Source organism: Ovis aries, chromosome 20, assembly GCF_016772045.2.
Source record: "Ovis aries strain OAR_USU_Benz2616 breed Rambouillet chromosome 20, ARS-UI_Ramb_v3.0, whole genome shotgun sequence".
Classification (NCBI taxonomy): domain Eukaryota; kingdom Metazoa; phylum Chordata; class Mammalia; order Artiodactyla; family Bovidae; genus Ovis; species Ovis aries.
In genome coordinates, this window is record NC_056073.1 from 21,465,601 (window position 1) to 21,537,689 (window position 72,089).

Consider the following 72,089-nt stretch of genomic DNA (forward strand, 5'->3'; position numbering starts at 1 on the left):
TCCTATTTTAAACCCCTGACTCCAGTTCTTTTCATTAGTCCTTCCAATATTCCTGATATTGGCTGACAGCCTGAGTGGTCTTTTTTGCTCCTTCCTGTGAGTAAGATATACACAAATTCAGGACACTCAAACGTGTTCTAATGTCTCAGGTAGAAGTTAACCTTTAGTTGTGTATAAGCCACCATAAGCCTCACTCCACATATGAAAAATTTTAAATAATGTTTACAATTTACCCATAATCATTAAGCTAAACCCCAAATTCAAACACAGAGGTAAATCAAAGTCAAATTATATTCTCATTACTGTATTTCATTATCATTTGTATTCATTTACAAACTATATTTCTCTCTTCCTCTCAGTCTTTCTTTTTCTCATCTTCCTTCTCTGACTCATCCATTTCTATTCTTCCTTTTTCAGTGCCTTCTTGCAAAACCAAAGGAAAATGTGCAGAAATTCACAGGACCCAAGATAGCTATATAGTCTTCCCACAAAACAGCTCACATGATGTCAGGAAACAAGTATGGAATCTGAAAGCAGAAGGATCTACATCTAAATTTCAGATGAATCCCTAACATACTTTTAGCAAATTGCATAATATTTCTTAGTTATTCTTCTTATCTGTGACATAGAGACAAGCGTATCGATTACTCAAGGATTTTGTGAAGATCTAATGACGGAAATGACAAAACCTGTATGACATTGTATCTGGCATAGGTACCCAGTTAACTTTTATTTTATCTTTTAAAATTTCCTTCCCTTTGATGTAGGTATAGTAAAAACTCATGATAGGCATACCTCATTTATTAAGCCAACCACTTGGTATTTATATTTTCTCATAGATCCAAGTGCACATGTAAGGAAAAAAATTATTCTTGCATGACTGTATATTGTTAAGAGTATTTTCAGATGGTAAAATGAGCTATGATGAGCTTTCAGCCAATGAGAATGTGTAAAGCAGATGGTGCTCTCTACTCTCTACTGATGAGCATTACTACAGCACCATATGGTCAATGTTTTCAGCCAAAATTTTGGATACTCTACTTACCCAAGAAAAGCATGGTCAGCAATGCATAGTGTCCTTTCAGTACAGGGTCCTCTCTTTCTTACATTTATTTGGTTTTCCACTAGTATTAAATATTATTGATCCATAATGGTTGATAATGATTTATGAATAATAATGCAAAAGAAAAATGTCCAATAATGAAACTAAGACTCGTATGTTGAATTTTAAAAATGTATAACAATATTTAGAGATCCTCAAGGTGTATTCAATGAATTGTCCTAGGAAACAGAAGACAAAAACCATAGGTGGATCCAGGTTGTTGAAGGCTCTCTGATGCTATGAGGGTTAGGAGGAACATCACTAAGATCCTTTAAAAGAGATTAGCTATCAATGAATGCTAGTTGGAAGAAACTACAGCCCAGGCATGTCACAAATCCACAGAATCAAAGATAAGGGACTTCTAGTTTTTCAGTACTGGAAATATACCGAAAACATGAGTTATACAAACAACCCAGTGGAATTCTGATTCACTTAATGCTCTATTTCCTAGAATGCATCTGATTTATATGCATTGTCTTAAAATTCGACAGAAACTGAAGGACATCCAAACCATCTTCCAACCCAATAGACAGATTTTTTTTTCCCGACATCACGGACAAATAATTCTTAATTTTCCATTTGAAAAAATTCCATTAAAAGAGCTTACTACTTTATATACTAGCTTCTGGAACTTTAGAGATTAAGATAACAGACAGAGACACCACATTCAAAACACTTAGAACTAACAGATTTCAATGCAAGTGCTAGTTATAGAAGCGTGGAGAGGGTTAATAGACTTTTTAAGAAGTGGAGAGGAACAAGCAACAGTGGAAAGCTTTTGCCACTTCTGAGTGTGAGGGTTAGACATTCTTCTCATTTTTTGCCTTAGACAATGTCCACCATGCCCTTGGTTAGTACCCCTGAGTTTAAACATTATACCATCTGCTGACCCATAGGGCATTGTTATTCAACTCTTGATAAACATTTTAGCTTCAATATCACTGTTACTCCCCCTAAATAGTTTATAGATGATTTTAGTTTACAGATGAGTCATCTAACATCTGACCTGCCAGTTCTTTGAAATCTTACCCCCTGCCCATCCCTATGATTCTGTCTTTCACTGTCCCTCAGCCACTCATTCTTGTGTTCTTATACTCATTCTCAACACAACAAATAACTACAACTTTTCCACAGCCTATTTTACTGATCATCAATTTTTATTTATCCAAGTCACTGTTTCAGTCAACTGCAATGATATGGCTCCAATCTGGGTTGGAGGATTTCTATAACTATTCTATCATGAGCTCCAGGTGCCCTGGGTGCCATCTGGCCTGGCTGGAGCTGGGAATGAAAGGGACGCTTCCCCAGAATCCACATGTCTCCCTAGCGATCGGATCCCATTACCAGCATGGTGCCTGGCTCTAGCTCCCACCTCTGCTTATGATTCATCTCTGCACAGAGCAATCAAATAGCTGCTCCAGTAAGAACTACCTTTCTTAAGAGCCTAGGGGTACACTTCCTCCAACTGGCCCTCCCCCAGTGAATTCTGTGATCGCCAAGTTCAAAGTTATGCACATGTGACCAAAATAAATGTTCACTGCTGAATATGATCAGTTAAATCAACCCATTCACATAGGTTTGTACTAGGTCTTATCCCTCTCTCACCTTAAATTACATTACTTCAGCAATTTTCCCTTCTGTTATCTACATAATTAATTTTTAATTGTTCAATTATTCACATGACGTTACTTATTTTTCCTATCTTAAAAATAAAGCAAAGCAAAAAAAATTCTCTTATTCCCATTTTCTCTAACATCTTATCTTTCTTTACAAAAAAAGACTTATCTCCTCTTATCTCTTCTAAAGACTTATCTGTACTTGTTACCCTAAATTTCTCCTCTTTCCCATTCCCTTAAACAAAACCCCTTCATGCTTTTGGCCCCACCATTCCACCCAAACTGCTCTAGTCCAGCTCTCTGATGTCGTTTCATCATGAGAACCACTGGTCACTTTCCAGTCCTCATTTGACTTTAGCTATCAGCTCTGGCCTCCAAGATGTCCTGTAGTTGGTTTCTAGGACACGATTCTCTCTTGGCTTTACTCTACCCCCGGTCACTCTTTCACATTTTCTTTTGCTTGTATTTTCTCTTCCCCATTCTCCTCTTAATATTAGAGTACTGTTTGGTTTGCAAATGGGTCCCCATACTCACTAGTGCCAAGAAGAGACCAAAGAAAGAGTGAGACTGCTCCAGATTGGTTGGTGACAAATAAGCAGGAGCGTTACATATAAGGTTTGTCTTAGGCAGTCACAAGATGAGTGATTCTCCACACCTGCCCACCAGCAGCTTAAAAGTTTATGCAGAAGCCTTAACTGGCTTCAGTCAAGTGTACCATTCGGAAGGTCGCAACAACACAGTGCTCTCCCAAGGGTGTGTCCTTGAAAAGTGACCCCACTATGGGACAAGTGAGAAGAATGTGCATCCCAAGGACAGGGGGAAATTAACAAATATCTTAAACCTCTGTAATCCCAGGGCAGAATTCTTTATTTATTCCCATCAAACATATTGAATTTCCTGCTTTTCCTTCTAGTTGTGAAGTACAAACACGTGGAGTCATTATTTTTCTCTTTTCTTTCTCTCATGTTACATTCATTTTTTCACGAAACAATGCGGATTCTATATTCAAAATTCAGATATAACCCCACAATTTCTCTACATCTGCATTGCAATCACCCTGCTTTAAGTCACCATTATCTCTAGCAAGCAAATAGCTGCATAAATGATCTGCCTGCATCCCCCTTTGCCCTTCTAATGTTTCCTCTTGACACAGCAGCCAGTGATCTTTTCAAAATTTAAGACAGAAAGTGTCACTCCTCTGCTTAAAACATTTTAATGGGCCTCAATGTCATCAAGAGTAAATGTCAAGTCTTATAAAAAACCAAAAAATCCTTACGGAATCTGCTTTCCATTTCTTTGTTAAAATCCTTACAAGCTGCTGCTCTCCTTGATTAGTCTACACCAGACACGTGAACCATCCCAGCGTTCCTCTACCACAGGCACAATCTTTCCTCATGGCATTTGCCCCGCTGCTCCCTCTCCCTGGAATATGCTTTCCAATATTACCACATACCCCCGCTCCTTGCCTTTTTTGAAGCTTTGTTCTCAATGAGTCTTACTGTTACCGTGCCATTTACAATTTCATCATGTTCCACTATACGCACATTCCTTGGCCTCTGTACCTTTTTCTCCTTTCTCTTTTCCCGTAGCACTTAGAGAACATGTTAGAAAATGTATGTATTTAGTATGCTTTTGTTCACTGGCTCTCTCTTGTTCTTGAAAGAAATATCCATAGGGACAGAAATTGTAATGTTCTACTTACTGATGTAACCCAAATAACTAGAGTAGCTTGCACATAGTAGGGACTCAGTGTCGTTGAAGGAATAAAGGACTCAGGATACATGTGAGCAGATAGCCATAAAAGCATCTCCTGATGTTTATGGCTCAGTGAGAGAGAGACTGAGGAGAGGGCCAGATTGCCTTGAGAGGAAGCAAAGAGGCAATTGCTTACAGAGTTTGAAGATCTCAAACTGACCATATGGCTATCAGATCTTGAAGACTCGGTCTAAGGGATCCCTGTATATGTAAATTACAGACTGATGAAAGTGGACATTCCTGAGACATATTATTTACCTATTCAAGCAAAGTCTCAGATTTGAGACTCACGAATCTATACCTTAAAAATGCTTTTTAGTAATACTTACGTACAGAAACCTTTTAGAAAGACTGCCTTGAGTCCTTATAAATATAATATAAATATAAATAATACCTCACTGAAAAATATTGTCTTAACAGTTTGAAGACTGGTACCAAGGAGGAGTCTGCTTGGGCTTGGGATAAAGAGACAGGAAAATAGTACCTGGTCACAAAGGGCAATCTAGCAGGAAGAGCAAGGGCAAACTATGTTACAGGTTTGTTTCTCTCCACCAGGGGGCACTGATGAGTGCAGTAGAGAGAGATTTGGGAGGACTCAGTATCATAGAAAACAATCATATTTCTACATGAAATTTTATCCTTTTGCACACACAGTAACTAAATGTACTAATATCCCACATTTTGCAGGAGTTTTAATTCATAATTTTCAAGGAAAAAATTAATCTTTAGCCTTTCTATATCTGTCAGAAAAGTAGTTATAATGAGACCGATAGTTGAGAAATCAATAAAAGATCAGATAATTATGTTTCCTATACCTCTGGACTATATATCACATAAAAACATGCTTATATGCACAGAGCGTCCCTGGGGATTTCTAATAAAATTGAGCATTATGTCATTGCCTCGAGTTACTCTTTCAAAACCACACAAACCCCAAACATCTTCTATTTTAAAAGATCATAAAACTTCCCTATTTCAACTGATCACCATTCAACAAAGCGCTCTAAATAAGATTGCTCTCTGAGGCGTGGCAAGTTAGGGAAGAGATTTCCCACTGAAGACAGAGAGCTCACATGTTATTAATGAGGACATTCTAAAACAAATTTCATTCTCTATCCTTTAGGCAAAACGCACAGCTTCACATCTGAAAGGAAATGAAAACTCCCATGGCCTCTGAAAATACATTGCCAATGATATTCTAAATAGTCTAACTTAAGGTTATGAAAGTGCTTTTATCTTTTTAATTTTTTTGATTTAATTTTTTTTATTTTAATTGGAGGCTAATTACTTTACAATATTGCATTGGTTTTGCCATACATCAACATGAATCCACCACGGGTGTACACGTGTTCCCCATCCTGAACCCCTCTCCCACCTCCCTCCCCATACCATCCCTCTGGGTGATCCCAGTGCACCAGCCCCGAGCATCCTGTATCCTGCATAGAACCTGGACTGGCGATTCGTTTCACATATGATATTATACATGTTTCATTGCCATTCTCCCAAATCATCCCACTCTTAACTGCCATCCTGGAGAACTCAAGGTGATACCGACATTCTGACAAACTTGTTTATTTTTTCCACAAATATACAGGGAAAATATATAAAAGTTAAACAATAAAACAGACGAAGATAAGAACTGCTGTATATAAACAAGGGCTTCCCAAAATGTTCAACTCAAAGTGCTTAAATCACTAAATCGTTTGCACCAAAGTTGGAAAATAACGTTCCATATTCAGTTGTATTATTTCTAAATGTATCTTAAAAGATATTTTTCTGTCACAGAAGGCATGATTCTTTTAAACAGATCTCTCTTTGCCCATTTATTGTTAATACAAAGTTGAGAAAACAGACAGTGGCCTCTTTTCAATAAGTGCTAATTAATCAACAAGTGGAGATAGAAATTCTTAGGAGAAAGTGATGAGGTTAAGAATGTCTATCAAAAATTTGAATGTCTTCTTTAAGTGTGAAAGGAAGGATAGTTAACAGGGAATATTTATCTTCTGGACATAGATTAGGAGAAAAAGTTTAAAATTAGGGTCCCTAGCATACTATGATTGGAGAAGGAAATGGCAACCCACTCCAGTATTCTTGCCTGGAGAATCCCAAGGACAGGGGAGCCTAGTGGGCTGCCGTCTATGGGGTCGTACAGAGTTGGACACGACTGAAGCGACTTAGCAGCAGCAGCAGCAGCAGCCTACTATGAGGGAATGGTTTCTGCGTTTATTGTTTCTCAGTTTCAGTGTACTTATCAGTATAGTGAAAATGAAAGTTGCTCAGCCGTGTCCATCTCTTTGCTACCCCACAGACTATACAGTCCTTGGAATTCTCTAGGCCAGAATACTGGAGTGGGTAGCCTTTCCCTTTGCCAGGGGATCTTCCTAACCCAGGGATCGAAACATGTCTCCCGCATTGCAGGCAGATCCTTTACCAACTGAGCTATCAGAGAGTTGAACCCAAATCATGGCTCTCATCTGTTGACAAAGCCAGAGGAGACGAGAGAAGATCTTGAGGACCAGTGACGGGAAAGACTGAGGATAAGGGAAGCCAAGATGTTTGTATGTTTTTCTTCTCTTTCCTAAGCTATTATATTTATTTTTTAAACTTTTTTAAATTTTTCTTAAAATTTAGTATTAAAAATATACAATTTAGTGTATAGAATTAAAGCATCTTATTAGTAAATTTTCACAAAATGGACACTTCCAAATGATGTCTGCCTAGATATCTAAATCTCTCATGATGTAACCCTGTCCTTAAATTCCTCCAAATAACATTGTTCTAACTTCTGTCATCATAGACATCATAGAAATTTTTCCTATTTTTGAGTTTTATAAAATTTAGCAAATATAATAATAATCGGTTTGTTTAGTCAATGATAAGACCATGAGATCCATCCATTTGGTTTTATATATTGATAGTTATAATTGAATTTTTATTTTTATAGAGCACTATTTCACTGCATGAATATATCAAGATATCTCTCTCTCTTTTTTTTTTTTTTTTTTTGCTAAACTATTGAAGTGCATTTGGGTTGTTTCCAATTTTCAATTTTTATGAATAATGCTGCTGGGAGCCTTGTTTATAAGTCTAGTGGTGTCCATGGGCATGCCTTAGTATTGAGGTTATGACTCAGAGTGGAATTACTGGGATACATTTAAACATGGAGAATTTTAAACAGTTTTCCAAAGTGTTTGCACAAATATATATATATACATATATATATATACACCCTCCTCAGTATATGAGAATCCATCATATTTTATTTTCTTGCAAACATGGTACTACCATTTTAAAAGTTTTTTAGATATTCTGATAAAAGTTTATTGGATTTTTAAAGTGATTTTAAGGTTAATTTCCTTAGTGGTTAATAACATTGAGTTTTTTTTTTGTTTTGTTCTTAACCTTTCATAAATCTCATGACAATTCAGTTTTCTTCTTTTATGAAGTTACTGTTGAAGTCTTTGGACAATGCAATTGGACGTCCTCATTAATAATTTGTAGACATTCTTATATATTATTTGTATGAGTTTTTAACTAGATATATGTATTACAAATATCTTCTCTGATGGTCTTCCTTTTGTTCTATCATGTCTTTTGATAAACAAAAGATTTATTTTTAATATAGTCCTATTTTTCAGTCTTTATCTATTTGACTATTGCTTTTGCGTCTCTCAAGAAAGATTAACTCTCCCTGAGTCATAGTGATAATCTCAGTATTTTTCTAAATAAGAAAAGAATTTGTTTCATATTTAGATGAATTATTCACATGGCATTCAGTTAATTTAATTTGAAAATAGGGAGTCAAGTTGGGATTTTGAAAACACATATTGATAGTCAACTATTAAACACCATTTTTTAAAGTATCACATTATGGTGCAGGTTTGGAAATTTAAGGGTTTGAAGAAGAGGACTGGTTTTTTTTGTGTGTGTGTGGTTTTTTGTTTTTGTTTTTTTGTTTTTTTTGAGATACTGTTGGTCAGAGCCCATTATTGACCATTTGTTTCCAAAATAAAAAAAATTAATTGACCTATAAAGAATAAAGAATTACCTTTCTCCTCACTAAATTGCAATGGCACTTTTATCATGGATTGGATAACTGTGTATGTGTGGTTCTATTTCTGGACTCTCTATACTCCTTCACTGATTTATCTATCTGTAGTTTCATAAAGGTCTCTATATGTCGGGCTTGATACATTTTTCCTCAAGAGTGTTCTAGCTATTCCTGGTCCTTTGGGTTTCCATGTAAAATTTAAAAGTGATTTTACCAATCAAAAATGTTGGAATATAATTCATTTTTCATTTGCAATATTCATCAGTGTGGGGAAATTGACACCTTTATAATATTGAGTCATTCAATCCATGATCATGGCGTATTGGAACCATTTGCTGATATTTTACTTAATTATTTTAGAGCTATGTTTGTTTATAATTTTTAGAGGCCTTAAGTCTTCATATTTATTCCTAGGTATGTAATATTACAAAGCCAATTGTTCAAATTTTACTTTCTGATTTTTTTTTAAATTTGATCTAAAAACGCAGAATTTTTAGAAGAGGCTATTTTTGTCTTGATATACTTAGCTTGCGTTGGACATCTTTCCAAATCCCATCTATAAGTTTTCGTTTAGATGGAATCACATGAAATTGTTGTTATGAAAGGTGCCACTGATGCCCATGGGACCTCAGCTCACTGTTTGCTAAACCTGGCAGAGAAGGCTGTCTTTACAATCTGGTGTCTGCAATCATCAGGGGCCCCAGGTACAGCTTCAATAGGTTCCAGCACAACACAGGCCATGGGGCTGACTCTATGAGAGTCACGGGCAGAAAACTTTGGCAGTGTCCACTCTGTCCACTTCTGTCAAAGTGAACAGACCCTAGTCAGAGATCCCCTGTGGTGCTGTCCAGCCAAGTTATGGGAGCAGGGTTATCCAGAGTCTTGGGGGCCCAACCTTCCCCAACAAATCAGCAGGTGCAGGACCAGCTGGATTCCAGATGGCAAACTGCTGCCCCATTAGGCCTGGAGGACAGAGCGTCAAGGCAAAGAGGATTATCTGCAGGCCTCAAGGGACTCCCATTTAGCTCAGTGGGTAAAGACTCTGCCTGCAGTGCAGGCAGCCCTGCGCTCTCCTGCATTCTCTCTACAGTGCAGGAGACCAGGTTCGATCCCTGGGCCAGGAAGATACCCTGAGGAAGGAAATGGCAACCCACTCCAGTATTCTTGCCTGGAAAATCCCATGGACAGAGGAGCCTAGTGGGCTACAGTCCATGGGGTCGTAAGAGTCAGACACAACTTAGTAAACCATTCAGTTCAGTTCAGTTCAGTCACTCAGTCGTGTCTTGACTCTTTGCAACCCCATGAATCACAACATGCTAGGCCTCCCTGTCCATCACCAAGTCTTGGAGTTCACACAAACTCATGTCCATCGAGTTGGTGATGCCATCCAGCCATCTCATCCTCTGTCATCCCCTTCTCCTCCTGCCCCCAATCCCTCCCAGCATCAGGGTCTTTTCCAATGAGTCAACTCTTCACATGAGGTGGCCAAAGTTCTGGAGTTTCAGCTTTAGCATCATTCCTTCCAATGAACATCCAGGACTGATCTCTTTAGGATGGACTGGTTGGATCTCCTTGAGGTCCAAGGGACTCTCAAAAGTCTTCTCCAGTACCACAGTTCAAAAGCATCAATTCTTCGGCACTCAGCCTTCTTCACAGTCCAACTCTCACATCCATACATGACTACTGGAAAAGCCATAGCCTTGACTAGACGGACCTTTGTTGGCAAAGTAATGTTTCTGCTTTTCAATATGCTATCTAGGTTGGTCATAACTTTCCTTCCAAGGAGCAAGTGACTTTTAATTTCATGGCTGCAATCACCATCTGCAGTGATTTTGGAGCCTCCAAAAATAAAGTCTGCCACTGTTTCCACTGTTTCCCCATCTGTCTGCCATGAAGTGATGGAACCAGATGCCATGATTTTAGTCTTCTGAATATTGAGCTTTAAGCCAGCTTTTTCACTCTCCTCTTTCACTTTCATCAGGAGGCTTTTTAGTTCCTCTTCACTTTCTGCCATAAGGATGGTGTCATCTGCATATCTGAGGATTGATATTTCTTCCATCACTTCATAGCAAAAAAAAATGGTGAAAAATGGAAACAGTGACAGACTATTTTCTTGGGTTCCAAAATCACTGCAGATGGTGACTGCAGCCAAGAAATAAAAAGACCCTTGCTCCTTGGAAGAAGAGCAATGACAAATCTAGACAGCATATTAAAAAACAGAGACATCACTTTGCAACAAAGGTTCGTATTGTCAAAGCTATGGTTTTTCGAGTAGTCTTGTATGGATGTGAGAGTTGGACCATGAGAAGGCCAAGCATTTAAGAACTGATGCTTTTGAACTGTGGTGCTGGAGAAGACTCTTGAGAGTCCCTTGGACTGTAAGGAGATCCAACCAGTCAATCCTAAAGGAAATCCACCCTGAATATTCATTGGAAGGACTGATTCTGAAGCTGAAACTCCAATACTTTGGCCACCTGATATGAAGAACCAACTCATTTGAAAAGAGCCACATACTGGGAAAGATTGAGAGCGGAAGGAGAAGAGGGCAACAAAGGATTAGATGGTTGGATGGCATGGTCAACTCAAGGACATGCATCTGAGCAAACTCTGGGAGACAGTGAAGGACAAGGAAGTCTGGCGTGCTGCAGTCCATGGGGTCGGACATGACTGAGCAGCTGAACAACAATTTTATGCCTATCCCACCATTACATTCTGGAAGCATATGACATATTTGATCTCAGAGGTTCACAGCTGGAGAGGATTTTGTTTCAGGATGAATCATCCCTGAGTATCACCTGTATCTGACCTTGATGATATTTAAATGAGCCTTTGAACTTTAAAGTTACTGGTGAATGAGTTAAGATTTTGGGTGTAATTGGGATGGAATGAAGGTGATGGAATTCCAGTTGAGCTATTTCAAATCCTGAAAGATGATGCTATGAAAGTGCTGCATGAAATATGCCAGCAAATTTGGAAAACTCAGCAGTGGCCACAGGACTGGAAATGGTCAGTTTTCATTCCAATCCCAAAGAAAGGCAATGCCAAAGAATGCTCAAACTACCGCACAACTGCACTCATCTCACATGCTAGTGAAGTAATGCTCAAAATTCTCCAAGCCAGGCTTCAGCAATACGTGAACCGTGAACTTCCAGATGTTCAAGCTGGTTTCAGAAAAGGCAGAGGAACCAGAGATCAAATTGCCAACATCCACTGGATCATGGAAAAAGCAAGAGTTCCAGAAAAACATCTATTTCTGCTTTATTGGCTATGCCAAAGCCTTTGACTGTGTGGATCACAATAAACTGGAAAATTCTTCAAGAGATGGGAATACCAGACCACCTGACCTGCCTCTTGAGAAACCTCTATGCAGGTCAGGAAGCAACAATTAGAACTGGACATGGAACAACAGACTGGTTCCAAATAGGAAAAGGAGTGCGTCAAGGCTATATATTGTCACCCTGCTCGTTTAACTTATATGCAGAGTACATCATGAGAAACGCTGGGCTGGAAGAAGCACAAGCTGGAATCAAGATTGCCAGGAGAAATATCAATCACCTCAGATATGCAGATGACACCACCCTCATGGCAGAAAGTGAAGAGGAACTCAAAAGCCTCTTGATGAAAGTGAAAGAGGAAGTGAAAAAGTTGACTTAAAGCTCAACATTCAGAAAACGAAGATCATGGCATCTGGTCCCATCACTTCATGGGAAATAGATAGGGAAACAGTGGCTGACTTTATTTTTGGGGCTCAAAATCACTGCAGATGGTGATTGCAGCCATGAAATTAAAAGACGCTTACTCCTTGGAAGGAAACTTATGACCAACCTAGATAGCATATTCAAAAGCAGAGATATCATTTGCCAACAAAGGTCCATTTAGTCAAGGCTATGGTTTTTCCTGTGGTCGTGTAGGGATGTGAGAGTTGGACTGTGAAGAAAGCTGAGCACTGAAGAATTGATGCTTTTGCACGGTGGTGTTGGAGAAGACTCTTGAGAGTCCCTTGGACTGCAAGGAGATCCAACCAGTCCATCCTAAAGGAGATCAGTCCTAAGTGTTCATTGGAAGGACTGATGTTGAAGCTGAAACTCCAATACTTTGGCCACCTCATGCGAAGAGTCGACTCATTGGAAAAGACCCTGATGCTGGGAGGGATAGGGGGTAAGAGGAGAAGGGGACGACAGAGGATGAGATGGCTGGATGGCATCACCGACTCGATGGACATGAGTTTGAGTGATCTCCGGGACTTGGTGATGGACAGGGAGGCCTGGCATGCTGTGATTCATGGGGTTGCAAAGGGTCGGACACAACTGAGTGATTGAACTTAACTGAACTGAACTGAACATATTTTGCATGCAAGAAAGATAAGATGTTTCAGGGCAGAATATTGTTGACTGGATGACTGCATACCCTCAAAATTCATATCTAACACCAAATGTGACAGTATTTGGAGATTAGGCCTTTATGAGATGATTGGGGTATGGGGCTGGCACCTTCATGATTGCGGTTAGTGTCCATATAAAATAATCCCCAGGGGATCTCTGCTGCTTACGTCTTGTGAGGACACAGGGAAAAGATGGCCTTCTCTATCATCCTCATCGAGTATCAGTAGCAGCCTCTTGTGCTGCTACCCACTGAGATTTGGTAGTTTGTTTTTTGAATTTCCAGTGAGGCTTCTATGTATTCCATTGGTTTATTGCCAGTTTCATACTGCCTGAAGTCCAAAAGCACATTTCTTGCTTGCAGTGCTCACGATAGTTTTTCTTCTCTTGCATCCTGGAGGGGGTCTTCCCTCCTTACTCAACAACTGTGAATGTACTCTAAACTGGGTTACCCTCTTCATCTTTTCTGCCACCACAGGTCTGCAACCATACCTTCTCCAATGAGGTCCAAATCCAAGCTGTGAAATTTATCTCCTTTGAGTACTCTCCCTTGAGTTCCAGGGTAGGTGTTCTTTATGACGTTCTTTCCTCCTTTAGAGAACATCCTCTGTTAGAGTTAACAATTTTTTATTTTAAACATTCCCTTTTCAAATTAATGTGTGATTTCTATCTCCTATTGGATCCTGACCGATAAAAGAGCAAATATCAAAACGAGGTCCAAGTTTTCTGTATTACTAACTGGATTTTTTTTTTTTTGTAAGTGGATTATGTCAATCTGAAATGTTCTCTGCAATATATCGTTCTAAGTGGGTTATGTTGATTGAAAAGTTTGTCTCTTAATATGTTCTTCCCAAAGGAATTTATCTAGTAATGAAAGTTAAAGAGTGAGCATACATAGTTAGGGTCCAGAGCAGTTATATTGATAATTGAGCTAAAAGAAGGTTAAAATCAGACTCTCCTCTTTAGATTTAGAATTCAAGACAAATTACACACCAGCAGAATTTTTAAATAGTTATAAATGATAGAGATGATTTTTTAACCAAGGAAAAACAGCTTTGATGAGCACTGATCAAATAGCAAATTATGAAAGCTGGTTAATGGTATTTAATATAATTTTCTTGGTTGCACAATTTTAACACATATGTTTGGCAGTGCCATTAAGTACATTAACTATCATACTTTTCATGGAAAAAGATTCTTCTGGAAATGTGTCCCCAAAGAGATTTTATATGTGTTATGTTTTATTTATTAGATGAGAAATATATTTCTCCAACAGAAACATTGCTAACTTCTTGAAGTGTAGGAAAAGAATGTTTTAAGCCACCCAAGAATATAAAAATTATATGCATACTTTGGGGATACAATACTATTGGTGTTAATAAAAATAGAAAAAGAATGTACCTTCAGCTTCTTTCATTGCTGAAGTTCTGGACATTAAGTCAGTTGGAAGTTTCTGGGAAAAAAATATTTTTTATCATGCAATTTCTCCTACCTTCTTGGTAATTCTTCTTATTCTTTCCTGGAAAAACAGCAGAAGCTGGATGAAAAAACCCAGTCTATTGTTTGGGAAAAAAACTTAAAGAACCAGTGGCATTAGCCAGTATATTAGCCTGGGTGGTGGCTAGTTTAGTCCTTGACCTTTGGAGTTCTTGTTAGCTGAGGATATTTGCTTCATTTTGGTTGCATGGAACTTGAAGCAATTCCAAATCAATACAGTTATCAAATACCATAGCAAGTCATTGCAAACTATAGTCCAGTGGAAAATTACTGATGCTGAATAGTATACATTAGTTTTTTTCAGACTTCCTTGAACATTAAATCATTTGGGGAGTTTAAAAAGTAGAAATAGCAGCAACCACTAATGTGTGAATTTACACCATAATTTAAAAAAAAACTGTTTTGTGGCAGAGTTATTAATAGATATTTTTGAAAGCTCTTCAAGGAGCCTAATATTCAGTCAATATATGGCCCCACTGGTGTTATATTCTGAGTGAAATTTTGTGGGGCCTATTGATTATTATTGCTTCTGATAAGTAGGTTGAGACTCAGATTAAGGTGCATCAATTAATTATTTAGAAAAATTTCTTTTCAACACAACTTTAAAACTTTAGTATTATATATGTGTTTAATCAAGAAACAAGTAAATGTATTCAGTGAAGAACAAATGATGTTATCTTTTACATAATCTATCATCTCAGCTTTTTAATTTATCTGGCAGATTATTTTTCTCAAAACAGTGTAGAGCCAAGCCTCTAGTTTGTTAATTTTAGTCTGTATATCCATGGCAGATAAAAACAAAAGCAGAACTATCCCTGTAATGTAAGTGCCAACCCAGTCCCTGAATTGCCATTTCCCTATGGTTTCTGGATTTGGAATCATATAATGGAGGAGGAAATAGCAACCCACTCCAGTATTTTTTCCTGGAGAATCCAAAGGACAGAGGAGCCTGGTGGGCTACAATCCATGGGGTTGCAAAGAGTGAGAAACGATTGAGTGACTAACACACACACACAATGGTCTAGAATTCATTGTTCCGTCAGTTCACCTCAGTCGCTCAGTCGTGTCTGACTCTTTGCGGCCCCATGGATTGCAGCATGCTAGGCTTCCCTGTCCATCACCAACTCGCGGGACCTACTCAAACCCATGTCCATCATGTTGGTGCTGCCATCTACCCATCTCATCCTCTGTTGTCCCCTTCTCCTCCCACCTTTAATCTTTCCCAGCATCAAGGTCCCTTCCAATGAGTCGGTTCTTCACATCAGGTGGTCAAAGTGTTGGAGTTTGGAATCCATTGTTGGATGATGCCTAATATTGAATTTTCTAACATACAATGAGTAGATACCTCCTGATTGATATCTGCGTGTATTTACTACAGAATCAAAGAGATGAAAAGACACTTTGGGTCATGGTCAACTTTCTTACATACTTTTTGATGAATAGCAATTTCAGTTAAATTTTTGGTCCATCTCAATACACACCTGAGCACATATTTAGATTTCAGCTGCTTTTCAAATCCTTCCTGTCATTAGTAATGCAAATGCTCCTTAGAAATCCCAGGAGTGTTGGTTGTGGGCAATAATAGCTAAAGGAGGGGAGCCATGTGGATTGATGGTCAGATGGCCTTGGCATGGTCTATTTATCAGCCAGATGGAGAGCAACGAGGTTTAAGAGTTCTGCACCCAGTTCCACTGCGGGTAGGGAGCTGTTTCCTCACACCACCAAGCAATTCTCCAGAAACCAGCAGGGAGCCCTACAACTCAATTCAATTCTGGCACTAGCTACATGGAAAGAGCATCAGATCCCACAGATCAAAGATTCAGCCCCACAGGACTGTTCCACCTCCACCCCTCTTTGCTGCCAGTTGTAAGTTTGGGTTCTCACCTGCTTCTGATCCACCAGCTTTAGATCAGAGGTACCACTGAGCCCCTTCCTTGGGTTCAACATTTTAATTACTAGATTACCAGTTTATTATAAAATGTTCAGAAACAGACAGATGGAAGAGATGCAGAGGGCCAGGTATGTGGGAAGGCATACAGAGCTTCCATGCCCTCTTCAAACCTCTGTGTTCACTACCTCTCCTTTTGGATTTTTATAGAGGCTTTATTACATAGGCATGCTTGATTAAATCATTAATGTTAGTGATTGACTCAACCTTCAATCCTCTCCCCTCTCCAGAAATTAGGGGGTAGGACTGAGAGTTCCAATCCTCTATTCATGTGTGATTCCTCTGGCAACCAGCCCTCATCATTAGGTGCTTTCCAAGAGTCACTTCATTTGTAGAAATTCAGTTAATGTAGAAAATGGGGTTGTTATGAGTAACAAGATACCCATTTCACCTTTAAAGCTCTGAGCTGATTTCAGGAACAGAGGACAAGAGACCAAGAATTATGAGAAAAAATGCTTCCAATGCTCTTATCCCTCAGGAAATTCTGACGATTTGGGGATCTGGGAACCAAAAACTGTGGATAAAGATCAAATATATATATATTTCTTATTATAAATCACAGTGTCACAATTATGTACCATACTGATGCTCAAATGTAATGTTATTTTACAATAACTAAACATTTAAGGATAGGGATAGTTACCTTTGAATTATCACAAGAGTCTTTCATAAATTCTGAGTAAAATATAGGGTTATCCAAAGTCAATCAAAGGATCAATACATATGGGAAGAGTGTCATATTCATGTAATACCAAATTATGCTGATATTGCATTGACAAGCTAATTAATAGGATAATGAACCTCCTACATTTGACAGACATTCAATATGTAGGGATCTTGCTTTGAATATTATAGAGGCAGATAGTCTACTTTTTATTTAAGCACAAGGTTTAACATATCAAACTATAGTTATACTATATATTTGGTCAGATCTAAGGGGTTTATTCCACTGGCCTATCACAAAATCATCTCTATTGCCTGCTGAAACACAGAACATTTATTAGAACTGGTGTTTCAAACTAATTAATTTAAGGGTTAGGTAAAAATCTCTTCCTTTTTCTAGCACACACAGATGCATGCACACACATACACACATGCAAATCAAAACCAGAACCAAAATGATCCTCTTATAAAGGATATTAATGAAATACAGGAAAGGGATAGGAGAAGAAAAAAGCTTTCTAGGTACAGGCAGAGGATGAGAGGCAGTAAAGTGCCCTGAGTAGCGGAAGTACCATAAGCATTCACTGTCTGATGGAAACAAATGAAATAAACCAATCAAGAAGGTGCAATTAAGAGAAAGATTTTGAGATAATCAATTAAAGCAGCAGATTGGAGATGACTTTGTGAAAAATGGAAGATGTGGAATGCCAAGAAGTAGACTCAGAGATGTGGAGAGAAGTTTGAAGAAGATGGGAAGAGCGAGGTTGAAAACACTCTTCTAATTTACTGAATGCCATGGAACAATAGGAAATGAAGGTATTTCAACCTGGAACCCAAAGGTCTATGGTGGAGGACGAGAACACTTGGTAGACAGGGGTGTGAGATAGCGAATATCAGAACCAGGGTGCTGAGGACTCTTTTGTTCATTGTGGAAGCTGAGGGTTGGTGTATGGCAGCTTTCTCCCTTTTGATAAATGCCCATTTTTTTATATTGGGACAGGCCATTCATTTGAGCAGGTCACTGTGCAACATCAGAAGTTCAGGGAGAAAAGGGGCACCTGCGCAATGGGCCAGAACAAGCGAACAACCCTCGTTGATCATGAGGATGGCAGAATGAAGGAGGTAATTAACACATGCCTTTTCTCAGGTGATGACGTTCACTGAGAGACTACAGCTGACACAGTGCTTTATGCTTTATGTACATCACCTTGGCTAATACACACAATCTACGGGATAGGCATTATTGGTACCACTTTACCTACATGAGATAATAGGAAATATATATTGGTCTCTTCCCTAATACCTGGCATAGAGCTCTTGAAACCCTTATAATTTCCTAAGCGGTAAGAGTATCTCTTATCCTAGCATTTAGTCTTTGCTCCTTTCCCTGGCACAGAGATTCTAAAATCCTTGTAATTTTCTGTTATAAGAGTAGTAGGAGCATCTTCTGTTCTAACAAGGTGACTCTGGGTGGGCTCCAGGATGGCTGCTGAACGCAAGCTGGTCACCAGGAAGACCAAGCCATGATTAGAAGCTTGGAATTTTCAGCCCTGCACCCCATTCTCTAGAGAGATAAGAGGGCTGTAAATAGAGTTAATTGATCATGCCTACACGAGAGAGCCCCCATAAAACCCCAATAGTAGGGGATACAGTGAGCCTCCAGTCTGGAGAACCCATTCACATACAGGGAGGGTGAAGCACCCCAACTCTGCAAAGACAGAAGCTTCTGCACTAGAGACCTGCTCACACCTCACCCTTTTTGTCTCTTCATCTGGCTGTTATCCTGCATCCTTTTTCATACCCTTTAGTAAACTGATAAACCTAAGTGATTTTCTGAATTCTGTAAGCTGCTCAAGAAAACAAATCCAAGAGGGAAGAGGTCATCAGAACCTCATTTTGTAGGCAAGTCAACTTGCAGGCAACTACAACTTTTGTAGGAAGTTGTGGGTAACCTGGGGACCTACTAGTAATACTTTTGATTGTCATTTGATGTGGGGCAGTCTCAATCGACTGAGCCCTTAACCCTTGGGATCTGATGCTACATCCAGGTAGATATTGTCAGAATTGAGTTAAATTATAGAACAACCAGCTGGCATCAGAGAATAGATTGATGCAGGGGGAAACTCCCACCCACTTGGTGACCAGAAGCATCAAAAATGAAGTATTCTGTGTGAAAGTAAAGGAGACATTCAGGAGGAGAGCTGTAGTTTTCTCTAGTGCAACCTATTGGAAAACAAAATTTTTTTCATGTTATAGTAAGTGCCCAATGTATTAACACTATGAAAGTGTCAAATTTGGGGTACAAATCAGATATTTCTGATTCTGGCATTCATACAAATTTTCCAGATAGCTGTCTCCATCCAAGTTGGCTTACTTTACCACTTGGCCAGAGGTTGCCTTTGGCTTGAGTCATAAAATCCATTCTGCAAGATTTTTTTTTCACATTCATGTGTTTGCAAGCCCAGGGGAAACTAGAGCAGTGAGCCGTCAAAGGAATTCTTTTAAAACAGAGATAAGCTGAATTTGGAAAAGAAACTGTTCCCCTCTGCCCACTAAAACTATGACCATTTTCAAAGCCTCGTGAACCCAGTACTTCATGAATATTAGAGTTGATCTTTGGGTGAGAAATATCTTTTAAAACCAGAAATACCTTTTAAAAATTAGTAATAATCTTCAAGTTTATGGCCAACAGATATATCTACTTATTATTGGATAGTGGAAGAACAAAGAGGGGATCTTGCCACCTAAAAAATTTGTGTATACACACGTACACACACATGCACACACACGTGTGTGTATATATATATATATATATATATATATAGAGAGAGAGAGAGAGAGAGAGAGAACTTTTCTTTTCTTTTTAAATAACAAAAAACCCTACTTTATCATTCAATTTAGTGACAATCCAATTAATATAATAAAGACTTGTCACTGAAAATATACAAAGTTAAACGTCTACAAAAATTTTTTTAAATATGTTTCTAGAGAAAACTTTCCAGTTATACAAATTTCAGCTGTATTTCAGATGAAAGTAACAGATATATGCTATGAGATAGAGTAGAAGCCTAAAATTCATGGTTTTTCTGGAGAGGTAGGTAACTGGTGCTTTTAAAAAGCTGGGATATTGCAACAAGCCACATATTTTGCACGAAAATAACCAAAAAATGAAGTCAAATTTCTTATACATGCTTTACCTTTTATCATTCTGACTCTGGCTGTGATAAATGACTTTTCCACAGAGTATAAAATAACTCACCCCATGCTCAGGTAATAGAGTGATTATCTCACACCTTTGGTTCTTAAAATAGGATCCTTACATTTGGATCTCAGAGTCCGTACATTGACAAGAGCTAACCTTGACAATACATTCAGGAGACAGACTGCTACTGAGGAATTTCCCCAGTGGTTTCTTCCTTAGAGCAAGATCTTTACAGATGGTGCTCAAAACCACAATTTTCCTATATTTGGTAAACAGAGTCTTTTCAAAACAGTATAAATTTCAGTATCTCCGGTAGCAAGGCGTGTTGTCTTTTAGTCGCTCATTTGTGTCCAACTCACTGTGAACCCATGGACTATAACTCACCAGGCTCCTCTGTCTATGGGATTTCCCAGGCAAGAATACTGGAATGGTCTGCCATTCCCTTCTCTAGGAGATCCTCCCAACCCAGAGATCGAACCCACATCTCCTGCATTACAGGTGGATTCTATACCACTGAGCCACCCGGGAAGCCCATAGCAAGGTATATCCTATCCAATTTACCAAGCTCTGTACCACTCTATTTTTCTTAGAATTTGTCAAGCAAATAAATACGTTAAAATGTATTTATTTGCTTGATTCCGAAAGGTCTTTGAATTTAAGCCCTTATATTTATCTAATGGAAGAAAATGTCTCATGGTTTATAGAATCATCTGTCAAGAATGTAAAAAGTTGGAAAATATCTAGTGCCAGTAAGGGTGAGATAAAAGTAGCCAGTGGCATAACTGCTGGGAGAGCAATACATTTATAAGACACTTGCTGGAATGGAATTAGATGAGTAGTATATCCAAATAAAATTTACATGTATCCATACAATGTTTTTAATTCCACTTTAAAGATATATTAGAATACAAAGATTTATTTTTGAGGACATTCATTACAACTTTGTTCATAATAGAAAAAATGGAAATAGACATAAATAACCACCTCTGAAAGAGTGATAATGCAAGAATAATGAAGCTATATTATAGGAAGTTAAGAAAGTATTGAAGACTTGTATGTCTGGAAAATGCCCCAAGATATAGAGTTACATCAAAAAATCACCAGACTAAGTGTATAACATGAACCCATTTATTTAAAATATGTATATATATGTATGTAATGTGTATCAAATACACTTACATAGAACATTAACTGGAAAAATGAAATGACACATACAAAATTTTAAGTCTTATGTACAAACTAGGGAGTAAAGTAAGTGGACATTTCCTGTATTTCTATCCTTGGACTCATTTTTCTTGAAACTTTTATAATGATAATGTATACTAGTATATAATGATTTAAAATTTTTTAAGTGGTAATAAACCATGAGATAGTAACATACAATAGCTATTAATTCCTATCTTAACATGCCCCCTTTTCTTAGAATATGTGCTCAGTCACTCAGTTGTGTCAAATTCTCTGCAGCCCCATGGACTACAACCTGCCAGATCCCCTGTCCATGGAATTTTCCAGGCAAGAATCTTGGAATGGGTTGCCACCTCCTACTCCGGGGATCTTCCCAACCCAGGCATTGAATCAGTGTCTCTTGAGTCTCCTGCACCGGAAGGTGGATTCTTTACCATTAGCACCATAAGGGACTCTCCCCAAATCCCCACCCTCATCACTACCTCCCCAGCAAGTTAATGCTTTTCATCCATCTTTCAGATTGTAACACATTTCACTCCTTCAGGTAGTTTGTGCTAACCCCTCTGAAGTATTTTTCACCCTAGCCATCTTCTGTATTAGACTGAAAGTTCAGTAAGCTCTGGAACTATGCCTTTATGCTTTTCCTTTTATTTGATTGAAAAAAAAGAAAGATCATGGAGTTTCCATATCCCATTTAGTGGTAAAAGCTGGTCCACTCACTGGATGCATGGATGGGCTCTATTAGCAAAGCAGGAAAGGTCCATGGTGGACACTGCCTTCACATCACGAGAACAGGCCCTGATACGTCTCAGGTGGTAGGAACCACCAAGTGTTTGCTGAATGAGTGAATTTGTGAACAAAATGACCCTTACCTACACTTTATGGAAATGAAAATAAACTCATCTGGGAAAAGAATATATTAGAAAGTGTGAATGTAGAAAAGGAATGGAAAGCAACAGTTTTACCATCATCACAAACCTACAGGGAATGCACTTTGTACCTTATTTAGAATTACTATGAATTACTGACTTCAAATAATTTATAAATCATTCATGGTTATATTCAGGTGGATTAAATAATCATACATTCACTAATACTTATTTTAAAGTTTCTCAGGTGATATAAGCCTGTAGGCAGAAGAAGACAGACAGGCCGGGAGTCAATGTAGTTTATCCCTTTAAGACCACATATCTGCTTCTTAAGGGGAAAACAGAGAGACAAGAGTCTCTTGTTGCAACCTGAGAATTATATATCTCCCATTCACATTCCAGTGATTATATTGCTTTTGTTGATATGTTAGTTTAACTGAATAATTTTCTTTACTGCTCTATTCCATTCTAAAATGTGTTGTATCAGCAAAACACTTATACTTGTGATTTTTGTATCATATGTCTTATTGCTGTTTAATTAAAAACTCTCTTATTAAATACAGCATATCACCCAAGGCCATTACATCACATTACAAAAATGTTAAAAACATGCAGCTTTTTTAGCCTAGTGCAACTTGTGTAAGGTACATTTTGATCAACAAATAAGTGTTTTTTTTCTATCATTTTGTAGACAAAGCCTTACCTATTGCTATTTTTCCTTGACATTATGATAGTAATAATGCAGAACATTATGATTTAGTACACAACCATCTCTCAGATAGCATTATTGTACTTATAACTATGTAAGATAGTTACATTAATGTAACTTAACATTAGTTAAGTCACAAAATTAGAAGTTAAATGTAAAGCATATGCCAAAAACCAATTTAACGGTTCTTTTGAGATAACATAACAGTTTTTCAAGTATGAATTATTCTTACCTCATAAATAGTAAAAATATAAATTCTCTAACAGTGAAAGCACAACACACTGGCCGACGCTGTCAACACATCAAAAGGAAAATTAATTGGTAGTTTATCAAATTCAAAAGTTGACATGATCCCTTGTTCTTTGAGAAATAAAATATACACTTGCAATCTTGGAGAAATAAAGTGTATTAGAACAGTCTGGCAATGTTGATTAAGTAGTGTTACATTTAGAGAATTTCTCCCATGACTTTAAATAATGATAGATACATGAATTTGAAGAAATCATTAAATTAAATCTGAAAAATATATTATATTTTTTATTATCTCAAGGTAGTGAATGAGTGAGTGTGTGTTAGTTGTTCAGTCATGTCCAACTCTTTGCGACCCCATGGACTGTAGCCCACCAAGCTCCTCTGTCCATGGAATTCTCCAGGCAAGAATACTGGAGTAGGTTGCCATTTCCTTCTCCAGGAAATCTTCCTGACCCAAGGATTGAACCCAGTTCTCCAGCATTGCAGGTGGATGCTTTACCCTCTGAGCTATGGTAAAGAGTTCAGCAAATAGAGAATAGTAAGAAAATACTAGACTCGGTGAATTTACAGTCAGCTTATTCTCTTCTGAATATTAAAATATTTTGAAGTTCATGTAAATAAATGAAGATTTTTCCAGACAGGAGTCATGTCAGGGAATGTACCTTATAATCAAATACAGTGGTGTGAACAGTATTATTCTCTGCAAAAACCTGATAGAAGAGAATTAAAATTGAGACAAAGTATCATGTAGGCTTCCCAGATGGCTCAGTGGTAAAGAATGCACCTGTACTGCAGGAGATCTAGGTTTGATCCCTGGGTTGGGAAGATGTCCCAGAGAAGGAAATGGCAATCCATCAAGTACTTGCTTGGGAAATCCCATGGACAGAGGAGCCTGGTAGGCTATAGTCCATCAGATTGCAAACAGCTGGACACAACCACAACAAAGTCTCCTGTGATATTCAGCCCCATCTGCTACCCTTGGAAATAAAACTGGTGTAGTCTAGAATGACTTTAGATTCACTAGTCATGTGTTTCCAAGATATTTGTTTTTTCTGTTAAATAGAAAGTCCCTTGAATTGATTTTATGGCTAAAAATAGGATCAAGAACACATATACATACTGTGAAACTTCCTATCACAGAACGTAGTGAGAAGTAAGTTGATGAAAACAATTGCATTATAGGAATTCTAAGACTGCAAATGTTTTATATGTCAGCTCTTTAAAACCCAAATAACTTTAGTATCATTTAGGAAACAATTTTACAAAGATTATTCTGTAGAGATTTTTAAAATAGCATTTTAAATATTTTTAATGTGTTTTATTTGAAGAGAAAGGTTTTTAAGGTCAAATACATGTGGGAAAAACTGGGTTAAAGAAAGATAAATGAAGTTTTAACTGCAGGACTTATCAGAACACTTAACAGTGCTAATACTGATATTATCTCCTTCTCACAGAAGAATAAAGTCAACGATGTCTCCCAAAGGTATTTAATAACAGAACTCCTATTCCCCATAGAATCTTTGACAACGCTGCTGCTTGAATAAGTATATTCTGATAAACACTGATCCACACAAATAAAAAGAATCACTTTAATCCTTGTTATAACTGCTTCTATATTTGAGGTCAGTCCTTAAAGGCAATTGATTGCTTCATTAGGCATTTGGCACCACATAGGATCCTACAAATCACTAAGTTTCTCATTTGTGTCTGAGAAATGGACATGGGTGAGTGATAAAGTTATTTACTTAAGATTATGAGGGTAAATTTTAAATTCCTACATTCTAAAATGAGTACATACTCTTTCATGTTTTCACTATTTTTTTCTGAAAAGAAATATACCAAGAGTAGCTATGAAGAATTAGTAAATATTTTTTTATTAGCTTTCATTTGATTTAATACTTTCTACACACAATCTTCTGTGCTATACTGAATAAAGAACAGTATATAATGTCAGAGAGTCTTCGGGTAAATACAAAAATTTTGTAGGAAAGCATTTTGAGGGGCTAAAAATATATAATCTCAATAGTAAGCTGCTTTAATATTTAATCTGTACAAATATAATAAGCTTCTTTCCATTAAAATGTGGTTTTATAAATTTTTACTGTACTCTCATTAAAAACTTATTTGACCAATTGATTCATGGAAAAAAACTGATATGTGCAGAAGGAAAAAAATCAGTGATGAGGTCCAACAAGTGCAGAAATTTTCTAATAACTCTGTACACATACCACCTAGACCAGGGCAGCACCTAAATCTAATTTAATAAATGGATCCACAATATAGGAGGCAGCTGCTCCAGAAGACATCTGTCTTTTCCAGTTGGAAAATTATACATTTTCAGTGTAAAAGAAGAAAACGTCCATCAGAGCAGTAGGATTTCCAGCATGACTTGCTGATTAGGACTTATGCAAAAATCACATCTTGCATGGTTGACTAGACGCGTATTTTCTCCTTTGCCAAATCAGCATATCTAGCAAAGATACTTCTCAAGATTTGAATCAGTATGGAATATTAGATCAGCTGCTTCCTGAAGCTTTTTACTTACTATTAATGGGGAAAAATTCAGAACATATAGTGTCCACGCTTCTCATTTTACAGATTAATGAAGCTAGGGCACCTAAAATTCAGATTCAGGCATAAAATTTAGGTTACCTTACTGCCAAGGTGTTACATTTCCCCTTGTTGCCATTGGCAATAATAAAATTCAAATCAGTTGATACATTTAATATATGCATCTTTCAAAGACCTTACAACTAAGGTGTAGAGTCTTACCAACTAGGGACTGAAATCCCTGGACTTGGGTGAAGGGCAACCAAGGAAGATGTCTGGAGACCTTGAGTGATTAAATACCAGACCCTTCATCAGCTGGTGAATATGTGCCCTTACCATTAGATTAATAATAAAACCTGCCCTTTCCGGGGACTTCCTTTCTAAATATTGCCAAGATCTTAATGAGGCTTACAAGTAATGTACTTACAAGAATGGATGTGTGCTTGGACTCAGCTCCAGCCAGAAGCATGTTTTCTGCTATTACTGTTGGGAAAACTGAAACCTATAAGCCTTACTTGGGACATTTTTGTCAAGTGTATTTTTGTACCAGGGTTAACGGAAGAACAAAAAACATTTATTGTGTCACCCAACTGCAGCCCACAAATGCTGTTCTATGTATATTTCCCTTGCTTGCATGCTAAGTCACTCCAGTCATTTCCGACTCTTTGCAACCCTGTGGACTGTAGCCCACCAGGCTTCTCTCTCCATGGGATTCTCCAGGCAAGAATACTGGAGTGGGTTGCCATGCCCTCCTCCAGGGGATCTTCCCAACCCAGGGATCGAACCCATGTCTCTTACATCTCCTGCATTGGCAGGCGGGTTCTTTACCACTAGCGCCACCTGGGAGCCCCTGCGTAGTTGCTAACCAATTTTTCTTTAGAGCCTTCACTGTGAGTGTCTCTCTGAGTCAATGCTAGTCTGCACATCTGCTGTCTCTCCGTGCCTGCCTTTGCTCTGTTGGTCTTAGCCATCAGCTATACTTCCTGCTCATCCTACCATGGTCTGAGGGTGCTCCCAAACCACTGATAGCATCCCGTTAATTCCACCGCCAACCTGTTTCCACATCTCTGGTCTTTCCCTCCTTGGCCAGTTCTGAATAGATTCATTTCTGTGTCTAGCTCTTCCTGTGTGGTGTTTCAGATAGGGTCCTCTCAATATTACCATGTTCTTTTTTCAGGAGTGTACGAGCACCAAGAGTGTGAACAGTGATCTCATCGACCTCTGGCACATCTATTCATTCCAGCACCCCGGCTCTGAAGCAAAGCTTGTCTGACCCTGATGGAAACATTCTGCATTTGTGGTGCGTTTTCTCTGAAGAAGCCTAATTTCAATTGCGTCTACGTGTCCGTTGTGCCCACATACCTGTTCTCTGAATCTCCATCTCTATTCCTGCCCTGCAAACAAGTTCATCTGCACCATTTTGCTAGATGTTAATTTTTTTTTAGGATAGAGTCAATAGAGTCAAAATTTTAAAGACGAAGCAGTTTTTGACTAAATAGTTTTTCTTTTTTTTTTTTGCATTCAGGGTTCACTTTTTTAATATAAATTTATTTATTTTAATTGGAGGTTAATTACTTTACAATATTGTATTGGTTTTGCCATGCATTAACATGAATCCACTACAGGTATACACATGTTCCCCATCCTGAACCTCCCTCCCTCCTCCCTTTTTTAAGGAGCTAGTAATGTCCTTAAAAAACATGAAGATGTGACTTAAGTGCTTTACCGGCACTTCAGAAGTGATCAGACTTTTCGCCCTTGATTCATCACTTCCCTTCCCTCTATTCTTTCTTGTCTTTCTTGGCATAGTCAAAGAGTCCACCTCTTGACAGAAAACCCATGTGTGTTTTTTCGGGCCTGATCATAAGCAATGACAAAGGCTTTCTCCACACCAGACTTGGAGCAAAGTCAGTACACTACTGTCTTTAAAGGGTGCCGCAGTAAGAGGTTCAGGTTCTTCTGGCCCTTCACTTTCTCTGCAAATAGCTCAGCTCCAGGTTTCTGTGCGTCTGAGGTCTGGGGCAGAGCTCTTAGGAGAGGATAGGAAAACCTTGAAGATACTTTTCTCCACTCTGATTCATGCTTATTCAAGTCTCCGAAGTTGAGTCTGACACCGCTGCATGCCAAGGAGTTTCTCAAACTACACGTGTATTTAGAGGGAGAGAACCACTGCACTCATGAGATTTAGGAGAATCTTTAAAACTCAGAAAGATCACAAAAATACAAATGATTCTAAGCCTCTGTCCTGGGTTACAAGCCCACAGAACTAGCTATGAGAAAAATGAACTCAGCTTCCGACGGCCATAGTGTCTCTTTCCAAGCTGTCTTTTTTCAGGATTTGCCAGTTTTTTGCATATACTCTCTTTGTTTTTAGTTTGAGGCTTATTGAATGTTTTTCACTCTTTTTATTGAGAAACAATTGACATACATCACTGCATAAGTTTAAGGCTTATAGCATGATCGTTTGATTTATATATACTGTGAAATGATTATAGTAGGTTCTGCTAACATCCATCTTCTTATATAGATACAATAAAAAGGAAAGAAAGAAGAAAAGAATAAAGGGGAGAAATGTCTCCTTGTGATGAGAATTCATGATTTACTCTCTTAACAACTTTCCTGTGTGCCATAAGTGAGAGCATACAGGATTCATGTTTCTCAGTTACCATTTCGACTGGAACTGTTCAAAATCTGAAAGAAGCTCTGTCATGACATCTGGAAGTTGCTTTCAAAGGTTTCCAGCTGTGTTTGCAAATTGGAACTTCAGTTTGGTCCGATAATGTAGACGACTTCTATGCTCCTAAGCAGTTTTGTGGTTTGCAGAATTATTTTGGCCACAGATCAGCTTTTCTGCCAGCAACTTAGCCAAATTTAGTACAATCACATAAGAGAGGGCTTTTTATCAAACAGTCAACAGCAACAACAATTTCATACTTTGCTGACAGCTAAAAAGCAGGCCTGTGAAATATTGAAAAGCAATGCTTTAGAAACAATTTCCTACCTAGTGAAATATATTTGATGCTATTTCTATTAGGTCCTAGACCATTAAACATTTTCAGAGACTAACGGAGTAGTTTTCTTTTGATGACATGACTTTATAATAATAGGCACTACATTTTCTAAGGACTGTTCTTAGCATCATCATAGGTTATTCACCCATGTGTTTTGGTATTTAGAAAATATTCCAGGTCAGTGTTTCTGAATTTAATTTATAATACAGTCAAACTCCAGCAGCAGGGAAAACAAGTAGAAAAAAATTGAGCAGTATTAATAAGAAGACAGCGAGGAGACATTAAGCATGAAGCTATGGAGTTTTACTTTGTTTTTGTGTCATATCACAGTCGGGAAGCATAGTACTACTTCATAATTTTTAGATGTTGCTGAAGTTCATCACTGCCTTTAGCATTAATGCTGTGATTCTAGGTCTTGTTTATTCAAGCCTTAGCCCTGTGGAGTTCTCCTAATGGGCATGGTTATGTTCATTTGTTAAGGCTTTTTCATCTTACACGACTCTTCTTTTTGGCCTGTTGAAGGAGAATATCAGTTGTTCCATTATTTCACACAGAAACATCTTAAAGAGTAATATAATTACTACTCAAGCAACTGTAATTTATTAAAGGCCTAAAACAGCAGTAGGCACTATTAAGAATGCAGTAGAAGTATGTATCAGCTAGGAAGTTTTCAACTGAATATTTAAGTAATAGAATATTTAAGTAAGTGCTAAAACCTGAGAAAACTTACATTTTTCTATGTTATTAACAGAAGAAGTCTTGATGCAGGGCAATAGTAGAGCTGATGCGTGCCTGCTCTGCCGCTCAGTGGTGTCTGACTCCGGGACCCCAAGGACTGTAGCCTGCCAGGCTCCTCTGCTCATGGAATTTTCCAGGCAAGAATACTGGAGTGGGGTGCCATTTCCTACTCCAGTGGATCTTCCAGACCCACGGATTGAACCCGCATCTCCTGTGTCTCCTGCATTGGCAGGCAGATTCTTTACCACTGCACCACCTGGGAAGCCCAGCAAGATTGATATTAGCTAATAAATATACTCAGAGAACAAGTCCCATTCTTTGTTTTTCCCATTCTTTGTTTACCATCTTCACTCTCATTTTCAAGATGAGGACCAGATCTTCACACAACATCATCTTAAGACAGAAAAAAGAAAGGGGGGGTTGTATTATCTTTACTTATTTCTTTTTTATTGATAAAGAAAAGCTTTTCAGACATCCCTTCCTTTTATAGATTTCCTCACCAGTGGCCAACACTGTACCACATGTTGGGGAAGGTGATGGCACCCCACTCCAGTACTCTTGCCTGGAAAATCCCATAGAGGGAGGAGCCTGGTAGGCTGCAGTCCATGGGGTCGTTGAGGGTCAGACACGACTGAGTGACTTCACTTTCACTTTTCACTTCCATGCATTGGAGAAGGAAATGGCACCCCACTCCAGTGTTCTTGCCTGGAGAATCCCAGGGACGGGGCAGCCTGGTGGGCTGCTGTCTATGGAGTTGCACAGAGTTGGACATGACTGAAGCGACTTAGCAGCAGCAGCAGCAGTACCACATGTACATGTCCCAGCTGGGAAAGAATGGACCGGGGATTTTCAGCCTCTAGAGGGAGACAGGCTCTGACACAAGGGGTGAACTGTGCAGTTAGCTGGGGAGGGGGAAGAGTGGATACCAAAGTATTAAGCAGTGATTTTGTTTTGTTGTTTAGTTGCTAAGCTGTGTCCAACTCTTTTACAACCACATGGACTGTAACTCACCAGGCTTCTCTGTCCATGGGATTTCCCAGGTAAGAATACAGGAGTGGATTGCCATTTCCACTCCAAGGTAACTTCCTGACTCTAGGATCAAATCCACATCTCCTTCATTGGCAGGTGGGTTCTTTCCCATTGAGCCACCAGGGAAGCCCCATTAAGTAGTAATATCTGTCTCAAAGGACTAACTGTGTATATGTATAACTGATTCACTTTGCTGTACAGCAGAAACTAACACAACATTATAAAACAAGAATACGCCAATGAAAATTAATTTTAAAAAAGAATCTATGGTAGTATTAGGGCTTCCCTGGTGGCTCAGAGGTTAAAGCGTCTGCCTCCAATGCAGGAGACCCGGGTTCGATCCCTGGGTCAGGAAGATCCCCTGGAGAAGGAAATGGTAACCCACTCCAGTATTCTTGCCTGGAGAATCCCATGGATGGAGAAGGCTAGTAGGCTACAGTCCATGGGGTCACAAAGAGTCGGATACGACTGAGCGGCTTCACCTTATAGTAGTATTAGTATATAACAATTCAAAGGATACGAATTTAGATATTTATGTTCAATATATTGATGTAAATATGTATAATTCTGGAACAATTGACCCCTAAGAAAGATGATTCTGGTGAAAAGACAGGGTGAACTCGGAAGGGACAGGAAGGACTGAGGCATAGGAGCTTACTCACATGAGGCTGAGTCAGAAGCCAACTTTTCTAGATTTCTGCCTTAAGAGAAGAGATAAGGAAATGTATGAGTCTATGGTAACTGAAATTGAAGGAATGAATATTTTTGGATGGAAAAAGAAAGGCAAGATTATATGATGATTAGATATAAGAGATTGAAGAAAGTTTTTTTTTTTTTTTAAAGTTATCTCCTGCTCTGTAATAGAACAATAATGACATCTCAGAAAAGGGTCTGTTGAAAAAACTTAAAAGGAAGGTCAAATAATGCCAAGCTTGAGATAAGCTAATCTGAGGAGTTGAGTGAAGCTTCAGCTCTAAACATTCAATGAAAATCATGTAGAAGTGAAATCAAGAGTAAGATTCCCTATGACTTATCTATAAAGATGGCATTTTTGGAGAGCGGCAAGGTTAAACAGCACAAGTATACGTTAACATGCAGAAGACACACTCATGTTCAAAAAACCCTTAGGTGTGGAACTGTGCCTTCATCAGTATTCACATATAAGTGTCCTTACCTGCTGCTGATCAGTTTAATTTCTTCAAATGTAGAAAGATAAGTAAATATGAAATTATGTGGAGATTTTATGGTCTGGGCACCTACTACTCTCCCTGGGATCCTGCACTCAGCTCATGCCACACTGACCTTCTGTTTCCTGAGACACCAAGCCTGTTACACTTGCTTTTGCCCTTGTTGTTCTCCTGCCTGAATCCTCTACTTGAATACCAGCTCTATCACTTTCTAGCTGTGTGAATTTCAAAAGCTCTTTAACATTTCTGTGCCCTATTTTCCAAATTTGAAGTAAGGATAATATATACAGGTGGGGCTTCCCTGATGGTTCAGCAGGTAAAGAATCCACCTGCCAATGCAGGAGATGTAGGAAACACGGGTTCGATCCCTTGGTTGGAAAGGAAATGGTAACCCGCTCCAATATTCTTGCCTGGAGAATCCCATGGATAGAGGAACCTGGTGGGCTATATAGTCCATGGGGTCACAAAGAGTTGGACATAACTTATGGGCTGAGCACAACAACAAATCCATGTAGTGTGTGTGTGTGTGTGTGTGTGTGTGTAGTATCTATATATGGTAGTATGTAGTTTTACATATTACACACACACACACACACACACACACACACACACACACGGGCTTCCCTGGTAGCTCAGCTGGTAAAAATATCTGCCTGAAATGCAGGAGGCCCCAGTTTGACTCCTGGGTTGGGAAGATGCCCTGGAGAATGGATAGGCTACCCACTCTAGTGTTCTTGGGCTTCCCTGGTGCCTCAGACAGTAAAGAATCCACCTGCAATGCAAGAGACCTGTGTTCGATCCTTGGGTTGAGAAGATCCCCTGGAGGAGGGCGTGGCAACCCACTCCAGTATTCTAGCCTGCAGAAGTCCCATGGACAGAGGAGTCTGGCAGGTTACAGCCTATAGGGTCACAAAGAGTCAGACACGACTGAGCAACTAAGCACAGCACGGCATACATATATATGTATTGATGTATGTGTATGTATACATATAGCATGATGTGAGTAAATACCCCAAAGTTCTCAAAGACCTGTCTACACATACATAAGCTCGAAGAATTCTCTGACATTAGCTTAAGGATATCTTAAGTTGTGCAGTTGTTCAGACCTTGATCAAAATAAGTTAGAAAAGTTTAGAAACATTCAACTCTGTGAGAGCCGCAAATTAGTCTTTTTTTTAATCAATATTGTATGATCTGTTTGATGTCAAACCATGCCAGCTGCCACCCACACAACCCCAAATAGCTCTTCCCAATTATTGTCTCTTCTGAGAGTCACCAGGCTAGAATTGATTCCTTCCACAGCAGACACCAAAATCCAGAGCCCAAGGCAATGCTCTGCCTCCCTTGTCAGCAGTCTTCCTTGTTACTAGTGACTTATGTCTATTTCTCTGCTTGATTTGTCCTGCTCATTTGGTGTCTGCACACAGCTGCTTCCTGTTTGCCCAGGTCTTACAAAACCATCCTACATTTTGGTGTCTAAGACAGCCTGGGCACTAATTGTTCTGCATAGCTGATGCTGAACTTTAAACACCATCTCTCTGTGCGACTTGATTCTGACATCAGTTCTTGGATGAACCTCCTCCTATGAATTGCTTCGAGGATATCAGATATCCATCTCTGCTTTGATGACAGGCTTCTAGTCTGATATATCTAAATCACAACCGTATTTATGTGTTTACTTCTTGGAAGTCATTGTGGTTTTTGATTTGTTATTCTTGTCCTCATTATGAATCCACATATGTTTAACAACTGACTCCCTCCCCCCTTTTTGAATTCCAGGCGAAATCTAATATACAAAAGATAAATGCACTGCTCTGCTTGAATCTGAAGGAGAAGAGTGGGAGTTTTGTGTTCTTAGGTATATCTTCTCCGCAGTAAATTATTGTGATATTCCTAATTATTAAAGGAAAATTGAACAAAACCTGGCTATCTCACAAGTATTTTAAATACAGTAATTTGTTCAAATGATGTGCTTATCACAGCAAAATTATTCATATTTTTTTCCAAATGATTTCAAGTACTGTATCTCACTTAATTTCTACAAATGCCTTAGTCATCTATTCATTCAGCAAGTATTTGCTGAGGCCCCACTACGTCAGGCATTGCTCTGGAAGCTGGATGTATAGAATTAATGCCTTTATGAGTCAGACATGAAATTTTGTGTTGCCCGCTTTGACAGATAATGTAACTGCGGTTCACAGGAGTTGCATAGCTCATCCAACTTCACATAGCTAGTGTGGAGCAGAGCTGGAAGTACAAATGTTCCCTTTGCAATATTTATAACACAAGGCCCTTTGAATTCATAAGTAATTCAAATTTACATTATTGATAACTCTGCTTTTCAAGTGTATTTACCTTTCAGATACCCTTATGTGGCTGTAAACAGTAATCCTGCAATTTAGGATAAATAGAATCAATGGTGTTGGAGACCTGGGTTTGATCCCAGGGTTGGGAAGATCCCCTGGAGAAGGAAATGGCTACCCACTTCAGTGTCCTTGCCTGGAAAATCCCATGGACAAAGGAGCCTAGTGGGCTGCAGTCCATGGGGTTGGGAAGAGTCAGGTACGACTGAGCAATTAACACATTCACTTCACTTTCAGAATCAATGGTTGACATATAGCATACAGCACAATCGTAAGTAAATAGTCATATTTGCTTATAAGTATTACAAATGTAACAAAACTTGAGTAACCAATGACAATAAAAATCAAATTTGAAGAAGGATGTATCATTTTTTTTCTCATGCTTATACAAGAAATGAAACAGCTAATTGTTGTGTTGTGCTTTATTTGGCATTGTGTATTGATAAATAAGCTTGAATCCAACCTATATTTTTTATACCAATACCTGTAAATGAAACTTAACTATTACTTTCATGTAGACAATGGTTCTCCCTGAGAACAGTTTTACTTCTCAGAGAATATTTGACATTTTGGTTGTGCTTCTGATATCTAGTGAGTGGAAGCCAGGGATGTGCTAACCAGAACAGGTCACAATAAGGAATTATTCTGCCTAAAATGGCAATAGTGCAGAGACTGAGAGATTCTTATCAAGTAGCATGTCTGACAAATTGTGTGAAAAGCCTAAATTAAAAAACAACTAGCTTTTTAAAATGAAGAATTAGAATACCATCTTGCAAAATAACTTATTCTTTGCTACAGATAGACATCACTTAGTCTTTACCTAGAAATGGTTTATTCATTTTTGTTCATTACAGCATCATTCATAGGGGTGAAAATGAAATATAATAAATGCCCATCAATAATAAAATGGTTGATCAAATTATAATAGAAGCACATCAAGGAATGTCTTTCAGCCCTTTGAAAATGAGTTAGATCTATACTAGTTAGAAAGAGTGAGATTGTTCATTTTATCACCTCTTTCTCACTTCCTTTGCTTTGACAAATAAATTTAGCAGTATGTTATATATGTGAATAAAAAGGAGAACATTAGTAAACATTAATGAGTTTAGTTTTAATATAAAATCTTTAAAACCTAATAAATATTCATAAATAAAGTTTGCATAATGTTGGTCTTACCTTATGAAACATAAAACTGAGACAAATTTATACATAGTCACTTGTAAAAATTCTCCAGATATTGTTTTAATTAAAAAGAAAAATTGCGTAACCATACAATGATTTAATTTCCATTGGGTAGTTTCTGCTGAGGGTTGTGGTAAACTGGGCAGAGATCACTGTCTTCATTTCTTAAGTAACTTGGATTTATAAATTTATAAATCTTATATAAATGTATAAATTTACAAAAAACTTATAAATTTGGATTTCCATCAGTCATATTTTAGGATTGGAGTCCTGATAAAAGGGATACCCATGTAATTTAACACATTGTCAGAGTCCAGGGCAGATCAAAATAGATATAAATTATATGTTTTACATTATTGCCACTCTCTCTCTCTCTCAATATTTGTTTGGTATTTCAAAAAAAAAAAACTATACAGAGAGAGGAACTCAGAATAAATTTCCTGTAGATAGGTTCTTATGAAAATATTATAAAATAGATAGGAGAGAGAATTACTGGCAAATAGAATTGAAATATGGAAATTTTACATCCAGAGATAACTATATATTAAATAATTAAATATTTTATTTAAGCTAAATAAAGTTGGAGTGAAGAGTTTTCATCTAAAAACAAAAAAGTGAACTTACCCTTACTTAAAAGCAACTTTCTCCAAAGAACAGGACAAATACTATGCTTAGCTTGAAAAACACTTTATAACAGATGACTTCTACTTTTTGATTTCAAATTCTTCTCAGAAAAGCACTCTAAAATGAGCTTTTTGTAGGACGAATCATAAATAGAAGCAATGACAAGAGGTGTCTTTCTCTCAGTGTTCATTGCCATTGTCTGACCTTCAAGCATATGGAGAGAATCTGGATTTGTGGTCTGTACCTTTTGACATAAACTATGCTGAACACATGGCCTTTCCAAAAATACTTCAGGGAACAGTTCTCTGAGTATCATTCATCATCTCTTGCCACAATGACATCTCATTGCATAGGAAAGCGAAATTGTTGCTATGAGAAGGAGCGTTGATGGAGAATAGGAAAAAAATTAACACAGTAGCTAATAAAGGGCATTTGAAGATACTCTTCAATGATATGATATATTTTGCTTACAATGCACCACACATTACATGAGCTGGAGCTTTGTGAACACAAGCGGGGGGTCACATATGCTTCTTTTCTTGGAACTTTGTTTATTTATGTATGTGATAATGCTTCTGCTTACAGAGGAAGTCTGATCAAACATATTTATGAAAATTCAGTTTAAATATACACATCTTGGAAACAGATTAAGTAAACATTATGCCTAATGTACTAATAGGGGCTTCCCTGGTGGCTCAGATGGTAAAGAATCTGCCTGCAGTGTAGAAGACCCAGGTTTGATCTGGGTTGGGAAGATCCTCTGGAGAAGGAAATGGCTATGCACTCCAGTATTCTTGCCTGGAGAATTCCATGGACAGAAGAGCCTGGCAATCTACAGTCCCTGGGGTCCCAAATAGTCGGACACAACCGAGTGACTAACACATACATATACCTACCTATAATGTACTAACATCTTTTAGGTCGTCAGTTGACAAGGTAAGAAAATAAAATATTTCTTTTCAATTTAAGCTAAATATATAACTTTATTTTAAATATATTCAGATAAACTGGATTTATTTTTTCCTAAAAAGAGTAAAAATATTTTTGAGTAATTTTTATACAATGCATTCTTCATTCTATTTCCTTCTCATACGTGCCCAGTCATTCAGTTGTGTTCAACTCTTTGTGACCCCATAGACTGTAGCCCGCCAGACTCCTTTGTCCATGGGATTTCCCAGGCAAAAATACTGGAGTAGGTTGCCATTTCTACTAAGGTATCAACATCATGTTAGATCCTCAAATGCAGATACATGTTGATGGAGAGTTGTTTATAATGTTTGATATACTCCCTGGTTCAAGAAGTTGCTAGAACAACTGAGTAGGCAGCAAGGTATGCATTTAGACTAGAATATCATATCTTGCTAGTTGATTATTTCCATAAAAACTTGTCAAGGTCAAGCTTTGAATTTGAATCATTAATATAGTTAATGATTATAGTTAATATTATTATAGTTAATATAATTAATTAATATAGTTAATTAATATAGTTCAAGATGATCCAAGAAATTTACATTTGGAAGATTTGTTTGGGGAAAAAATTGTGTCTATAAACGTCTATACAGTGCAGGGAAGGTACATACAGAGTAGAAGAAAATTCTTTTTTAAGTGGCAATGCAGTGAGTGCCTGTGCGCTCAGTCCCATCTGACTCTTTGCAACCCCATGGACCGTAGCCTGCCGTGTTCCTCTGTCCAAGGGATTTTTCAGGCAAGAATATTAGAGCTGGTTGTCATTTCCTCCTCCAGGGGATCTTCCAGATCCAGGGATTGAACCCAAGTTTCCTGGATTGCAGGCAGATTCTTTACCAGCTGAGCCATCAGGGAAGCCTGACAATGCAGAATCCTGACAATCCAAAATCCAAGTTTTGAAATACTAGAGGTCAACTAGGGATATTTCAAATCTTTTAAAAAATCAATTAATTTTTCTCTTTTATTCACATATTTATATTATTTCATATTTTATTCCATTGTCTTTTCCTCTTGTTCAGTCAACTAATCATTTTTCTCTTTCTTGCTGTGACACCTTCAGTTTCAGCATAACTCACATAGACCATATCATGGTTCATGATATATTTTTCTCTCTTCATGTCTTTTAGTTCTATGAAAGAATGTTAGACACTACCCTAAGTCTTACACAATAGATAGGAAATGTCATGAAGCAAAGCCTTTTCATAGTATAATATTTCCAAAGGTGGTATTTTACAATAACCTAAACCCCATAACTAGCAATATGGGCAAAAGACTCTTGACATCTTGATTTATAGCATCCACAATTAGAGTGTTCCAAATCCAGTTTCATTAATTACTCTGATATTTCTATAAATAAATTATATACATCTCATGCTGTACATATAGAAAAGTCATAAACCATATCTTTACTTACCTATATCCTCTTCTAGGGGTTTCTAATCACTAGTCTGCCTAGAAATCAGCTGGAAGCTTATTAAGAATTTAGATACTTTGGATGCATTCCTGGAGACTTGATTAGACTAGAATGGAAAGATCTGAATTTCAGTAAGCAGGACGAGAAATTCTGAAGCAGGCGGTCAATGGAATGGGTTCGTGGAGAAATACTTCCCTCTACTCTGACGTCTTAGTCAGACCTAAGGTAAAAGAAAATTTAAAATATTTCTCAAAGAATTTTACTTTGGACCATAATGCCATAAGGAAAAGCATAATGATCTCCCCAACCCCCATGAACAACTATGAAAATGGGGAAAATACCAAAAAGATATACTTGTTCAGGTATTTAACAACAGGCAAAGTAGGACTGTGCACACTGAGAGAACAGAAACAAAATATCCTTATTTTCTTCCTGGAAGCAAGTTTTTGATGGTGAACCCAGGGAGGAGGACCTCATCCAGAATCTTGAGTTTTCTGGATATTTTCTTCTTCAGTTTTCCATCAAAAGATGGAAATTGGACTTTGGGGTGACCAGATACCATGGAACAGAATTCTAGAAGCAAAGAGATATTTAGAAAAAATATCCCCAGAAATCAGTGTAGGGTCCCTTTAAGAATCTGCTAAGTAAAAGGCTGCATATTTGTAGCATTAAACTCTACAAAGCTAGGTGAAGAATATCTGTAGGGTAGAAGGCAAACAATTCCCAGAGCACAGATAACGATGATGGTTCTGCTCCACGCAGCCAAAGTGAGACTACTTAGTTATCACCTGAGACAACAGTGGACTTCCCAGAGGAATTCATGACATCCCAGACGAATACATGCCTTGGTAGTGGGGGTGAAGCTATCCCAGAGTGCAGGATACTCTTGACCCATTCAAGCAAACAGTTTTGACCATCCAAGCAAATGTTAAAAACAGATCTCAACAGTATCAAATTCATCCACCAGTGACATGTCCCAGTGTCTGTGCTGTTGGCTGTATAGCTTGCAAATCTTATTCCTGGTCCTCCTGGAGATTATATTATATGCGCGTGCGTGCTAAATCACTTCAGTCACATCTGACTCTGCAACCCTATAGACTGTAGCCTACCAGGCTCCTCCGTCCTTGGGATTCTCCAGGCAGCAATACCGGAGTGGGTTGCCATGCCCTACTCTAGAGAATCTTCGTGACTCAGAGATCGAACCCATGTCTCCTAGGTCTCCTGTATTGGCAGGAAGGTTCTTTACCACTAGTGCCACCTGGGAAGCCATATATTATACATAGCTTTCTCTAATACAATGATTCCTCTTTTAAGTATTGAATAGCTAGAATGAATTTTATGTCTGACATTAAAAAACATCATATGTACACACAGCTTGTTTCCTATCATGAATTTTATGCCTCAGCTGTATCAAATATTAATACCTCAGTACTTGGAATAAGTATATTGCTTATACTTTTGTACATCAGTCTATATCCTTCCCTTGCTAAAGAACAGTTAGTCATTCTTTAAGATCCTGCTCAAATGATGTCTCTCTTCTTTGGTGTTTTTATTTCTGCATCAGAACTTAGGTTGCCTTGCCTCAGTGTCTTTTCATAGTAATGTTTCTAGATGACTCTCACCGCATGTATAAACTGTCTGTGAGAACTTCTCTTTCTCATAGACAATGAGATCCTCAAAGAGCAAAATGATGTCTTACGCCTTTTATATTCTCTCAGCGACTAGCACAGGGGCTGAAACCAAGTAGCAGTAATAGTGTTAGTAACTGAAGTACCAGTAATGACAGCACATAGACATAAATATGGTGTGGTCCATGTCTGAGCACTTGACATGAATAAATTATATCATCCAAGATTGAGAGATGTTATACAAATTGAATACTATTATTATTATCCCTGTTTCATAGACACAGAAAGATTTTTAGAAATAATATCAGAATACATAGTAAAATGGAACTTAATACTTGGAACAAAACAAAAAGTAACCCCGAGAGGCAAATATGCCTCCACATTGCCCATATCTTTCCAATATCATGGTTTTAGATGCTCTCTTTTTTCTCTCTGATTAATAACTTGCACTAATTTATCTTCATTCTTCTCTTCTTACACTGAAAAGAGTGACTGACCATATCATGTTTTCTCATATCTTTGTGAAATAACACGTAATATTTCCTATTTTGCAGAGCCTTTTACTGAGGGCAATTAAAATACCTAATGTAAAAGTTGGCCCTGAGAAGCAAATGCTACTATTCCTCTTCTATACTCAGGCAAGAACAAAGCTGAATCTTTTCTTCATGAAAAGAATAAAATAACAGCATCTCTTTACTTTAAAGACTGGCAATGCTTATTTGTTATTTCTTAAATAGTTTACTAAAACGTCAGGAAATGACAAATATAAAGTTCTGCCATATGATGAAACCATGAAAAAGCGAAACTGGCTCAGTCGTGTCCAACTCTTTGGACCCCATGAGCTATACAATCCATGGAACTCTCCAGGCCAGTATACTGGAGTGGGAAGCTGTTCTCTTCTCCAGGGGATCTTCCCAATCCAGGAATCAAACCCAGGTCTCCCTGCATTGCAGGCAGATTCTTTACCAACTGAGCATGATTACCATCCAAATTAGCGTCCATGTATGTTCTCAGAGACAAAAAGGAACACTAACAAAATCTACATCTTATTTCTTTGTGTTTAAACATGAAGGATAATTTGAATTGTGTGTTTGGGATAAAAATGATCATTTCTGCTCTTTCACGCTTTGGTACTATAAACAAAATTCTATTGTTTTATATAATCATAGACAAAATTATATTGTTTTGGAGTTATAAACTAAATTATTTTTTTATAAAGGAAGTCAATATAACTAAGTCTATGAACAAAGCTAGAGGAGGTGATGTAATTCCACTTGAGCTATTTCAAACCCTGAAAGATGATGCTGTGAAAGTGCTGCACTCAATATGCCAGCAAAGTTGGAAAACTCAGCAGTGGCCACAGGACTGGAAATGGTCAGTTTTCATTCCAATCCCAAAGAAAGGCAATGCCAAAGAATGCTCAAACTACCGCACAATTGCCTGCATCTCATATGCTAGTAAAGTAATGCTCAAAATTCTCCAAGCCAGGCTTCAGCAATATATGAACCATGAACTTCCTGATGTTCAAGCTGGTTTTAGAAAAGGCAGAGGAACCAGAGATCAAATTGCCAACATCCACTGGATCATGGAAAAAGCAAGAAAGTTCCAGAAAAACATCTATTTCTGCTTTATTGACTATGCCAAAACCTTTGACTGTGTGGATCACAATAAACTGTGGGAAATTCTTCAACAGATGGCAATACCAGACCACCTGACCTGCCTCTTGAGAAATCTGTATGCAGGTCAGGAAGCAGCAGTTAGAACTGGACATGGAACAGCAGACTGGTTCCAAATAGGAAAAGGGTGTATATTGTCACCCTGCTTATTTAACTTATATGCAGAGTACATCATGAGAAACGCTAGGCTGGAAGAAACACAAGCTGGAATCAAGATTGGCGGGAGAAATATCAATAACCTTAGATATGCAGATGACACCACCCTTATGGCAGAAGGTGAAGAGGAACTCAAAAGCCTCTTGATGAAAGTGAAAGAGGAGAGTGAAAAAGTTGGCTTAAAGCTCAACATTCAGAAAACGAAGATCATGGCATCTGGTCCCATCACTTCATGGGAAATAGATGGGGAAACAATGGAAACAAAGTCAGACTTTATTTTTGGGGCTCCAAAATCACTGCAGATGGTGACTGCAGCAATGAAATTAAAAGATGCTTACTCCTTGAAAGAAAAGTTATAACCAACCTAGATAGCACACTGAAAAGCAGAGACATTACTTTGCCAACAAAGGTCCATCTAGTCAAGGCTATGGTTTTTCCTGTGGTCATGTATGGATGTGAGAGTTGGACTGTGAAGAAAGCTGAGCACTGAAGAATTGATGCTTTTGAACTGCGGTGTTGGAGAAGACTCTTGAGAGTCCCTTGGACTGCAAGGAGAACCAACCAGTCCATTCTGAAGGAGATCAGCCCTGGGATTTCTTTGGAAGGAATGATGGTAAAGCTGAAACTCCAGTACTTTAGCCACCTCATGCGAAGAGTTGATTCATTGGAAAAGACTCTGATGCTGGGAGGGATTGGGGGCAGGAGGAGAAGGGGACAACAGAGGATGAGATGGCTGGATGGCATCACCCACTCGATGGACGTGAGTCTGGGTGAACTCCGGGAGTTGGTGATGGACAGGGAGGCCTGGCGTGCTGCGATTCATGGGGTCGCAAAGAGTAGAACACGACTGAGTGACTGAGCTGAACTGACTGATGATGTGTAGGGAAAAGCAAGCCATGGAGAATTAATAAAATTAGGTGTATCATCATGGATTAGGTGTGATTTACTGAACTGATCTCAAATTAACCTCATAGGTAAGGCCATGATCTAGAACAAATGTTACTGACCTTATTCCTCTAGCAGAACATACAGTAGAGTTCTTAAACCATTTCAGCGTTAGTTTCACTCTCAGTGGATCATACATACAAAAGTGACTTCAGGAACCTCTAAATATATTATTAACCAGAATAGTGCTCCCTGAGATTGCATGCAATGCCTATGGGGGTGTATTCTAAGAATCTTAACCAAAATACTTTCAAGAAACTTGGATATCCCTTTAAGGTGCTACCTACAGCTTTTAACGGAGAAAATAAAAAGTATAATTGAGGAAGGTATAGCTCAAAATGGAATAATAGAAGTTTTTTGATTAGAACTACTATGTTTTTCTTTCTTTGGTAATGCTTAGCTTTGAAAACAAAGATCATGTTTCACATTCAGAAATTATAGTATCTTATATCAATAAGAAAGTAGAATAAACCTTATGTTTCTTTCTTTAGATTTGCTTAGTTTTATCTGTCTAGATCAGTCTCAGATTATTCCTTTAAACTATAATTTTGCAAATGTCTCAAGGGCAAGTTAAACTCTTTATTTATGGTACTTGCTACATAGTGGAAACATTTACCTACATGGATACAGTCTTCACACTAGATTAAGCTAGTGTGTTATTTACTATTTCACTTGTCCATGCATTCAGTTCTCCATTTGGGGTGAAATATGCGATCTGTATTTTAAGCTTCTGTTCTCTGTTCTTCATAGTTTTCATCTACTGTCTAATTCTTTTAGTCTAATTTTTCAATTGCTCTGCTTTCAGGGAAAGTCCCTCTAGTATAGACTCTGTATAAGTGATTGCCCCACCCCTTTATAGTAGCAGTTATGCTCTTCATTTTTAATTCTTTAGTTAGACTCTTAAGTGACTCAGATTTCTTTATCTTTCTCATCCAAGTTTATTTTTGTATTTCTGCTTACATGTTTTATTATGTCGTGTTTTAATTTTATAATGTATCTGATTTCTTTAGATTTATAGAACTAACATGAAGTTAAATCAGTTGAAGCTTTGATTTTCTTGTGTTTCTAGATATTTTTAAAATGTGTTTTAATTTTTTATGTTGCAGAATATATTTAAGGATCTGATACTCTTTTATTTCCTGTTTAATTTTTTTAGTCTTTTGAGATTATGATATTCTTGGTATTATGAAGGTATAATCTTGGTGTTATGATGTTCAGGCTTTAGATTTTCTTGGGTTCCCTTAATATTTACTTAAATAAACCATAACTATTCTGCTAGAAATTAAACCTGTCTGTTGAAGATTGTAAGTTTACTAGTCCAGTGATTCAACATCCTGAAAGATTTACAAGGGGCCTGGTGCCATGATGACTAGAGATATATTTGAGTCTATATATTTTTTCAGGTTTTGTAAAAGTATCATCCTGAGTCCAATATTTCATATTCACTTTACCTTTAGGCCTAGTCTCCATCCCAGTGTGTGATGCGACCTGCTCAGTGCTGAAGCTATGGGTTTATGATAGAACTCTGCTGCTCCACCAGGGAGAACAGACTCAAGATCCAAACCCTACTTCTGCATTTGGAGTACTCATAATTTTTCTTTAGGATCCCAGTACAGCTCCTTTCCAATGCTATTGATTTATAGTGCAGAGCTATTAGTGTGTTTCCTACCAATTTGGGTGTGTCTCCCCAGCAGGTTATGAGTTTCTAAAGAGCGTAAATCTAGTGCTTTTCTTCCTGGAATACTTATCTGCTAGCATATTGACTGACATAGAGAGTCATAGAAAAAAAAATGTTGGCAAACTTCTATTAAATACTGAATGCTTAATGAAATACATCTTCATGGTAGACTTTAGAATATAATGATGAAACATTCCTTAGTAGCATTAGAACTAAGAACAAGTAATACAAGCAAGCCAGTTGATGATGATGATTTTTTCCATTTCTTGTTTCATTCTTTCTTTTTTGTTTACTTTGTTTTATTTCTCTTAGGTAGTATAGTCCACTGCATTATTGCTGAAATTAATAGGACTGAAACTAATTGAATATATTAAATTGCACCAAGTGAATTTTTTAGAAGGTAGCTTATAGATCCCTAACCTTTAATAGTCATAAATAGCCAGAACTTGATATAAAGTCTTTATGCATTGATCCTTTATTGATCCTTAATATGTAGTTGCTAACAGTCAGATAAAAATGTGTTACTGCTTTTAAAATATTATTGTAATGCCATATAAGTTGAAAGCCAGAATTGGAGCAAAACAGTTCAGTTAATTGGACACCAGTTCAGGATGGTTTGTTATAATACATCTGGCATAAAAAATAGGATGAAAAGAAAACATTCATGCCAGACTTGAATAGAGAATAGGTTATGAATAAACTGATGACTGCCTGTAGTTTTCTCAAAATCAACTTAGCTGAAACTATACATTTATATTTTCTTAACTTTATAAGCTAAATAGTATCATTTTCAGAGTATATATGGAGAGATTCACCATTTAAACACTATTGAATGCATAAAATTTTTAATTATAATTTTATGCTCCAAAATAGCTATTTTAATACCAGTGTAAAAGGGAGTGTTTTCAAACTATCTTCCTTATATTCCTCTTTAATGATAGTTTGTTTCTATGAGTTTAATTAAATTGACTATACAAAATTGCTATCTTATAAACAAAATAATCAAATATTGGCAATTCTATACCACTTAAACTAAATATATTTTATAGTCTAAACTTTTATAAGTAGCTGTATGTAACTGCTTCCCATAAAAATTGAGAAAATCTTAAATTGTGTTTTGTTCATGTTTGGGAAGTCCTATTAAAAAAAGAGAGAGAGAGAGAGAGAAACAATCCTAAATTGTATTTTGGTCATATTCAGGAAGTCCCATTTTTAAAAAAGTTGAGAAACAATACTAAATTGTATTTTGTTCATGTCCTTGGGAGGTACAACCTGATGAACTTGATTAATATTTGAAGGATTAAAGATGACTTGGCCTTGACTTAGAGATTTAGATAACACTCTATACCACTTGCAAACAACTTTCAAGAGTAAGTTACTAATGCTTCAGGGAATAATCTTGTATTTATCACCTAAAAAATTTTTTTTCTTAATGAAAGGTAATATTTGTTTTTCTTTAATCTAAGACCTGGCTGCTGCTGCTATGTAGTTGCTAAGTCGTGTCTGACTCTTTATGACCCCATGGACTGTACTAGCTAGCACACCATGTTCCTCTGCCCATGGAATTCTCCAGGCAAGAATATTGTAGTGGGTTGCCATTTCTTTCTCCAGGGGATCGTCTCGACTCAGGGATTGAACCCATGTCTCCTGCATTGCAGGCAAATTCTTTACCATTGGACCACCTGGGAAGTATCTAAGATCTAGAAATGCATATTATTTTTATCTAATTTTTCTGTATATTGCAACAAAGCATCATGTTCTTTAAGTACACAATGCTGTGAAATGAGGTTACAGTTCTAATCTGGGGCTGATTTTTTTTTTAATCTCTCACCATTACCACCATATATGCCCAAGTCTATCTTCTTCGCTGAGTTGGGAGACAGTGGTGGTTTCCCTGGGGTGTGTTTTGAGCACTTAATACCTGGTAGAAGACAGAATTTAATTACATCTGAGTCATAGAAATAGTCGTTGGAAATGTTAAGAACCTAGAAGTATAAGTCACCAAATAGGAGTTCATACTAGACATTAGACCACTTGAATGAACTGCGAAGGTCTAGGGATATTTAATGAAAAGCATGATAAGAGAGAAACAGCAGAAAGAGGAGGCTTTCCCCCAAATTAATAAGTGTTTGTAACAGAGTTGATCAAGGCAGCAAGTTAAGAAAACATATTTTTGCAGGAACAGAGAGCAACTGTTTATTAATGGAGAGTCATATACAATGTATAATTGGGGAATGCTAAATTTCCAACTGATACTCTGATGTGGGGGAAGAATTCAACACAGATTTTGATACTGTGAGATGTGCTAGAGAATTAAAGGCATAGATAACCTGAATGATTACCCAAATATCCCACAGTCAACAGAATCTGTTAGATGGAAATGTATCTCTGGAATATTCCAGTCTGGAGCTTTTTCTAAAAAGAAAAAAATAACTTTTCCCCTAAAGCATTTTGCTAGAAGTTCAGATGTTGATAGAGTTTAAGACTCCATACATGACCTATGACACCAGATTGCCGACCTCCTGGGATGAGGTTTCTGATTTTGATCAAAGCATACAGAAAGCTGAATTTCATGGTCTATTTGTAACATGCCTGGAAATACTGGGGAGTCACTATAGTTCACTGTACCTGTAGCTTTGAGACCCTATCTATTATTGCCACAGCTTCTATTCAAGTCTACTGTTCTCTGATCTTGTCTGTAGACAGTCAAGTCCTGGACTGGAGTCTGATCAAAGCAGTATTTGAAGAAAGAGCTGTTTGACCTGAGTGACAATGACAGCAGATGACAGGCCATCTCAGGTATGCTTTTCAGATTCACTAATCCGCAGTGATGTAGGTTCACATAAATATTATAATTACTAATCCGCAGTGATGTAGGTTCACATAAATATTATAACAACTAGGGGAAACATAACTATGTTGTAAAAACTAGAATCTAAAAAAAAAAATTGCATACAGACAATTGAAGTGGTACATAATTGTCTATCTTTAATTAAGTGGAATGCTTTCAGATGATTCTGCTTGTCTCTAAAACTTTGCCTTCTCCTCTGAATGAAACCAGGATGTGTGGAGATAGGAAATGAGTGAATGTCTCATTCTTGATAAAGATGAAAACACTTAGACAAGGAGGGAGGAACCCCTGTTCCAGACTCAGTTTTATATGCAGAAACAAAGGTGAACCCCAAGATTTTTACCTATGATGTACACTGTTTGTATAATCCTCTCCCTTTGAGAAGGGTGGGCCTGGCCTAATCAGGCAAACCCTTTCAAAAGAGCATGTGGAGGTCAGAGGTAGCAAAAATCAATAAATCACCATGTTGTGGAGAGAGCCACATGTTTAGGAATGACAGTTGATCTCTAGGAGAAAATAATGGCCCCTGGTTGACAATCAGCAAGAAAATACGGACCAAGTTCTACAGATAGAAGAAATTCAATTCTACCAATAATCTGTAAGCTTAGAAGAAGCCCCAAGTCTCAGATGAGATTGTATCCTGTCCTACTGGATTCCAGCCTGAGCAGAAAACTCAATCATGTTGTGCCCAGACTTCTGATCTATAGAATAAATGAATAAAGTTGTAAGCATCAAATATTGATCATTTGTTACACAGCTACAGAGAACTAATAACCTAGTATCACTATTAATTAATGGAGTGACCTTGATCAAGATCTTTTCCTCTCTCTGTGTCTCATTTTTTTCACTTATATCTTAAGGTTTAAGACTATATCTACTCTATATTTTAAAAATTCTATGAAATGAAGCTACTTATTCATTATAAGCCTGAAACCTGGGGAGAAAATAGAGAACTCGGGAGTCTACCAGGAGTAAATTCATTACTCTGTTCTTATTGACATTTTATTATATCCAAATGAGCTATAAAGGGCAAAATAGACAGTGGCTCTAGTCCCTCTTTTGAATAGTTAGTTGTACCATGAAAGGCTAATAACAAGACAGGAATGAACATATACTTTAGTATATTTGACTCCTGTGAGTAGCCTGTTTGCTTCATACTTTTGCATTGAAATTCCAGGAAACCATTCCATCAAAAAGGGCAAAGAAAGTGTTTACATTTTGATCCATTAAAATTTCATTTTACCATCAGGTGTGCTTTTGGGATGTATTTCTTTATTGGACACACATTCCATTTTTTTTAACATTGGGTTAATAGTTCTTTTAAAAAGTAGACATGTTCATTCAGTGTATTTTCAGTATAAAATATAATGAATGTTTAGGCAAAAATTAGGATTTTTAGTCACCTTTCTGATGTAAAAGATTCACTAAATGTGGAAGTCATGTTATCTCACATACAATAAAACAACAACCACAAAAGGAAAATTTGTATCCAAAAAATTATATTTGAAAATCTCATAAAAGGTCTAAATGTATTCCTGTGATAGCAGAGAATTGAATTGTCCCACTGACAGAACAGATGAAGTCGCTGAAAAAGTCTTTCTAGGATCAAGAAAGAAAGACTAGCAATAGAGTAAATATGAAATTTGGTAATTGCTGTTTTCCCCTGAAATACGTGTGACCCAGACCTGTTGTGATACATCAAGAAAAAATGTTTACTCTGCCAGTGTAAAATTAACTACATGTTACCCATAAGAACATACCATTGGGTTTATAGCAGTTACTTGATAAAAATTTCTCCAAAAAATAATGATGGACAAACGGGTATAATGAAAACCACTGTGAACAGTTATTTGACTTTGGATACAGTAATAATTATTTTAGCCTTCATTCTCTAGAATATGGTCTGAATCCTAGCTGCATTAATGAGAAAATATCTTGATTGATACACAGAAAACATGTGATAATTGCTATTAATTAATAAGGGAAAATAGATAAAAAATGACAATTGACTTTCTTGCTCCTATGTCCATTCAATTAATGTCCATTTAATAAATCGACTTCATGTGATACATTCTTGGAAGGTCCATAATTAAGATATATTTTGTCCCATGTGCATGCATATAGTATAAGTAGGGACAGGGTTATTGGGATGACCTACGTAGCTTTATGCATTAAGCAAATTTATTTTGATACAAAACAATAGAAATCCCCTCTGGCTAGGTTTTATGCATTAAATTGAGGAGAAGGAAAGAAAACTATGTACAAAACAGCATAAGAACCAGAAGGAAGAGAGATTTGATAATTTGGAATAACTTGGAATTCAAGGAAATTGTTTCAAGGTCAAAATAACCAACTTCTTTAAAGATAAACAGGAGACTGAGAAAGGTCAATAGTTTAGAAGAAGAAAAAAGAAAAAAAAACTCTAAAAACTGAGGCCATACTGTTCTCCTGCATCAGTTACAGTCAACTGAAAACTGAGTCCAGAGTAGAAGTTCAGCCTGGAAATGGATGGTTGAAAATGGCATGTGAGACAAACAAGTTGTTATACCTTCCCCTGCCAGATGTGGAAACCATGAAAACATTTGACATCAGAGACACCAGAAAGTAAGAAATTATGTATAATAGAGAAAAGAAACAATAAGAATCATGACATATTTTTGTGAACGGTATAAAAACAGGATTTTTGGATAACTTATATTGGCTGTTGGTAGAATGAAGTGAAATGAGGCAAAGCAAAGGCAGCAACAGCACCTAACACAGAAAACTCATTCAATAAAGGGTAACTGAGAGTGCTGGAGAAGATGCTTGAGAGTCCCTTGGACTGCAAGGAGATCCTACTAGTCCATCCTAAAGGAGATCAGTCCGGAGTGTTCATTGGAAGGACTGATGTTGAAGCTGAAACTCTTTGAAACACTTTGGCCACCTGATGCGAAGAACTGACTCATTTGAAAAGACCCTGATGCTGGGAAAGATTGAGAGCAGGAGGAGAAGGGGACGACAGAGGATGAGATGGTTGGATGGCATCACCAACTCAATGGACATGAGTTTGGGTAGACTCTGGGAATTGGTAACGGACAGGGAAGCCTGGCGTGCTTCAGTCCATGGGGTCGCAAAGAGTTGGACACGACTGAGCGACTGAACTGAACTGAGGGTACAGCTCTTAGTTTATATTCTTCATCTGATCCTTTAGTACTTAAATCCTCATGTCTCACATAATTTTTTATCATGTTTTCTGCATTCCATGAGTGGTAACCAGAGTGAACCAAAAAAGTTTACTCACACGCTTACACAAACACACAGTAATCCCTCACCATTAATATAAATCCACCCACAGATTTTCATTAAAACATTCTCAAGCCTGAAAACAAAAACTGAACTTACAACCCACTGCAAGATAGGGTGGGCTTAGCAAGTGAGATGGCAACAGCAAAAACCTAATGTGGTGAGTCCATATGAATCTTTATTTTAACTGGATATTCCATTTCATACCTCACCCCCCAAATCAGTTCTCTTAACGTTTTCCAGAAATCCCAAGAATCCTGGCAAAAGGTGAAAACATAAATAATCTGGCTCACTAAAGTCTAAAACCAGTGAGCAAAACAACAAAAAAGTCTCAATTTAAAGCATGTTTAAAATTGACAGAACTTTGATTTTTCAGTCTCCTGAAATCTGACTGCTCATCTGTGAGGATATTTTCCCACATTGCACAGAATTCTGAAACATACTTTTATGTACATCATCTACAAGTTATAAAAAAAAAACAACTATGATTAACATTGTAGGCAGAACTAACCTATAATCAAAATCAAAACTGGTAATCATTTCAACACTAGTATACATCCAGCTGATTATCTTGACATGGATTTCCTGAAGAATGACTACACGTTCAAAGCTGAATTCATCTCTTCTTTAAAAACACAGCTTTTCGTATTTATTTACAATTCTTCTAGTCAGCCAGTTCTAAATTGGGAGCATCTTCATTATTTCTCTTTTGCTCCCTACATCCAACCAGTTGCCAAACTGGATTATTCTGCATTTACAGTGTCTCTCCATTTATTCCACTTTTTCTCGTTTCTACTGATACAGTCTCTGATGCCTTTTGCTAGCATTGTTCAGTGAATTATGTAACATTGGAATGACAGCTATAAAAGTGAACTCCTTGATGGTAGGATGGAAATGTTCCTTATTTACCCTTTTATGAGAATTATGTGAATACTTACAACTATCAGATTTCATAGAACTAAACACTTAAGATCAATGCATTTATTATTCGTAAATTATGCATAAATTATCTAAAATTTCTAACGCATCTATCTAAATTTGGTTTTCTTTAGATTGTACTTTCCGACATGGGAATAAATGCAAACCAGAATCTTCAAATAACAACGATAAAAATGTTGAAATTACTTTGAATGTTGAAATGGTGAATTACTTTGCTTATGGATTGCTTCAACTGGGGTGTGAAATAGTGAAAAAAAGATTTAAAACCTAATTTGTATTTGCAGACACAATTTCCTTAACATCTGATATACTCATTTCGTTTTAATCGTAAATAGATCATCAGATGCAAAGAGCTACAGTTTTTCATTCCTCTAGCTCACTATCTTTTTTTTTTTTTTTTTGTCTTTTGGAGATAACAGATTCTGTTGACTGATAGTGTTACCTCATAGAGGATGCAATAAAGTTAAGTAAACATTTACGATTCTAAAGTTTATCCTATCCAGGATTTGCTATATTAAAAGCTACAAGCTCTGTAGCAAGCAGTTACTGATGGCTATAGATAACACATTACTTAGTTTACTGCTGCAATAAATCTGCTCCTAGTAAAACAAGGAATTTTTCTGGTCTATTATTTAGTTATCTTGTGAATATGATATACACAGAATTTGTTATTCAAATAGGATTATTGTTTCCTGTATATGTACACTTGTTGGGTCTCTCTCAGAATATTTTCTCTGTGTATTAAATATGAGAAGGATCGCTCTGGAGTTGACATTGCTTTTGTATTTATGCTTTGTGATATAGTCATTTTTTTCTTCAAATTATTTATATTTTCAAGTCAAGGATGCTGTTCATTTCACTTGATACATGTTCTAAAGCTGGAACACGTTGACACAGGGACCTAAGATATGTGTTTGGGGTCAAATAACCAGTTTTCAGTTATAAACTTCGGTATAGAAAATTTATATGCACTTTTTCTTGCAATCTTTTTAAAACAGTGTCACTGTAGCTAAAGGTTTACTCTAAAATCAACCTTATTCTCTTTCAAGCCAGATTTACTGGTAGTTAGCTAAAATAGATTTGAATAACTCCAATTTGTAAGGTACCTTTGAACTGATATGACTTCTGTGGTTTCCCTAAAATGTAAACCATTAAGCTCAGACCTCAAGTTTTTATCTAAAACAGATACTCTAGCTTTTTGCACATGGAGTTTGAATTTCTATGGTCCAACTCTCACATCGTACATGACTACTGGAAAAACCATAGTTTTGACTAAACAGACCTTTGTCAGCAAAGTGATGTTTCTGATTTTTATTTTTTAATATAAATGTATTTATTTTAATTGGAGGCTAATTACTTTACAATATTGTATTGGTTTTGCCATGCATCAACATGAATCCACCACAAGTGTACACGTGCCATAGCTTTCTTTCCAAGAAGTGTGCTATGCTGTGCCAAGTCACTTTAGTTGTGCCCAACTCTTTCAGACCCTATGGACCGTAGCTTAACTGGTTCCTCTGTCCATGGGATTCTCCAGACGAGAATCCTGGACTGGATGGCCATACCTTCTTCCAGGGCATCGTCCCAATGCAGGGATCAATCCCATGTCATTGGCAAGTGGGTTTGTTACTGCTAGCCCCACCTGGAAGCAAGTGTCTTCTAATTCCATGGCCACAGTCACCATCCTCAGTGATTTGGAGCACAAGAAGAGAAAATCTGTCACTGACTCTATTTACCATGCTTCTTTCCCCTTCTATTTACCATGAAGTGATGGGACCAGATGCCATGATCTTATTTTTTGTTTAATGTTGAGTTTTAAGCCAGCTTTGTCATTCTTCTCTACAATAGATTTATTATGAATTCACTTGGTAGTTGCTCCAGGATTTTTATATACAATATTACAAGTTGCTACAAATAGATTCTTTTATTCTAGTGATAACTTTCTTTAAGAATAAAATGTTATTGCATTTTTTTTGAGAAATTGGGTTGCCTATTAATATCAAAAACTGCTTTTATTTACGGTTTGAAAATAGATTCAGATGGGTAATTTAATTTTTTAAGCATTAATCCAGAAACTAATTAAAGCATTGTTCAGAGAAATATTACTCTTTCAAGAAGAATTTTATTTTTGGAAACACATTTTGGGGAAAAGGATTTAAACTGTAATTATCAATATATTATCCAATTCTTTATGTAGTTATCTGCAAAATAGCCTAAACCATGCCTGAAACCTTAGAGAAAATTCAGACTCACAGGAATAGAGAAAGTGTCTCTGTAGGAAAATTCCCAAATAGTAGGTGAATTCAGAGAACTGACAAAGAGAGACCAGTAATATAAAATGTATAATTGGAAATACTGGATGGAAATTCACATTAATTTAGCTGGAAACAAAACAGTCCCATGCTATAAAAAATAATCAACATGCAGAATGTTAAATTGGAGAAGGAAATGGCAACCCACTCCAGTATTTTTCCCTAGAGAATCCTGTGGACAGAGGAGCCTGGTGGGCTGTTGTCCATGGGGTCGCACAGAGTCAGACACAACTGACGCGATTTAGCATGTATGCATGCATTGGAGAAGGACATGGCAACCCACTCCAGTATTCTTGCCTGGAGAATCCCAGGGACAGAGGAGCCTGGTGGGCTGCTGTCTATGGGTCGCACAGAGTCGGACACAACTGAAACGACTTAGCAGCATCAGCAGCAGAGTGTTACATGGTTATGAAATAAAAATAAGTCATTTAACTTTTGGTTGCTGTCCAACCAAAGGTCAATGATACTAGTGACAATATTCTCCAATAAAAATAGCTTTCAAAGAAAAGCTCCACATAAATCACTTTTTCCTTATAACACTATGATGAGATAAGGAGGGTACTAGAGTTATTCTCACAGAGCAAATTTTAAAAAAGATTCTGAAGCTTTATTATCCAAAGCTGGTAGAAACAATGAAGCTTAGAACCTGGATTTAATATTTTTCTGTTTAGAAATGATTGCACTTTGTCTTACTGCACTGGTCATTCTATAAAGACAAAATCAGTAATCACTGAACTAAAAATCTCTAAGCAGGAGCATCTTTTTTGGGGGTGTTAGTTCTAAAAGGTCTTGTAGGTCTTCATAGAACTGTTCAACTTCAGCTTCTTCAGCATTACTGGTTGGGGCATAGACCTGGATTACTGTGATATTGAATGGTTTGCCTTGGAAATGAACAGAGATCATTGTGGTATTTTTGAGATTGCATCCAAGTACTGCATTTCAGACTCTTTTGTTGACCATGATGGCTACTCCATTTCTTCTAAGGGATTCCTGTCCACAGTAGTAGATATAATGTTCATCTGAGTTAAATTCAGCCAACTAGACATGGAACAACAGACTGGTGCCAAATAGGAAAAAGAGTACATCAAGCTGTATATCGTCACCCTACTTATTAAACTTATATGCAGAGTACATCATGAGAAATGCTGAGAGTCTTGAGAGTCCCTTGGACTGCAAGGAGATCCAACCAGTCCATTCTAAAGGAGATCAGTCCTGGGTGTTCTCTGGGATTTGGTGATGGACAGGGAGGCCTGGTGTGCTGCGATTCGTGGGGTTGCAAAGATTTGGACACGACTGAGTGACTGAACTGAACTGAACTGAACTGAAGCAGGAGCATGGACTGCTAGCCGGGCTGTGCTCAGTCTTGCCCAGGCTGTGGCTGGGTTGCCCTTAGGCTGGACGCGGTTGAGCGCGCTGAGGCAGAAGGCTATGGTCAGGACTGCAGGCACAGTGAGGAAAAAGACCGGTGCCCGCTCACGCACAAGGCAAGCACCTGCTGCAGCAGCCTCCATCAGGTCCAGTGACAAGGGCAACATTGCCCTCCTTCCTCTTGTCACAACAGCCTCAGGATCGCCCACCTCAGGGTCCCAGCGCTGCCCACCCCAGTGATCCCCACCATCCCTCCCACTTTCGCCGACCCTTCTGGCACAATTGCTTTGACAGGTTCTTCCCAGGCGCATCTCTTTCCACTTTTTCACACACAGCAGCAAGTGCTACAAGACAGAGAATTCTTGAGCTGCCAGCTTCCTGCCACCCCACAAGCCTGCTCATGCCCACTCTTCTTTTCCAAGTCTCCACATCCATGTGACTCACCTGCCACCCACCCAATCTGCCCAGTCCCCCAGCCTCCTCGATAGAGCTGGCCAGTGTGGAGCCAGTCCGCCTGTGTGGATTCCTCTCTGCCCTAATCAATTGTGGTTCCTAACTGCTGTTTTAGTCTCTTAAGCCCTGTTAGAGTGACTCTTTTGCAACCCCATGGCCTGTAGCCTGCCAGGCTCCTCCATCCATGGGATTTCCCAGGCAAGAATACTGGAGTGGGTTGCCATTCCCTTCCCCAAGAGATCTTCCCCACCAGGGATCCAAACCATCTCATCATTAGCAAGTGGATTCTTTACCATGGGCCACCTGGGAAGCTCTGCAGTTCCTAACTGGAGCTCTGTAAAAATGGAACTCCATAAAAATGTTAATAAGTACTGGACTAGAGGAGGTCAGTATGTAGTGGGGGAATAAATAAAAGAAATAATAATCTCTTTAAAGAGAAGTAATTTTTTGGTAACAATTCTTTCCCCATCTCCTCCCTTGGCAAGGAAATGGAGGAATAAGTAAGATGAAAGTGAAGGCCAAATAAATAAGGGGCTTTTTAGAGCTGAAGAGACTGGTGGAAGGCAGACTTGACAAGGTAACTTTGAACTTGTTAAGGTATCCTCCACTTAGGAATTTTGCTTTGATGACCTGAAGCAGAGAGGGCCGTGCTGCATTTCTGAGCATTCAAATGCACTCGCTGTTGCTGCTGCTGCTAAGTCGCTTCAGTATGTCCGACTCTGTGCAGCCACATAGATGGCAGCCCACCAGGCTCCCCCTGCCTGGGATTCTCCAGGCAAGGACACTGGAGTGGGTTGCCATTTCCTTCTCCAATGCATGAAAGTGAAGTAGCAACCCCATGGACTGTAGCCTACCAGGCTCCTCTGTCCATGGGATTCTCCAGGCAAGAGTACTGGAGTGGGTTGCCATCGCCTTCTCCTATAGGTACTCAATCTTTTGTGCTCTTCAGGACTCTAAAAAGAGAAACAATGTTTATAGTTTGCTTTTTTTTCTATATGTGTTGCATATAAATATAGTACTATCAGTTCAGTTCAGTTCAGTTGCTCAGTCCTGTCCGACTATATGTGACCCCATGAACCACAGCACGCCAGGCCTCCCTGTCCATCACCAACCCCCAGATTTCATTCAGACTCTGGTCTATCGAGTCGGTGATGCCATCCAGCCATCTCATCCTCTGTCCTCTTCTCCTCCTGCCACCAATCCCTCCCAGCATCAGGGTCTTTTCCAATGAGTCAACTCTTCGCATCAGGTGGCCGAAGTACTGGAGTTTCAGCTTTAGCATCATTCCTTCCAAAGAAATCCCAAGGCTGATCTCCTTCAGAACAGACTGGTTGGATCTCCTTGCAGTCCAAGGGACTCTCAAGAGTCTTCTCCAACACCACAGTTCAAAAGCATCAATTCTTCGGCGCTCAGCCTTCTTCACAGTCCAACTCTCACATCCCCACATGACCACAGGAAAAACCATAGCCTTGACTAGATGGACCTTAGTCGGCAAAGTAATGTCTCTGCTTTTGAGTATACCATCTAGGGTGGTCATAACTTTTCTTCCAAGGAGTAAGCGTCTTTTAATTTCATGGCTGCAATCACCATCGGCAGTGATTTTGGAGCCCCCCAAAATAAAGTCTGACACTGTTTCCACTGTTTCCCCATCTATTTCCCATGAAGTGATAGGACCGGATGCCATGATCTTCATTTTCTGAATGTTGAGCTTTAGGCCAACTTTTTCACACTCCTCTTTCACTTTCATCAAGAGGCTTTTGAGTTCCTCTTCACTTTCTGCCATAAGGGTGGTGTCATCTGCATATCTGAGGTTATTGATATTTCTCCTGGCAATCTTGATTCCATCTTGTGTTTCTTCCAGTCCAGCGTTTCTCATGATGTACTCTGCATAGAAGTTAAATAAGCAGGGTGACAATATACAGCCTTGACGTACTCCTTTTCCTATTTGGAACCAGTCTGTCTTTCCATGTCCAGTTCTAACTGTTGCTTCCTGACCTGCATACAGATTTCTCAAGAGGCAGGGCAGGTGGTCTGGTATTGCCATCTGTTGAAGAATTTTCCACAGTTTATTGTGATCCACACAGTCAAAGGCTTTGGCATAGTCAATAAAGCAGAAATAGATGTTTTTCTGGAACTCTCTTGCTTTTTCCATGATCCAGCTGATGTTAGCAATTTGATTTCTGGTTCCTCTGCCTTTTCTAAAACCAGCTTTCATCAGGAAGTTCATGGTTCATGTATTGCTGAAGCCTGGCTTGGAGAGTTTTGAGCATTACTTTACTAGCATGTGAGATGAGTGCAATTGTGTGGTAGTTTGAGCATTCTTTGGCATTGCCTTTCTTTGGAATTGGAATGAAAACTGACCATTTCCAGTCCTGTGGCCACTGCTGAGTTTTCCAACTTTGCTGGCATATTGAATGCAACACTTAGACAGCATCACCTTTCAGGATCTGAAATAGCTCAACTGGAATTCCATCACCTCCACTAGCTTTGTTCATAGTGATGATTTCCAAGGCCCACTTGACTTCACATTCCAGGATGTCTGGCTCTAGATGAGTGATCACACCATCATGATTATCTGGGTCGTGAAGATCTTTATTGTATAGTTCTTCTGTGTATTCTTGCCACCTCTTCTTAATATCTTCTGCTTCTGTTAGGTCCATACCATTTCTGTCCTTTATCGAGCCCATCTTTGCATGAAATGTTCCCTTGGTATTTCTAATTTTTTTGAAGAGATCTCTAGTCTTTCTCATTCTGTTCTTTTCCTCTATTTCTTTGCATTGATTGCTGAAGAAGGCTTTCTTATCTCTTCTTGCTGTTCTCTGGAACTCTACATTCAGATGCTTATATCTTTCCTTTTCTCCTTTGCTTTTTGCCTCTCTTCTTTTCACAGCTATTTGTAAGGCCTACCTGACAGCCATTTTGCTTTTTTGCATTTCTTTTCCATGGGGATGGTCTTGATCCCTGTCTTCTGTACAATGTCACGAACCTCATTCCATAGTTCATCAGGCACTCTATCTATCAGATCTAATCCCTTAAATCTATTTCTCACTTCCACTGTATAATCATAAGGGATTTGATTTAGGTCATACCTGAATGGTCTAGCAGTTTTCCCTACTTTCTTCAATTTGAGTCTGAATTTGGTAATAAGGAGTTCATGATCTGAGCCATAGTCAGCTCCTGGTCTTGTTTTTGTTGACTCTATAGAGCTTCTCCATCTTTGGCTGCAAAGAATATAATCAATCTGATTTCAGTGTTGACCATCTGGTGATGTCCATGTGTAGAGTCTTCTCTTGTGTTGTTGGAAGAGGGTGTTTGCTATGACCAGTGCATTTTCTTGGCAAAACTCTATTAGTCTTTGCCCTGCTTCATTCCGCATTCCAAGGCCAAATTTGCCTGTTACTCCAGGTGTTTCTTAACTTCCTACTTTTGCATTCCAGTCCCCTATAATGAAAAGGACATCTTTTTTGGGTGTTAGTTCTAAAAGGTCTTGTAGGTCTTCATAAAACTGTTCAACTTTAGCTTCTTCAGTGTTACTGGTTGGGGCATAGACTTGGATAACTGTAATATTGAATGGTTTGCCTTGGAGACGAACAGAGATCATTCTCATTTTTGAGATCGCATCCAAGTACTGCATTTCAGACTCTTTTGTTGACCATGATGGCTACTCCATTTCTTCTGAGGGATTCCTGCTCTGAGGGATTCCTGGTCACAGTAGTAGTAGATATAATGGTCATCTGAGTTAAATTCACCCATTCTAGTCCATTTTAGTTCACTGATTCCTAGAATGTCAACGTTCACTCTTGCCATCTCTTGTTTGACCTCTTCCAATTTGCCTTGATTCATGGACCTGACATTCCAGGTTCCTATGCAATATTGCTCTTTACAACATCAGACCTTGCTTCTATCACCAGTCACATCCACAGCTGGGTATTGTTTTGCTTTGCCTTCATCCCTTCATTCTTTCTGGAGTTATTTTTCCACTGATCTTCAGTAGCATATTGGGCACCTAATGACCTGGAGAGTTCCTTTTTCAGTATCCTATTATTTTGCCTTTTCATACTGTTCATGGGGTTCTCAAGGCAAGAATACTGAAGTGGTTTGCCATTCCAGCATTTATTATCTTTGAAAATTTACTCCATTAATAAAATCTAAATTTTCAGGAATTAAATGTAACTATTGAATGCTTTATGGTTCTCATTAGTTCTTACCATCAATATCTATTAGTTCATCCACCCTGATCCCTTCAAGTTCAACAATATGCCCCTTTTCCACTCACTTCCCCACCACACCTTCTGCATGTCTCATCCTCTGATACTGATATCTGTCCCTGTCTACCTTCTGAACAGGATGGAAGGGAGGATTCCTGGGCAGAGTCCATATTGTCTAAATTTGTGTCATTGGCTCTTACAATACCTAGCAATATATCTGTGAAGCAAAATAAACTAAATTCTAGACCAGATTTTCATTTGGAACAGGAGAATGTATCTGTTAAGAACACCTCAGCCATCGGTGTAGGCAGCGAAATTGTTCTTTGTGGCTAGTGTGATCTGTCTCTCTTTCTGTTTGTCCTGTGTCCATTCTTACCATTTTCCAAATATCTCTGGGAGTCTGACCCTTGCCTGGCCCTCTTTTCCTCACTCTCCTTACATTTTCTGCCATTTGCAGGCAGTCTGACACTTCCCATTCTGTCTTGCACTTCTTTAACAGTTACTATGAATGGGTTTAAATTTTTTTTTCTCTTCTTAGTTCTTTTTGGGAATCTAGGTCCATGATTGCATGGGCATGTGTGAAAATTTAAAGAGATGGTTGTAAAAATGAAGAGCCTTGTAAAAACATGCTCCTTGAAAATAGTTAACAGACACCATTTATTGTCCACATATTGTGTGGGAGGCTTTGGAATGGGCAGAAGTAGTCCAAGTTCTCAGGCAGTTGACAACAATGCTTAAACACTGGGTTTCCGCTAATGGCCCATAGGGACAAACTGAAGGAATCTCAGTCTGTGAGTGACACAACAAGATTTATATTCTAGAAAGAAAGGGTTTGCTGCAATTAAAGAATTATCTGGAAGATGCAAAACAGAAGATGGGACTGCCAGTGTAGTGGCTTACTGAATTAGTTTCAGGAAAAATATTATGGCTCAGGGAATAATAAAGGAGAAATAGAGAAGATCGAAAACATGTGAGAGTTACACAACCAGCCCTCCGTACCCATAGCCATGGATTCAATCAACTGTGGGTTGAAAACATCCAAAAAAATTTTTTTTCAGAACATTCCAAATAGCAAAACTTGAATTTGCTGCATACAGGCAACTATTTACAGAGTATTAAGATCATGGAAAAAGCAAGAGAGTTCCAGAAAAACATCTATTTCTGCTTTATTGACTATGCCAAAGCCTTTGACTGTGTGGATCACAATAAACTGTGGAAAATTCTTCAACAGATGGCAATACCAGACCCCCTGACTTGCTTCTTGAGAAATCTGTATGCAGGTCAGGAAGCAACAGTTAGAACTGGACATGGAACAACAGACTGGTTCCAAATAGGAAAAGGAGTACGTCAAGGCTGTATATTGTCACCCTGCTTATTTAACTTCTATGTAGAGTACATCATGAGAAACGCTGGACTGGAAGAAACACAAGCTGGAATCAAGATTGCCGGGAGAAATATCAATAACCTCAGATATGCAGATGACACCACCCTTATGGCAGAAAGTGAAGAGGAACTCAAGAGCCTCTTGATGAAAGTGAAAGAGGAGAGTGAAAAAGTTGGCTTAAAGCTCAACATTCAGAAAACTAAGATCATGGCATCTGGTCCCATCACTTCATGGGAAATGGATGGGGAAACAGTGGAAACAGTGTCAGACTTTATTTTGGGGGGCTCCAGAATCACTGCAGATGGTGACTGCATCCATGAAATTAAAAGACGCTTACTCCTTGGAAGAAAAGCTATGACCAACCCAGATAGCATATTCAAAAGCAGAGACATTACTTTACTGACTAAGGTCCATCTAGTCAAGGCTATGGTTTTTCCAGTAGTCATGTATGGATGTGAGAGTTGGACTGTGAAGAAGGCTGAGTGCTAAAGAATTGATGCTTTTGAACTGTGGTGTTGGAGAAGACTCTTGAGAGTCCCTTGGACTTCAAGGAGATCCAACCAGTCCATTCTGAAGGAGATCGGCCCTGGGATTTCTTTGGAAGGAATGATGCTAAAGCTGAAACTCCAGTACTTTGGACACCTGATGCGAAGAGTTGACTCATTGAAAAAGACTCTGATGCTGGGAGGGATTGAGGGCAGGAGGAGAAGGGGATGACCGAGGATAAGATGGCTGGATGGCATCACGGACTAGCTGGATGTGAGTCTGAGTGAACTCCGGGAGATGGTGATGGACAGGGAGGCCTGGCATGCTGCAATTCATGGGGTCACAAAGATTTGGACATGACTGAGCGACTGAACTGAACTGAACTGAGCTGAATATTTTATTTGGGCATACCTGATGGCTTAGACGGTTAAAAAATCCACCTGAATGGCAGGAGACCTGGGTTCTCCCTGGTTGGGAAGATCCCCTGGAGAAGCGAAGGGCTATCCACTCCAGTATTATTTGTGTAGTATTTACATTGTATTAGGTATTATAAGTATTTAGAGATAATTTAAAGTATGCAGGAGAACTGCACAGTGTACATGCAAATACTATGCCTTTTAGATAAAGGACTTGAGCATCCACAAATTTTGGTATCTGTGGGTGTCCTCAACCAATCCCCTGCAGATACAAGGGATAACTGTACAAGAAAAAAACAGACAGGACTTGGTGATTATCAAATGTGAGTGTGTGCACTGAAAGCAGAAGCATGGTAATTTTTGAATGGATGAAGAAAATGTGTTTTACATATATATATATATGGAAATTACTTAACCATGAAAAAAGAAAGAAAGAATGCCATTTGCAGCCACATGGATGGACCTAGAGATTATGATACTAAGTGAAGTAAGTCAGAAAGAGAAAGACCATATAACTTATATGTAAAATATAAAATAAGACGCAGATGAACGTATCCAAGAAACAGAAGCAGACTGATAGATACAGAGAGCAAACTTGCGGCTGCCAAGGGAGAGGAGAGCAGGGGAGGACTGGGTTGAGAGTTTGGGATTAGCAGATGCAAACTATTATATATAAAAGGGATAAACCACAAGGTCCTAAGGTATAGCATAGGGAACTATATTCAATATCTTTTAATAAACCATATGTAAAAGAATATGAAAAACTGTATATGTATACATATATATATAGCCGATCACTTTGATGTACACCTGAAACTAACAGAATATTTGTACACCAACTATACTTCAATAAAAATAGAGTGAACAGAGATTGAAAGTGTAGTGTAAGTTAGAGGAAGAAAAACATGGTTGAAAATTGAGAATTAATTAATTAAGAGTTAAAGCTTAGTTGACCAGAAATTTAACAGCACAAATTTTGTTATGTCCTTAAATAAGATCAGTCATTGTGAACAAACTGTAAGGCAGGAAGGAAAAAGTGTCTCTTAGTGCCTATTTCTGAGCACAGAGAAATGGAGAACAGATATCAGATGATATAAAATGCCAGGCTAGAAGCTGAGGTCCTTAACAGCATCCATCACAAGAGAGCTGCCAAGTACACAGGACTTCCCTGATTGGGAGGGTCTAATTCTACTCAGTGAGGTTAACAGTGCATCATTTTGCTCCAGTCACTATTTCACAAAATTATTAACAAACTGAAGGAAGAAAATACGAAGTTTCAGAAATTAAAAAAGTGACATTTTAGATCAAAGAAAGCCCTAAAATAGGTACAAGCTAGTTTATAGAAAGAGGTAAATGGAAAGCTCTCAACTGTGAAATTGCCATCCTTTTTCCAAAACATAGTAGCCTTTAGCGCTGTAAATTGCCACCTAGTACTGCATGAAAGGTTAATTGTTTTAACAAAAGCCAGCCAGTCTGTTCTTCGGGAACCTTGGTTCTACCCAAATAATGCCTGAATATCTGTAAGGCCAGAGGAGATATTTTAAATAGTAGAAACAAAACATACCATCCATATAAAGTATGCCTGAACACTGGAAGTTAAACTAGAGATTGTGCAACAAAATTAGGCCAGTAAAGTTGTTTTCTGCTTCCACAGTAGCTCAGTGGTAAAGAATCCACCTGCAATGCAAGAGATTCAGGAGTTGTGAGCTGGATCACTGGGTCAAGAAGATCCCCTGGAGGAGGGAATTGGCAGTTCATTTCAGTTGAGTTCAGTCGCTCAGTCGTGTCTGACTCTTTGTGACCCCATGAATCACAGTACGCCAGGCCTCCCTGTCCATCACCAACCCCCAGAGTCCACTCTGATGGACTGACTTGCATCCATCGAATCAGTCATGCCATCCAGCCATCTCATCCTCGGTCGTCCCTTCTTCTCCTGCCCCTAATCCCTCCCAGCATCAAAGTCTTTTCCAATGAGTCAACTCTTCGTATGAGGTGGCCAAAGTACTGGAGCTTCAGCTTTAGCATCATTCCTTCCAAAGAAATCCCAGGGTTGATCTCCTTTAGAATGGACTGGTTGGATCTCCTTGCCGTCCAAGGGACTCTCAAGAGTCTTTTCCAGCACCATAGTTCAAAAGCATCAGTTCTTCTGCACTGAGCTTTCTTTATAGTCCAACTCTCACATCCATACATGACCACAGGAAAAACCATAGCCTTGACTAGACGGACCTTCGTTGGCAAAGTAATGTCTCTGCTTTTGAATATGCTGTCTAGATTGGTTATAACTTTCCTTCCAAGGAGTAAGCGTCTTTTAATTTCATGGCTGCAGTCACCATCTGCAGTGATTCTGGAGCCCCCCAAAACAAAGTCTGGCACTGTTTCCACTGTTTCCCCATCTATTTGCCATGAAGTGATGGGACCAGATGCCATGATCTTAGTTTTCTGAATGCTGAGCTTTAAGCCAACTTTTTCACTCTCCTCTTTCTTCCATTGAGTAGCTCTTTAGCTCTTCTTTGCTTTCTGCCATAAGGATGGTGTCATCTGCATATCTGAGGTGATTGATATTTCTCCCGGCAATCTTGATTCCAGCTTGTGCTTCCTCCAGCCCAGCGTTTCTCGTGATGTACTCTGCATAGAAGTTAAATAAGCAAGGTGACTAATATGGGGGCATAAAAACCCCTCTCTTTCACTTAAGAGGATGTTTCCTTGCTGATAATAATGAGATAAACATAGCTAACATAAACAGAATTCTGACTTATGATAGTCAGTTGAGGAGGCTCTCTGAACCTTAGATTCTCAGGAGAGTTCTATCAATTGGCACAACTCCAGTCCTCAACAGAGCAAGGGATTTCGGCTCAGAAAATAGAAGTTTGATGGACATCTGATCAAGAATCTCTCAAAAAAGATGTGAAAAAAATATTACTGAAGTGCTGAAATTCCTCCAAACTTTGCTATTCAATCATAGCTTTTCCCAAAAGTGTCCCCAAACAGCCTCTTTTTTCTCCCTTTCAAAATTACGAATATAGGACACCAATATCTGGTGCCTTTTACATGTGGCAACAGAAGTGTGCCATTTATATGTGGGACGAGTTAGAGTTGGAAGAGAATAGGACTGGAAATGTGGAAAATAAAACTCACCCCATTGCCACCATTCGCACAGAATCTTGGTGCAAAAACGTCTCCTTCATTGTGATGGGCAATTATGCCACTGGATAGAGAGCTTGCAGAACTAAGTGAAATAGAAGCAGCATCGATTCTGAGTCACCACTAAGGATTGGGAGTCAGGACTGATACAAGGTGTCATCATAAAAGAGATTTGTAACTGTGTGTAAATCCCCTTGCCTCTGTAGAATTCATTCTCCTCAATGTAAAATGAAGACAAAACGAATTTCAGGGTATTGTCCACTTTGGAAATGACAGCAATATATTCTTGATGATGTTTCAGGTGAGAATGCAAATTGGTGAAGTCACTATGGGAGACAGTATGGAGGTTTCCCAAAAAACTAAAAGTAAAATAATCATGGGATCCAGTAATTCCATTCTTTCCGCCATGTGAGGATACAAGAAGTCAGCCCTCTGCAACCCCCAAGAGGATATTCACCAGAATCCAACCATGCTGCCATACTGATGTTGAATTTCGTGCTTCCAGAACTATGAAAAATAAATTTCTGTTGTTTATAAACCACTTAGTTTATGGTACTTTGTTATGACAGTTCAAGCTGACCAAGGCAGTTGAGATCAACTTCCAATTTTTTATCCTCTGCGCTTTTTATGTTGAGAAATCTCTCTCAGGCTTCCTTTAGTTATAAGGTTTTTTGACATTTCCTATAGGAAATCTTTAGCCTTTCATCACAACCACTTTCCTCATTTGTCTCTGTAGGTTCACCTTTACTAAATTCCTCTGTCCGTATATCTCATGTCTATAGAAGGGAAACATCATCAACACTCCCACGTAAGTTATATCTTCTATAATTCCATTAAAGTATGATCTGAGTTGCACTTCTAGCATCATCACTTTTATTTCTTAGTGGCTCTTTTTTTTTTGCTGGCCAATTTTCTTTTTCAATTATCCATTTTTTTGTATTTAAAATGTCATGTGAGTTTATCACTGGGAGGCAAGGAGGCAACGTAATTACATGCTTTGCTATCAGTACATGAACTGAATAAGAGATATGCAGTCAATGACAGACATTGGGGAAAACAGGCACATTCGTTACTCACGTAACAGTTTGTGGATTAAAGAGTTAGCAGTCATGTTTGTACTTCTGTAATTTTTTCCAGTTAATCCATGCTAGTAACTGAAATGGAAATTGTGTTGTTTGGGGACTGGTGTTATCTAACTAATTTCAGTGATAACTAAAATTTTTACGTGTCAGAGCTATGAGAAGTGAGAACTGTCTGTACTAGATTCTGTGTGTGTGAAACAGAGTCCCTGCCTTCACGAAGGAAAAAGTAGATGTTAAGTAAAACAAAAGCAAAAACAATGAACTACAAGGGGTAGTAAGTCCTCTGAAGAAAAAAGGAAAAAATTAAAGGAGTGTAAAAGAGCCTGTTAACAGTGGGGAATGATGTATTTAAAGAAAGGATCATGAAGGGGTATATGATAATTTCTTGGGAAGATAAATTTTAATGGATATGTCAAAGACGGTTTGAGAGGGGCTTCCCTGGTGGTCCAGCAATGAAGACTCTGAGCTGCCAATGCAAAGGGCATGGGTTCAACCCCTGACTGAGGAACTAAGATTCTACATGACATGCAGGGCAGCCAAAAAGATTTTTTTAAATTAAATCAACTATACTTCAGTAAAATTCATTATTTTTTTTTTTAAAAAAAGAGGGTGTGGGAAAAGCATTTCAAGAAAATGGAACCCAAGACATGCACAAAAGTTATCATGAGTAAGGGATCAATGCAATCCAGTAAGTGAAGGAAGCCCTTCTGACTGAGCACAGTGTGTATATAAGAATGTGTGTTGGGAAGAAGTAAAATACAAGTAAAGGAAGAAGGCAGGGGTCAGAGAATACTGGATATATAAGGTGTGCTATGGGAGAAGGCAATGGCACCCCACTGCAGTACTCCTGCCTGGAGAATCCCATGGACGGAGGAGCCTGGTGGGCTGCAGTCCATGGGGTCACACACAGTCGGACATGACTGAAACGACTTAGCAGCAGCAGCAGCAGCAGAGGTGTGCTATGAAGAAAAATGGGAGGCAACATGGGAGTTTTGAGCTGATAAATGATACATTTGCATTTGAAAAGAAAAATATCTGTTCTTGCCTTGACGAATTAGATCATCTTCTGACTATACACCACTATAAAAGATGGACAAAATGTAAAAAATACCTTTTATTTGCACGTTTTGAATAGTAATCAACACAAGACTATGATCCTTGATGGAAAGAAAGCTCAGAAAATAAGCGTATGTACAACTGAGTTATCTCCCTGAGGGTATTTTAAAGGTTCTATTCAGGGAAATAAGATCCAGAGTTTCATTCTTGCTGCATAAAAGTGTCAAACATTTACAGTTTAGGATGAAAGACAGCTTTGATTTTTGTGGGTGGGCAAAGGGCAGTAAACTGAAGCTTTAATGTACTTGGCTGGTTCCTATGCTGACTTTGTACAAGAAGGTACTTGAAGCTTAGTACAATATCAGCTGTTTTCATAAGCCACAAAGTACTGAAGAGATGCTAGAATTTAAGAGTGGCAAAAGTGAAGAAATCTTCTTCTTTCAGTCAAATGGCCTGATACTTAACTGTGTACCTAAAAATCGTGTTCTTCAGTGATTCTGGGAAAAGTGTCATAAAGACATAAATACCTGGTAATGAATGACTCACAATTAACAGGGACTTTAAATGTCACCAACACTAATGAAGAACCAGGACAAAGACTCAATAATATGCTTACAGGAAGCAAAAGCTCACATACTTGAATTATCAGGATATTTCTCACAGTCACTTTTATTATTGGGAGATCAAAAATCTAGAGTAGAAGCTAATATTTATTGAGCCTTCTCTGACATTCCACATGCTCAGACAATGTTCTGAATGCTTGACTTGTGTTGATTTATTGAGTATTCACAAGAGCTCTTTACACATTTTTTTTTAGGTGAATAGGATACACAGAAAAGCTGAAAAAACAAGCCAAATATTGCACATCTAGGTAGTGAAGGAGATGGGATTTAAATGCAGAGTCTGGCACCAGCATTCAGCTGCTCTCCCATGCAGTGCCTTATTACACAATACCTCTCACTACCACCAAAGCAGCCCTCTGGAGCAGAATAACACAACCATGTTCTCCCTTACAGCCGTGCAGATATCTGAATTTGGCTCTCAGTTATCCTCTCGGTTTTCTTTTGTCCAGATTGGATAGCACTGGTTCAATCAATGCTTATTCATACATCCTGGATTCCCAATTATCATTCTGATTACACATTTGAGATGTTAATTGTTCTATTAAGACAATGTGCCTTGAATTTAAATCATTGCTCTGTATTTGGCTACCCTCTGCAGAATATTTAAGAGCAATTAGCTTTACTGATCTAGTGATTGCACTTTTTTTAAAGAGGTCTGCAAGTCATAAATGGGTTTTGATAAATTTGGTTTCAATGTTTGCTCCAATAGAATCTGAGATTGGTCAGTGAAATCTCCTGGCTACATTAATGTGGAAGTGGAAGGTAGACCACCTCTATTATCTGGGCAACTGCTTTTATTTTCATCTAAATGCATGGCATAATTTTTAATACCTGTGAAATTCCATCATGTTAGCATTCATGTGTATTTAAAACACTATTTCTTAAAAGGATACTAGTCTTCTTCCCAGTTTATATCAATCATATATTTGAATGTTATCCCTTCTACATCTCCATTCATGTAACTGGTAATATTGTTAAAGACAGGCAAAATTAAACAAGTGGCATTTTAGTAGACCTATAGCAATAGTCAGTATTCTTTTCTTCAGTGTAGTGTGTATTTAAATATGAAGAATCTTCAATTTTGCATCAAAAAATAAAGATTTAATATAAACTTCTGTGGAAAAAGGATCTCTGTGGCTTCAGTTTGTAAAGAAAGCAGAATCTGCATAAAACATCTGAAATCTCACAGTAATTATATGGCTATGCTATTACCAAGACACTATCTCTTATGGAAATTTTCTTCGTAGAATTTTGAAATACATTAGTCTGCATTATTGCCTAACAACTCTGAGTATATTGATGTTTCGGTTTTCTGTTTTATAAAGGAAACTCAATAATATTGCAATAAACAAGCTCCTTGACTCCAGGGCATTTTCTTGCAATTGCATTAAAGCTTTTCTTATAAAGATTACATATATGGTTTCAAATCAATCAAGAGAGTTAAGAGAGTGCATGCTTCTAGGTTTCTCTTGGATTCTAGTTTCCATCACAAAGGTTTACCTTATTCCTTCTCTCTCCTCTTAAACTCCCTTATTTATAACCAGCCGATTGGTTATATAAGTCTTCTCTAAGCCCTTTTATTTAATACATTATCTCAATGTCTTCTCCAGTTTGAATAAATGTTCTTGCTTCTGTACAGCATTTTCACATCAGTATGCAACCTCACTAACCAACCATGACAGAGAAGAAATGAAAAGACATAAAGGTGGGAAGAACTAAATGAGAGAGGTGGATTTTCCTGCACTGGCAGGATTGAGTGACTGACTAGGTATCAAAAATTTTGCCTTTTTTTTTAACTTTTCTTCCAGGAAATTATCTAACAGTTATGACAAACAGCTGATTTTACCCAAAGACGCATCTAGAAGACACACGCACTGAGGTTGACTTTTCCCTAGCATATGAAATTGAGATGCATGGAGTTTGGGGGAAAAGTAAGTGCCACACTTAATATCCCCATAATTAATCCATGATTAGTCTTGACTTTTGGATATCAAAAGATACACAAGGAGACCCAAAATGAGAAATGAAAAGTTGATAACTTAGAGATTTGAAATTTCTTTTTCTTTTGCATTTTATTGGGTGCATAATCTTCTAGTATGTAGCTAACATACAGCTATAATTTTTATTGTAGCATTCATTTATTTTTTCTTTGAGATTATTATTGATAAGGATATTAAGTTTGATGGGGAGATAAAACTAGCAGATTTTGACAGTATCAGTCTTATAAAGAACAGTAGAAAGTAAGACCAAAAATAAGTTTGTAAAGATTAGAAAAAAGTCTATATAAGATGTGCATATTTCTCTTAAAGAATACTCAGATGTCTAGAACACAAAATTCAGATTCTACCCTAAAGTATTTAAATATTTATATGTTTATATTGTATATTAAAGGAAATAAATAATATATATAATATATAACACAGGATTATATAAAGTGTTTTCAGTCCCATCTATCCAATAGATGATTTAAAAATTAATTGAAATTGTCCCCTTTAATATCTTTAAAAAATTTCATTAACTACACACATATAGTTTTAAAATCAGTAAAGGCCTAACTGTTGTATAAAAGAGAAATAAAAGGCATCATTAAATGAAATAAGCAGAGGAAGACAATTTTATAAACAGAAAGAGTCCAGAAAATTAGCAGAATATCTGTAAGTCTGAGACTTCTTTGAGAACCACAGGATTAAAATTTCTAGTAGTATGTGAACCGGCTTTGATTTTGTTTGTAAGCAGGTGAAGCATACTTCCAACCCATCTTAAGCATAATTCTTATAGGAGAAAGAGTTACAGGGCAGAGTCCCTCTCTATTGGTTATAAAGGTCCAGAAGTCCACCTTTTTGCTTTATCTCTGTACACTGCTCCCCCTACTCTTTAAAGCAATACCACTTAAGAGAAGTACGCCAACTGGTGATGGTCTGCAAAATGTTTGTCACCAGTTTGCAGTGATGTGCAAGATTTGGGTGTAATCATTTGGAAATTGCATAGCAATTGAACAAAGTCATTTTATGCCTGTTGAATCTATTGATAACAAAGTGGAAATTGAATTTTGTGTCTCTTTATTTCATTTTTTCTCCTAATTCATTTTGTGTGTGTGTTTTACAAAAGTATTCATCTGTGAAAGATTGAAAAAAAAAGTTCATCCTTCAACTCAGATAATTCAGAAGCATTTCCCTGGGCAGAACACGTGGCTGTGTTTCAGAAAGAATTCCTGGATAACCAAGGGAGATACAAAACGACCATCTTAGTGATTCATGCAATTTAAATTTTTTTCTGTTGATGGGGAAATGGTACAGTGCAATATGTCTCTATGGTTGTAGCCTCATTGTGGTTAAATAAGTCTTGGGAAAATGGTGGAGGAAAACCACACCCATTTCTCTCCCCTTCTTTGATTTTTCTTGAAGACTGAGACTTCTATTTCTTACCATTTGTCTATAACTGTCCCTCTCCCATCCTCACTTTATGTCTTACTCAAATCAGTACAAGACTGCCATATTCAACAATCAGTCTTCAATATTCACCATTTATTTAATTGCCCATTCAGGGCTGGTATCTCATTGTAAATAGGTGATCAAGGGAAATCAGTAGATGTAAAGTTACAAACGACCATGTGTTTACATTTCTATAGGTATTTTCCTTTATAAAAAGAGAAATCTCAGCATTCCACAGCATTGTATCCTCATTGGGGCAACTTAGGGGGAGTTAGGGGCTTCCCAGGTGACTTGGTGGTAGAGAATCTGCCTGCCAAGGCAGGAGATGCAGATTCCATCCCTGGGTTGGGAAGATCCCCTGAAGGAGGAAATGGCAACCCACTCCAGTATTCCTGCCTGGAAAATCTATAGACAGAGGAGCCTGGTGAGCTACGGTCCATGGGGTTGCAAAAGAGTCAGATACAACTTAGCGACTCAACAACAACAACAAAGAGGGGGCTAGAGGCTACTAGGGACAGTACATTGTGAAAACACACCTAAATTCCCACATGGACCTTTGTCTTCTTTCCCTAGACTTGAACATCTTCTGCACATAAAAAACTTGCTTCTGCTTCTCTTTCTGCAAGAAGCATAGCACTAAAAGTATTAGGAGATCTATTCCAAGAGATATTCTCGTTTGCTA

At 38.0% G+C, this 72,089-nt stretch overlaps 1 non-coding gene across 1 annotated transcript; it reads left to right on the plus strand.

Moving 5' to 3' along the window:
* The first annotated feature begins 30,839 nt into the window (after positions 1 to 30,839).
* TRNAW-CCA (transfer RNA tryptophan (anticodon CCA)) lies at positions 30,840 to 30,912 on the plus strand. Its single transcript has one exon. It is a non-coding gene; the product is annotated as a tRNA-Trp (tRNA).
* Positions 30,913 to 72,089: the final 41,177 nt, after the last annotated feature.